Raw genomic sequence first — 72,089 nt, forward strand, 5'->3', positions numbered from 1 at the left:
GTCCGATGAGCGCTGTTTGCAGTCTATGGACATAGCGGATCATTTTGACTCGTTGCGTTGTGGCGATGTCTCGCAGATAACACAGATAATACATATGAAAAGTATAATTTGCTCAGAGTCCAGAGACGGTTGTGGTTCGGTCCGGATCCGGACCAGAGTCCGTACTTTGAGGATGCCTGGTTTAGAGTTTTTGATCCTCCAAGTGAGCGTTTTGTGTTTGACCTTAATTAAAAGACCTTGTTAATTCTGATCTGTTTCTGGTGTTGTGCGTTTGGGTCCTGAGCCTCGTGACATTCTTAACAGTACGAACTGACCAAAGAATGGACCCAGCCGACCCAGACAGGTTCAGAGCAGCTCTGCGCTCACAAGGCACACTTTTGTCTCAGCATGACGATCAGCTGAAATCAATTGACCAGGGAGTGAGAGAATTGAGTGGTCGTCAAGAAAGCTTCCAAACATCTGTGAACAGCCAAGTAAACCACCTGGCAGATCAGCTTGTTCGTGTCCTTGCCCACCTGGAAGCTGGATGTCAAACTGTTTCCACGGCTGCACCCCTGCCTGAGGCTGTGAATCCTGTGATCCAAGGACCTACTCCTTCTTCATGCTCTCGTGTCGCATCTCCAGAGAAATTCTCCGGTGACTCAGGTGACTGTCGTCCTTTTTTAGTCCAATGCGACCTGCATTATCAACATCAGCCTTCTGCTTTTTCAACAGACCAGTCTAGGATAGCTTTCATGATAACACACTTGACTGGTAGAGCAGCAGCGTGGGCTACAGCAGCATGGGCTAGAGACTCTCCCCTTTGCAGATCACTTGGACTGTTTACTGATTCCCTTAAAAAGATTTTTGATCGTAAAGCACCAGGGAGAGAAGCGGCTAAAGCTCTAGTTCAACTCAAGCAAAGAATTCAAAGAGTGTCTGATTATGCCATAGAGTTTAGGACAATAGCAGCAGACAGTGGCTGGAATGATCTGGCCTTGCTGGACGCCTTTGTAAATGGACTTTCAGGCCTTGTCAAAGATCACTTAGTCCCATTAGATCTTCCAGAAGATTTAGACTCTGTGATTGCTCTGGCTATACGAATAGATAATAGGCTCTGGGATAGACAAAAAGAAAGAGAACATCCTGCAGTTCGTTCACCAAGCTCCAGGGGGCCTCCTCGTGGCATCCGGATGGGGGAGGATTCGTTTCCAGGGGTCTGGATCAAGCCTCCTTTGACAACGCCATCCACCACATCAGAGGAACCCATGCAACTTGGCCGAGCAAGACTTTCACTGGAGGAGCGGGAACGGCGCCTCCGCCAGGGCCTGTGTTTCTACTGCGGGCATCGTGGACACCTGATGGCCGCTTGCTCACTAAAAGACGGGGCTCCCCAGGCAAGAGGAGGGCGCTGGTGAGCCGACTAACTTCTGACTACTCTCCTCGTACGCTGACTCCTATCCAAGTAAAATTAGGTAAGCAAACCTTAACACAGAATGTTCTCATTGATTCAGGAGCAGACGAAAGTTTTATGGACTGGAATTTTGCCAAAAGCTTGAACATTGTCACCATGCCCTTAGCTCAACCTTTAAATGTCAGCGCCCTTGATGGAAGATTATTGTTTCAAGTCACTCACCACACAGAACCCGTCCAGGTTATCATAAATCACAACCACACAGAATTCATGACATTCCATTTATTCGACTCCGCACAACACCCTATGATTTTAGGCTTCCCATGGTTGAAAAGACATAACCCTCACATTGACTGGCGTTCTGGTAGAGTGAAGGGGTGGGGAAGAGAATGTAAACATACATGTTTGGTTTCACCAGGAGAAGTTGAAGGGCTGTCTGTAGGAAGGGTTACTTCAGGTAGTGAGGTGGAGACTTAGGAAGTAACTCATGACCATGCCTCTGACTTACCAGACCTGCCCAATGTTCCCTCCTGTTACCACAACCTGAGGGAGGTTTTCAGTAAGACTCGGGCCTCCACGTTGCCTCCTCATCGACCTTATGACTGTGCAATTGACTTACTACCAGGTGCCCCCATTCCCAAGGGACGTCTATACTCAATTTCTGGTCCTGAAAGACAATCTATGACGGATTACATTGACTCATCTCTGAAGGCGGGCCTCATTCGTCTATCGTCATCTCCTGCTGGCGCCGGATTTTTCTTCGTGGGTAAAAAAGACGGATCCCTCCGACCCTGCATAGACTACTCTCCCCTGAATGATATAACGGTACAAAACAGGTACCCTCTCCCCCTCATTTCCACTGCTTTTGAACTGTTAAAAGGAGCTAAGATCTTCACTAAACTTGACTTGAGGAATGCCTATCACTTGGTCAGGATAAGGGAGGGGGACGAATGGAAGACTGGATTCAATACCCCCAGTGGCCACTATGAATACTTAGTAATGCCATTTGGGCTAACTAATGCTCCTGCTGTATTTCAGGCTCTTGTGAATGACGTGCTCAGACAATATTTGAATCATTTTGTGTTTGTCTACCTGGATGATATATTGATATTCTCTCCTGATGAAGAGTCCCATGTTCAGCATGTCCGCCAGGTCCTCCAAGGCCTTCTGGAAAACCAACTATTCATGAAGGCTGAGAAATGTGAATTTCACAAGACCTCTGTCTCATTCCTGGGCTTCATCATTGCTCCGGACCAGGTCAAGATGGATCCAAGCAAGGTCAGTGCTGTCGCAAATTGGCCCACACCCACCAACAGGAAGAAGGTACAGCAATTTCTCGGTTTTGCTAACTTCTACAGACGTTTCATAAGACATTTTAGCTCCATAGCTGCACCTCTCCACTCACTCACCTCAACCCATGTTCAGTTTTTGTGGACTCTACAGGCCGACAAAGCTTTCCAGGAATTGAAAAGACGGTTTACCTCTGCTCCTGTTCTCATCACTCCTGATTCACTACGGCAGATTGTGGTGGAGGTGGATGCTTCCAATGATGGAGTTGGGGCTGTGTTGTCACAACGTTCAGCCAAGGACAGCAAACTTCACCCATGTGCATTTCTGTCACGTAAGTTAACACCTGCTGAACGCAACTATGATGTAGGCAACAGAGAACTTTTGGCAGTCAAAACAGCGCTTGAGGAATGGAGACACTTTCTGGAGGGGTCAGAGCAACCATTCATAGTCTGGACGGATCATAAAAATCTTGAGTACATCCGAAAAGCTAAGAGACTGAACTCACGTCAGGCAAGATGGGCTTTGTTCTTCACTCGTTTTAACTTTTCCTTGTCATTTAGACCCGGTTCACAAAATGTCAAGCCAGATGCACTTTCTCGTGTTTTTGATCCTGAACCCTCGGCAAAGGAAACAAAGCTCATCCTTCCACTAAACTGTGTGGTTGGAGCGGTAACTTGGCCAATAGAAACAGAGGTGAAACGAGCTAACGGTGTGAGCCCGACACCTAAGGGTTGCCCCCCAAATAGGTTGTTTGTTCCTCAAACTGTGCGTCCTAAGGTCATTCAATCGGCTCACACCTCGCTGCTCACCTGCCATCCTGGGGTAAAAAAAACCATACGTCATCAAGCAACGGTTCTGGTGGACATCTATGGAGAAGGATGTCAAGGAGTATGTGGCCGCCTGCACCATCTGCGCCAGGAATAAGACCTCTTCCAGGCCCCAGATGGGTCTGCTCAGGCCGTTGCCTATCCCCAGTCGGCCCTGGTCTGACATCTCAGTGGATTTTGTCACCGGACTGCCAGAATCCAAAGGTAACACCACCGTCCTCACGGTGGTGGATAGATTATCTAAAATGACACATTTTATTGCTTTTCCTAAACTGCGATCGGCCAAAGAAACGGCTGAAGTGTTGTTGCACCATGTTTGTCGTCTCCACGGTTTTCCCAGGGACATCGTGTCGGACCGGGGTCCTCAGTTTGTCTCCCGTTTCTGGAGGGAGTTTTGCAGCCTCATCGGGGCCTCTGTCAGCCTCTCTTCCGGCTACCATCCCCAATCAAATGGACAAACGGAGAGACTGAATCAAGAACTGGAAACCTGCCTCCGGTGCCTGGTGTCCCAAAACCCAGCTTCTTGGAGTAAACACCTCACGTGGGTAGAATATGCCCACAACTCATTGCCTACCTCTGCCACCGGATTGACTCCGTTCCAGTGCGTCTAAACGGTTACCAACCTCCCATGTTCTCCGAGACAGAGAAATAAGTCATGGTTCCCTCGGCACACGCACGTCGGGTCCTCCTTAGTCGGGTCCTCCTTAGGACTTCGGCCCGCATGAAAAAAGCGGCTGATCGGCATCGCCGTCCTGCACCTGTGTACAGACCGGGTCAGAAAGTGTGGCTATCCACCAGAGACTTGCCCCTGAACGTAGTCTCTAGGAAGCTGGCACCAAGATTTGTAGGCCCATTCACTGTGGCAAAGTGTATTAACCCTGTGTCTGTTCGTTTGCGCCTGCCTAGATCACTCAGAGTCCATCCAACATTCCACGTAAGCAAACTCAAGCCGGTCAAGGAAAGCAAAATGGTTCCCGCTTCCAAGCCCCCCCCTCCTCCCAGGATCATTGATGGAGGTCTGGTCTACACTGTCAAGCGTCTGCTGAAGGTCAGAAAACGAGGAAGGGGTCAGCAGTTTTTAGTGGACTGGGAGGGTTATGGACCGGAAGAGCGGGAATGGATCCCATCTAGCTTCATAGTGGACCAGAACCTGATAAAGGATTTTTACCAAAGCCATCCTGAACTCGCTGGGCCGTCCGGAGCCGTCCGTAAAGGAGGGGGTACTGTGGTGTCTAGACAGTTGTGTTAAGTTAATTTATTTAGTTCAGTCCTTTTGTCTTTTGTCTTGTCTTGTGATTTCCTGTTTTATTTTGTAGTAACCTTTCCCTCTCGTTTCAGAGCATTCCTGCCCTGGTGTGTTTTTCCCGCCAGTGTGATTGTCAGCCCCTCCCTTAATTGTTGCCACCTGTGTCCCCTTACCTAGTGTGTATATATAGTCTGCGTCTCCCTTTGTCTTGTGTCAGTTTGTCTTGTCTCGTCAAGCCTGCCAGTCATCCCTTGATCGTGTGAAGTATATTTTTGATAGTCCATGTCGATGTTTTTTGGTTTAGAGTTTTTGATCCTCCAAGTGAGCGTTTTGTGTTTGACCTTAATTAAAAGACCTTGTTAATTCTGATCTGTTTCTGGTGTTGTGCGTTTGGGTCCTGAGCCTCGTGACATTCTTAACATGCATTGATTTGAGTGACTAGGATAAATAACATGGGAGCTACATGTATGGAAAAAACTGAAATGATCTCCTAAAAAACGAATTTGTAAACTCAATACTACACATCTATTATTTAAAAATGAGTGCCACAAAAGACACATTAGTTTTTTTGCATCACTTTTAATCATTTGGGCGAGTTAGCCACAGTGGTATTGAAACTCAAATTAGTTTTGTGTCATGCTAAGAGTAATTTATTGACGCTCTTTGAGTGAAACCCTGCAGTTAGGAGTGAGGGCTGGATATGAGCTAACCGTCCTGACTGCAGACTTTAAAACTGAGTAAGAACACTTGGTATGCTACCCCTTTAAACTTGCAGAAGATTTCACAGTCTAACATGTAAACACCAGTGAGCTTCTCTCTTAGTATGGGATATCACATATAGTCCAATAGCCATTTGTTGACAAAAAAAGTGCTTTATAAATTAAGAAAAATGTGATCCTGACCTCATGACCGGAGAAGTCTGTCGATTGTGTCTGTTGTGGGTTAACACTGCATCCACACCTGTAATCCACTGTACATCCACTGGGGACTCTCACACCACACAAAACTTCTGCTCCACTCCTCTGGCTGTAAATGAGTGTGAACTGTCATGAAAAAACCTGCAGGTGTGTCATCAGCTTGTTTTAAATAACACAATACCTCCTTCACGGAGGCATGTTAGAAACATTTCGATTTGTTTCGAGGTTTGATCAATATTTAAGCTACACAGGGTGAATTCACATACTGGCAGTTGAGAAGCGACTACATTTCCCATCAGCCACTTGGGGCGCATCAATGTTCCTTTTTCAGTGCTGTTTCTTTTAGTTTTTTTTCTTTAGTCAGCAGCTGGAACAGCTGGATCAATGCGCGACTGCGCAGCAGCACCAGATTTTGAGGGGAACAGTAGAGATTTTTAGTTGAAAATCGGTGGATTATCTGTGTCGTTTTTCCTACACATTCAGTTTTTACGTGTTTTTGCTTTCTTATGATCTAATTTCTATTTTCTTCTGTGAGTTCTAACTTTGGATACAAATATTTTAAAACATCTATTTGGTGAGTTTTTTTCCGCCTAAACCCGGGTATTTGCTCCCTGTCCAGAGTGTGTGTGGCAGTGTGAGCTCAGCAGCATCAGACGGTTAGTTTAGTTGAAGAGCCTCCGGTGCCAACGCCTCTTTCCCCCCTCTGCACTTCTGCTGCCCGGCTGGGAAACTTCAGCTCGCACCGACCAGAGGGCTCGTTTCAAGGCGTCTCCCTTCAACTCATGAGCGGCTAAAGCACAATCCAACGCTAAAGAAGTTTTGTGAGAGTGAACATGGGCTGCACGATCAGCGCCGAGGACAAAGCTGCGGTGGAGAGGAGTAAAATGATTGATAAAAACCTGCGGGACGACAGAGAGAAGTCAGCCAAAGAAGTGAAGCTGCTTCTGCTCGGTATGAACTGTGTTATTGTATAAATGCATGAAATCTGTTTAATAACTTTTCATTGTCACTTGTTTAATGCAGTGTTCAGTTTATGACTGCAAACACTCCTCCTCCTTCTGTTGGTTTAATGCAGCTGTGTCTCATCATGCCTCCACTGAAAGAACTTGTAGAAGTAAACCAGATGTTTGTGGAGAGGAAAACTACACGTCCTCAGCTGCCTCAGAAATGTTTTTGATCAATCACTTGAATCACTTGAGTGCACTATTTGTTTGCAAGCAAACTTTAACTGCAGCTGCAGGTAAATGCTGACCTGGAGATAAAGCTTGAACACTAAAGAATGGGAGCAAAAGCTTGTGTTTGTGTTATACTTACCAGTATGAATATCAATTGATGTGGTTGTTTTGAATTAAAATAGTTTGATTTGGAAATTGTTAAAGCTAATAATACACAAATATTTCTCAGCTTTTTCCATAAACCACTTCTAAAATAGCCTGAGCCTCCCTATGATCACATGTTCAAGGTGAGGAGTGTCCAACAGATAACCGACATGCTTTGACATGCTGTTTCTTGCTGTATCTCCTCATGATACAGCCTGTATGATTAATTGTAAGGCTGCAGCTGATTATTCTCTACTAATCTGACAATAGCTTGACTAGCCTTAATCATTTGGTCCATCAAATGTCAGGAAATTAAAAAAAGCATTTGTCCTCATATCATTCAATTACCTGTCATATAATTAAAACATAAAATCCTCACAATTTCAATGCCGGGATTCAGTTATGTTGGACATTGTTGCCATATAACGATTGAAAATGTAAAATGATCGCCTATTCATTTTCTGATTGACTTATGGATGACTTAACTCGCCTCAATCTGTGCGAGTAGGATTTGTAGGTTGCTTTTTGTAAACACAACATGGAAAGTCGGCCCCTCCTCTTTGGCTTAACAAGTTCAGCCATATTCAGTCTGGCTAGCTAAGGGGCATAGCTTTTGTGTCCAGACAGAAGAATTTAGCAGAGCTGCCAAAGCTTTATACTCAGACGACACTGATTACAGTCTCAGGGCAGCACAGAGCCCAGGGGAGAAGAGGCCGAGGGCGAGGGGCTGAGAAACAGGCAGAAACATCCCAAAACACAACGAGACAAGAACGCACAGGTCAGCAGATACAGACATGATGATTGAGAGAGGTTTTTCTTTTTAGTTATTTTTTATGAAATCCTCATTTTGATTTTGACTTAGGTAAAGCATTGTGTGTTACAGTGAATATCAGTCAGACTCACTACGATACAACATGGTACTGGTTCAAATATTTAACAGGTTCAGTGTTGTGACTTTTGGTAACTATTTCAGCACTCCCTTATGCCTCTACTGACCACTGATTGTATTTAACTACCTGCTGCTTACATACTGACACACACTTGGCCGATACTGACAATGTGGGTTTGCATAGAAGTGCCAGAGGGGTTAAATGCCCCCAGTAAAGCAACCTTTTTGTGCCACGTGGCCCAGAGCAGGGACTTTCTCACTGCATACTGTTTCTGTATCTGTTTATCCTACAGATCCTTTCTGAACTGAAATTGAATTTCCCCCTGGGGGATCAATAAAGGTCCATCTTTCTTTCTTGCTCTTCAAGCATTGTAGTTTGAGACTCATCAAAATGAAGCAGTGTCTGACTTGACCCCTCATCATGCGGTTCATGGTCTAAGTTGGGTGATTTCCTATCTCAGATTTGTCTTATTTGATTACCTAAGAGGCTCTGAGAAGTAAAAGTATCTAGTATTTCACAAAAATGTAAGAAAGAATAAAACATTTTCAGCAGCAATCTTTTTTAATTTATTCCTTTATTAATGTGAAGGCTACTCAAAATTAGACTTTTTCCAGTGTCCCGACTTCCAGTTATTTGACTTATTGGAATGGCTTGAGGTAAAATTCCAAAATAAATAGTAGTAAATAATAGTATACATTTCAGCTGAACCTGCAGTGAAGAACAAAGGGGAAATAATGTTTGAAGGTGCAGTATCACCCCTGTGTGGTCTTCAGGGTACCAAGTGTGCACTTCCTAGCTGATTATACAGATGCGATGCCCTCAACCTTTTGGTTGAACTTTTTCAGAAAATATTGTGCAAGAGTAAAATATATGTAACAAAAAAAATATGAGGAAGTTCTGCAATTCTGTAATTTACTGAGATGTTTTTTTATACTTCCCGTAACATTATCCCATGTAGGCAGAATAAATGAGAGCACTGAGTATTTGATAAAATGGATGAATCTGATTTAGATGCGGCTATTCAATTAGTCAAAGGAATTAAATCATCACTACATTTATTCATGCTGCAGGACTTCCTGAAGGCTCTGCAATGATGTTGTAGATTATGCCCACAGAGTTGCATCATTGTATTACTTGTAAAAAAAAAGTCTTCTCATCACACGCTTTTTTCCTCGCAGTGGTTGGTGGTTATTAACCCAAAGCTAGACTTTCTAAGAAGAATCAGTCAAAGGGACGAATCAACTAACTACAGAGATTAAAGATTGTATCTGAGATGTGTTCCATGTGTTCGATTAGAGAAAAAACTGTAATATGAAGTGTCATTGTAAATCAGATGAATACATATGTCCTGCCGTTTCCCTTATAGTATTTGTTCTGGATGACATTACTGATGGTGACATTATTCTCTAAACAAGGCAGTTTATTTCCCTTTATGTTTGCAGGGATTTTTCTTACACCTCGATCAAGAAGATATGGCGGAAAGATAGATAGATTTGATAGATTACAGTCTGATCTTCATTGTTTTGTTGTGTGAGGAAGTTGTGTTAGGTAGACCTGAGTGTTGTGAGGAAGTAAAAGTCCCATAGATGTGGTTGTTGAGATGAAGCAACTAGCTGATCTTTGAGGAACAACTGGGCAGATAGGTGTGGTGGTGCAACAGTACAATGCAGTCTCATTGTACTATGGACACACTCATTTTCTGACCACAGCGTTGAGGGGTTTAGTGATTTTTCCAGGCAGTGCCCTCCACTCCCATGTCTGTGCTGGAACAAGAGAGTTATAGGGGGAAAACAAAAGAGGAGTTCTGCTGCTGCTCTTTGTACAAACCACAAAGCTGCAGAGCTTCCTCCAATGAAAATGGTCTCCTATTTGACCACGAACAGTAATTCATAAAAAATCTGCATTTCAGATTCTTGCTAAATGAGGCTTGGTTTGGAGACTGACTCCTGCACGGCTCAGTGAATCTCTGTGTGAAGTTGGTGGAACTGGCAGGACGCCAGGGTTGTCGATCAGCCAAAAAATGCCATGAATGAGAGAATTGGTGACTGAAAGGAATCAGCACAATTTGCCGTCCCTCTCTGTGTGAGCTGTGTGAGCGGGCATAAATCTATTTTGCTGGTGACAGCTTAACCAAAGAATTTGTGGATTTAATTATTGCCGACAGGCCATCTGAACATATCACTCTACTGCTGGCCTTCTTGATAAAATACATCTTCAAAGTATTCCTAAATGCCAGACAATATAATAATGACAATGCATCTACTTATTTAAAAAAAAATCTCATTCTGACTAATTTGCTGATTAAAAAAAGAAGAAGCAGGTATTCATATTTCAATTACTGTCCCTGGGAATGTCTGATAATAACTGTGGTTATAGTAAATATAAGAAGGCTCTACTCCCAGTGTAAACTCCCCCCAGATGTTTATGCAAATCATTTCTCACTGGTTGTGCAAGCTTGACATCTAATCTTTCATGTGCATACATGTTTTTATGCCTCTTTAATCCAGCTCTGGCTGATTTTAGAGTGAGTCAATCTGAGGCACAGATTGCAGCTTCCACTGACACAAAAGTTAAAATCTTAGCTCTGACTTTCTAAATCATGTATTGAAAAAGTATTTCGTATTTTTTTAACAGGTATGTGCTGTCCGAACCTCATCTTTGTCCCACATGGTCTAGGCTAGGGGTTAGGATTCCTGGGTATAGGCCTACCCTGAGAAAGTGTGGAGCAGTTATTTAGTGTTGTGAAATGCAGAATATAAATGTCACTGTATGTGTCATGCTGTGTACACGTTACATAATATAAACGTATTTTCTAATCTACTATATTTGGCCAATCAACAATGGATCAAATATTTCCCATAGAAGTCAGTAGACTTGTTATGTTTAGCATAGCATAAAGTCTGGAAGCGGTGAAATAGCTAGCTTGTCTTTTTTTTTTAGGGTTCTGGACAACACAAACAATATATATACTGCGTTATTCCATCTAACACATATCTTTTCTCACTGCTTTAGTGACTCCTGAAGGTTGTCTTCTCAGAAGGGCTAAGATGGTGTGAAGCTGGTGCCCACATCATAACCAGTGCCTTTAAAGACATTTCAATATCTTTGCTTCCTTTAAAGGGGAAGGTCATAAAAAGAAGAATGTCTCTAAAATGATTACAACAATTCCAATTGAATCCTTAAATGTCTGTGTTCATATTTAGTTATAAAATGTCAATGCAGTCATTCTTTGCTGGTTGATGGGGGATGATGCTGATTTTGGGGAGTACAAAACTAAGATAAACCCCACAGATGGGACAGGGAGGAGTTGGCGTTTTTAGTTTTTAGATTGCATATGGAGTCTTTAATCACATGTGATGTTTTTATGACCGCTCTGCTCTCTAACGCCCACAGCAGCATGATATCTGGGATTGTCTCTCCAGTGGAAAAACACTGTCCGAGCCAGGAGCGAGACAACTGTTTCCTGTTGACTGATTGTTGTTGAAATACTGTAAATGAGAAATTATTTTCCCTCTCACCATTATTACAATGAACTTCATTGTAACGCATGCTTTGTGAGGTTTTGATATCATCTGGGCCACTTGTCACAGATGGACAATGTTGTGAAATCTCTCAGTTCCTAAAAAGACCTCTCTATTTCCTATGATGCTCAGTGTGTTCAAGCTTAAGGCTGTCATATACAGATTTGATGGTAAGCAGTTAGCATATGATACCTCCATGTGACTATATACGTTCCTCAGGCCCCCCTTAAGTGTCTTCATTTCAAATGAATCATAAGGCTGCCTTTTCCTCGAATTTTTACGCAAATATACCGTACTGCACACCGTGTGATGATGCATTATTAAATGAGTTCAGATTGTGCAAGCGCTATAAAAAGCTAGTTTGATCCGTCCTTCATGTAATACTGAATCTGTCAGATATTAATTTGGCTGCTCTAATTACTGTCCCTCTCTTTCAGGTGCTGGGGAATCTGGAAAAAGCACACTAGTCAAGCAGATGAAGTAAGTTACAGATTCCTTATAACACTCAACATGACGTTATATGCAGGGTTTCCACGGTTAAAGTCCCCACGCAGCATTCTCATCTGTTTATCATTGCTAGTGTCATTTTCTGGTTGTTAACGCCATTGTAACACATAATCACTGATGTTCCGCTGTAACGGTGGTGGACTCATCAGAACAGAGTGGGCGAGCTGACCAATCAGAGCACACTGGGCTGGGGGGTGGGGCAGGAGCTCAAACAAGCCGTTTAGGACAGAGAGTGAATACACATACTATACAGAGATGCTGTATGAGAAACCAATGTCTACTATTCTAGTAGACCTCAACAATGGAATTATGATCAGTAGAAATGGCCATGACATGGGACCTTTTTAAAAGGACTTAAATGTAACTAGTTGAACCTTTAGAAAGCTTACATCAAACACTAACATACTGCTAAAAAACTCTGACGATATTCTTGTATTGCGTTGACGAAAGACTTTTAGCTGCAGCCTTGTTGTCAGAGGTTAGTAATGTTTGGGAGAGTATTGGTCATAAACAGGGTTCATCTTTGTTAAAAAAAACACTGTGTAACTTAATGGGGACCCTCATTTCATTCTGCTTAGGCATTGTAGGAAGCCCCCTTTTGCATAACATGTTAAACAATGGCCACAGAGGCCAGCCGTACCCTGGCAGGACGTGAATAGACTCACCCAGTTCCCACATTAGCCATGCTGCATGCTCACAGAAGTTCAAATTCCAGCACTAATGACAGTGTGGCATGAAATGTTTCAATACTGTAATCGTTCCACATTTGTTAAATCCATTGTTCACACTGAGTAATATTTATCTGGACTCTAAAAACACACTTTAATTTTGTCTCTGTGTCAGAATCATTCACGAAGATGGCTACTCAGAAGAGGAATGCAAGCAGTACAAAGTGGTCGTGTACAGCAACACCATCCAGTCCATCATGGCCATCATCCGCGCCATGGGTCGCTTAAAGATAGAGTTCGGAGATGCTGCACGAGCGGTACGTTTAAACAAGACTTTTAAAGAGCCACTTCCTCATTTATGATTTGAATCACCACAGGAACAAAATTACATTGTCATTTTTTGCCAGGACGATGCCCGCCAGCTGTTTGTCCTGGCGAGCTCTGCGGAGGAAGGCGTGTTGCCGTCCGAGTTGACCACTGTGATACAGAGGCTGTGGGGCGACGTGGGAGTTCAGACGTGCTTCGATCGATCACGAGAGTATCAGCTCAACGACTCTGCTGCATAGTGAGGACTCTGACTACTTACTAACTGCAACCTTGTTAAATGATTTAAAATAGAGAAGACTGCACTGCCATTCAAGGGAAGAAGTCTGTAGAAAAATGATTAGATTTGGCTTTCATTCTTTAATTTATTTTAAAGATTCTTTTGGGCAACCAGTGCTTTTATTGTAGAGACATTTTAAAGGAGGGAGACAGAGGGGATGACACATGGCAAATGGTTCCTGCCTGGATTGAAACCGGTCCTCCGCTTGGAGACCTCGCCCCAGTACAAGGCTCTACTAATTGAGCCCATATTTAATTTTGTTGTCAAAGTTAAACAATCCATCATGAGTTTATTTTCTTTTTCATACAGCAGAAAGGTAGTCAATGAATCATTCTGTCAATCCACGGGAAAATAATCAACACCCTTTCTGTTCCTTTTCTAAGGTGAGGACTAATAGGGAAGTTTGAAATTGCGTCATTCATCTTCTTACCAAAAAAACTGACATTTCTTGTTATGTTGATCTCCTCTCACAAGTATAGTTTGACTCAGTTGTTTTTTTCCTTCATGTCTGTTACATTACCACTGGAACACAACGGGAGGCAAGATGTGTCTTGTTCTTCACACTCTTGTGTCAGCTTGTTGTACTTCTGATTGCATTCCTGAAAAAGGAGAAACATGGAGGGGAAACTGACTACGGGAAAACGGTTTCAGATTATTATGATAGTCAACTACTAGATACAACTGTCTGATGAAGTTTAGGAAAAATGCGAACAAGTAGTTTGAGCTAAATATAGTCCAGTAAACCTTGGGTTTGTCTGCTACCGTAAGGTTTATCTCCCTGAAAGAAAAAGAAACTCAAGGACACTCACTATGTTTTGAGAACAGCCGAGCTTGTTGCACATTGTCCACACTGCGAGACAAGAGGAACCAGAGCAGTTAGTCTGTTTTAACTCAACCCACAAGGAGCCAGTGTTTATCACGCAGCAAAATATGAGCCCATATTTAGTATCATTCTGTGGAGTCTGTCTGCACAGCAAACCCTCCACTTCACCAGACACAAGTGTCCACTTTGCAATACATTGTCCTTTTTCTTCTTTGCTTAAGGTCTTCTCAAATACATCCCCATCTCTATTATAGTATGACTGCACTGTTCAGGAAAAAAATAACTGAATCAATATAAAAAACTTTTGGTTGCACATAAAACAAATCTAATAATAACATTGAAAAATACAATAAATGATAAAAGGAAAAGAAATAAGAAATGAAAAGCATAATTGTGTCCATTTTCTCTCTACAGGAAACTGCAATTTTCCATTCAAACATGGCTGCCAAATAGCATAACATGTCTGAGCACAGTCTCTTGTGAAATGCAGTGTAAAATTATGTATAAGATATTCACTCTGGCTTATATAGGTTGGAACAAAACGTTCTCTTGCATTTAAGAAGCATACTTTGTCTGGCTAAACCATGTTGGGTTAAAATAAATTGAAAAATTGTTTTTATAAAGCACATATTGTGAGCTGCCTGTACTGCAGATACTACTAAAGTAAAAAGTGTCCGGTGATATGTGTATTTGCTCACATGTTTTCTGTCTCCCAGCTACCTGAATGACCTGGACAGGATCTGTCAGCCGAACTACGTCCCGACTCAGCAGGATGTGCTGCGTACACGTGTGAAGACCACTGGCATTGTGGAAACTCACTTCAACTTCAAAGATCTCTACTTCAAGTAAGTATACCTGTAACTCATGATGGATTTTTGTATATAGTTTTACCTCTTTAAATGCAAGTTATGATGAGGCTTTAAAAAAAGGAAAAAAAATAATCTTGGAGTCAGTGACATAACACACTTTTAAAAAAAAATGTTTTTATCGTGATTAAGAAATTATTCAAACATATACAAATTGCAGAATCATACTCAACATAATGGTACAGATAGAGCACAATAGAGAAATACAGAGAAAATAGAGAAACATTTAAAATAACTTTGAGTTAATAATAAGAAAAACCCAGTTTTCTTTAAAGAGTTCACTGACAGTTTGACAGTTTTATCATCACACTCACATACAAAGTTGGTTTAAGTAACAACATCTTGGTTTCACATGCTTTAAGTTTAATGCAATATCTCACCTTTTCCCTCATAGTATAAATAATATTTTACATTAACCTGATCGCAGATTATTTGGCTTGTTTTTTTGGGACATTACATACTTAGGTGCTGATTTTATAACTGTCTTTTATAACACCCATTAGTTGCTGACTGGTATTCCGCCGAATACGACCCACCTATGAAGCAGTAAATGTGATCTCTCCAGTCCTTTTACATTATGTTATTATCCAGCTCCTGTACTTACAAATATTGGTGTAACATTAACCGTAATAGCCTCCCTGGCCTGCCTCTCTAACCTCATCAAAAAAAATCGCAGGATCTGGAAATGTGTAATCCCTGAATTGATGTGGAAGCATACAATTCTGCATCAGTTAGCTCAGTACTGATTCAGTGTGTCACTCAGGGCCTCAGGTGGAGACAAAGGCATGTGTGTGTGCATGTGTGTGTGATTGTGTGTGTTTGTGCTCTTGCCCTGGATTTACGAGGACACTCATCTTCATGAAACACTGGGGGGAAATAGCATTAGAAGCAAAATGAGCATGCATTCAGTGTACATGCAGTCTCTGTGTCTTTGTCTGCAGGATGTTTGATGTCGGTGGTCAGCGCTCAGAGAGGAAGAAGTGGATCCATTGTTTTGAGGGTGTCACATCTATCATTTTCTGCGTAGCACTCAGTGACTACGACCTAGTCTTGGCTGAGGATGAGGAGATGGTTAGTAAAGGATACATTGTTTGCATCTTAACACATATACTAGAAAAAAGATGTAGAAAACGTTAATGTCCCTACACAGGCAATTTGTGATACAGCACAGTAAACATTAAACTCATTGGAGACATCATTTAAACTGAAAACATCTGAGACAATATAGTCCATAATCATGATCTAAGAAATAAGAGATATTCTTTTGCATAATCCTTTGTGCTGCATGCCCACAGGTCTATGAAAGGACATAACATCACAAGAGGTGTTACTAATAAAAGCATTAATGATGGCTCTGCTCTTTTGAAATGTGCTATAAAGTAATGACAGTGTGACAGTGAACCAGCTTTTATAGCTTGTAAGTGCTGGCAATGACACATTAGTACCCTTTTCATTTGGACTCAGCCACTAAAAGCCATGTAAAATATGTTTTTATAAAGAGGCTCTGGTACATGTGGAATTGTATTTTATGTGCCACACAGAGCCCTTGGTTCAGGTTGAGTAGACATCATGCCAAACAGGCTCTGACTGGTACTGTTAAGCCCCCCCATCACCCTGAAACTAAAGCAGTTCAATCAAAATCAATCATCATTCATTTTAGGGTTATTATGACGATATCTCAGTGTTGACAATAACTTTTACATTTAATATCACATGATTGGTACACATCAACTGTTCTCAGGTGAGTCCTTACTGCAACGGAGCATGTTGGAATTCAACCCCAGGCCCAGGCATGTCATTCCCTCTCTGGACCTTTATGATTATCTTCAGCTGAACTGCATAAAGGCAAAAAACTCAAAAATAATGTTTACAAAAAATATGATACCATTGTTTAAACAATTATCATCAAATCACAATTCGTATGCCTTTCTGTGGTCATGGTTACAGACACTATGTGTAATTGTTTCTATATATATTACCACAATATACTTACTATAAAATATGTTGGTGTTAATCATGTTGAAAAAATCAGACATTGATACAACCCTTATTATTTTATAATCAACTCTTGTGTGTTCTGTGAAAACAAATCATCATCTGCTCTATCCTCAGAACCGGATGCATGAGAGCATGAAGCTTTTTGACTCCATCTGCAACAACAAGTGGTTCACACTCACCTCCATCATCCTCTTCCTCAACAAGAAGGACTTGTTTGAAGAGAAGATCACCCGGAGTCCGCTCACTATTTGCTGGCCCGAATACTCTGGTGAGACGAAGCGATGTATAAACCTTTTCTTGAAGTGTGACGTGATATTATCCGCTGGTGTGTTATTTGAATGTTTTGATCAGAGCAAATATGTAAGTATCTATCTGTTGAACAGCTGGGTGATATAGCCAACATCTTCTATGAAATTGTCCTTTCTTATCTCGAATAGAATATATATTGACATTAAGAAATAAATAGTCTATTTCAGGAACTTTATTGCCAAATAAACAGTTTTAGGTGACCTAAGAAGCCTAAAAGGAATTTGATGATATATATTGTCATCATTCACAGCCCTACTCTTGTGCATTTGAGCATTTACTTCCTGGCAATTACCATGCTAAGATAAGAGAATAGTTGGATCTCATATCTTGAAATGATACTATATGATTTAGCTGTTGCAGCGAGAGAATCTTTTTGTTGAATAGGCTTTAAATAAACAACATCTCTTTATTATGTAAATGCTCGAACAAGTGACACATGTGAACGTCATCAGCCACAAGCTTTTTTAGTGTAACTGAATAATTTACTGCAGCTCATTCTGCTTGCCAAGTTTATTAACCACAGTCATACTGATGTCCATAATTGATTTGGACAGTTACATCTATTTATAGATCTGCAACACATGATTTGGTGTCATGGTTCATCATTTTTAACTTCTTCATACTAAGCATTCCTAAAGGTGTTTCTGCACAGCAGTCACATACATAATTGAACAGCCGCTAGCAGAATAAAATGACCTTGAAAGATCATCCATAAAACAAATGTACAAAAACCTGCCTCAAAAGAAAATTACAAAAGTTAGTTCGAACACTGGCTTTAAATGACAGCTTCAACTGGTCATAGATTAATGCCATGTGTTTAACCTACATTGTAAACAAGAGAAAGAGCTGACAGGATTTTTTAAATGTTAATTATAACCACGTTCTTTTTATGAATTACCTGTTTGTTTTTTTACTGCAGCTGGGAATTCGTACGATGAGACTTCATGTTATATCCAGGCCCAGTTTGAAGACCTTAACAAACGAAAGGGCACCAAGGAGATCTACACTCACTTCACCTGTGCCACAGACACCAAGAATGTTCAGTTTGTGTTTGACGCCATCACCGACGTCATCATCAAGATCAACCTGAGGGAGATCGGGCTTTACTAAAGCTTCAGGCGCTGCAGGTCAGCACACTGACCTTCACCTGCACTACAGCTCCTGCACAGCGCTGCAGAGATGTGGCAATAACAGTTTACCATGTTAGGTTATTGCATCACTGCAAAGACCGTTTCTGTGATTTCACTCATGTGTTGGGTCCAGAGAGTTAAATATCTTCATGACAATTAGATGAATACAACTCAAATTAGCCAATATAATCCTATAACCTTGTTCACCTGAGTTTTTATAGAATGTCGCTAAAATGTGTCAATTTTATGTTAGGATACATACACAAAAGATTGACACTGGCCCTTGGAAATTCAAGGCGTTGTGTCATAAAGTGAGTTCAATTTACCCAAAACCTGTATAATTAATTTGAACTGAACAAACTGTGGAAACACCTATGGGTCAAACAAAAAACCATCAAATCAAATAATCAACTCCATCCACTGATGAAGGCTGTGTGATATTGTTCAATGATCTGGAAATAGCATTGACCCTGCGATAGGATTATAGACTGCTTGATCATTAAAATATTCACAAATCCACAAAAACATTGAACAAAATAGATTTCTACACTTATCTAAATTATGAGAAATACAGAACAATATATCTACTCTCTGAACTTTTAATCGCTAAAAAACAAGTGTTCCCTTCCACACACCCCTGTGTTATGATGGCGTTTGGTATCACCCATGAGCAGCTACATTTTGCATGTTTATCAGTGTGAAGATGTCCCCAGTAGAAAGCAGTAGGCCTAATGGTAATGTAAAGAAACAAAATGCACTTAGACAGAAGTTAGGAGTCTTTGCTCCCCATTACTAAATTCAGCTAACTCGTTTTACAAAAGGAAATGGAGAAAAAGTACACATTTAAGATAAACGTGTTTGCTTGTTTTGTAGTGTGCATTACACGTGGTAAAAGGACATTTAAGACAAAGTAATTCAAGTGTGTGTGTTTGTTTTGATGGAAAATGCTAACATACTTAACGTTATGCTAACAAGCTACATTTTAAATACCTGGCATGCTAAGTGTTACCGTCAAAACATTAGCATATGTTACCATGCGAACTGTGGATTTAAGTTTGAAGTTAAAATTACAGCTCAGAATGATACAAATATTTTCACGTTTGAGAAGTAAGTATTTCACTCATTCACGCATTTATTAGGCACATGCACACCTGTATCAAATACAACAGCTCTCATACATTTTACCTTCGCAACGATGATGATTTACTTTCTTAGAGATGTAGTCATTTATTTAACTGTTTGTATAATCTGTTATAGTTTGAAAGTGGTTTTTAACAGGACTGCCTTTTTGGAGATTTTAATATTTAGCACTCCACCATGTATCATTAAAGCTAGATATCCTTATCAAAACGATATAAGAAACACTCCAGTACAACACCATCACTAACTGAGTAACATTGTTTTAAAAGTTATTTAAAAAAAGGATTATAATAAACTTTGAACAGGTAGAATATATGATAATCTGTGTAGGAGCTTTTCAACAAACCATTTTTGTAATGGTTGGTTAAGACCCAAAGCTGCCTTGTAATAAAAAAATAGAGCAGCTTATACATGAAATTGTAAATGACATGTTCTGAAGCATTGCATTTATATTCATTATCTATTTCATATGGCCATATTTTTATGTTTTTTTCCTTTTCCTTGCAGGTGTCAGGGGCAGAATTGGGACTTCTGGGCTGGTATGTCTTGTCTGCAGAAGGAGAATTAGAAAGTAGGTGTTACTAAGGACTAAGCTGGTGCCATGCTGCATGCAGGACCTAAATTCCGCAATTTGGGGACTTGATACCACCATTACTCAATAGATGTTATGATGCAGAGCGCAGTGGGAGGAAGTGAAAGTGGTGGAGGAGGCTTGTGAAATGATCGCTGTGAGATTTGTGAAGTCCTGTCATATACAAGACCTTTGCATCAGTCTGGGGCTGACAGGTAAAGCTCCTCTGATGTATCTGACGCATTTATAGTTTGTCTTATATGTACATGGACCAAAACAGACTGCCTGTTTATCAGATCCATTTCACGGTTTCACAGCTGATGTACATTCTGTTCACTTTTTTTCTGTTACAAAGCTTAATTCTGTATTACATAACTTTTATTGAATATTTGCATATAGTATATTTAAATTTTTGGATGTGTGAATGCGTTAAATTATGCATTGAGAAGCGTTTTGTTCGGGCAGTTTTGATGTATATAACGTAACCTTTTGGGTCTGGGATTAGTTAGCAAGAGTGTAATGAACAAAGTAGCAACACGGCTGTCTACATAGTTAATAGTTAATCATTTTTAACTTGACAACATTGTACTGAACAATATTTTTGTACACATCACTGCAAATCAATTTGTAAAGGGAGATCTTGATTTCCCTGTGTTTTTTTCAAAGGGGGTATAATATGACCTACTTTTATCACTAAGGTCAATATGGAATTTTTTGTTTAGTTAGTGATGATATATTCAAGGATTATTCATTGTCAAAATGCAGCACTAGCAAGTGAATTCCTGAAAATGCAGTTTTTCTGTTGTGCAACAGGAGGATAATAAACAAACAAAACAATCGTAGATATTATCTGTGCGAATAATTATTCTAAATATTTAAAATGACAACATGGGTAAAACATGGTCCATGAACTTTGGCCTTTGAGCACCAAGCATCTTTGATGTAAACTCACAGCCGCCTCGTCTCAGCGGAGTGCATCGCTCTGTCCTGTAGCCGGGTTTAGCTTAGCATTGCTCTCTCTTTCCTCTCCTTCTTACGGTGGCCCTGAAGTGCAAGACACCACAGCATTTCACAAAACGCCACAGCATTTCAGAAAACACCACAGCATTTCAGAAAACACAACAGCATTTCACATTGGACGGAAAGGGTATTCCTTTAGGGAGAACACTTCTTGTTTGTGATTGGACAGAGCCAGCCAGAGAAGCACTGCTGTGATTGGTTGTTTTTGCTGCCAGTCAAGAAATGACGCTTCGTGATTGGTCAACACCCGACAGCGAAATGTGTCCCAACCTTTATATATACACAGTCTATGGTCCCAACCAGAGTTGGGTGTAACGCGTTACTGTAATAATATTACTTTGTCGGTAACGGAGTAGTGTAACGCGCTACTTTTATAATCCAGTAATCACACTACAGTTACTAACATTGCCCCGACACGCGTTACTTCGTTACTTTCTAAAATCAGTCATCATCAAACCTCAACAAACACCTGCAAAGAACACATGCTAGGTGAAGCTAACGCACATAGCTGTTGTTTATTTATATCACACACACGTAGTTCTTCTTCTCTGTTTTCCGGTTGTTGCTTGTTTTGAATGACGAATACACACTACCGCTGCCTGCTGGTAAGGAGAGTTATTGCCACTCACGCATGCGCAGTTCGTACGTGCTCGGCTGAAGTCTGGCTCCAGTGCAACACATGGCCAACACGCAGGAGAACACGCTGACGCAACAGCGTGAGCAGAGATAGACTGTGCAAAATATACAGATAGCAGGAGACAGAGGACAGCCACGGTCAGATAGCAGGAGACAGAGGACAGCCACGGTCAGATAGCAGGAGACAGAGGACAGCCATGGTCAGATAGGAAAACATTCAGGAGCTATCTGGATCAGTCTTATGCGACAATGGAAACTGAACTAAAGAGAACATTTGAAACTTTAGCAGTCTGCGTGATCTGCCTGTAGGGAGGGGCGGGCCGGCCCTGCGAGTAAAGTAACGAGTAAAGTAACGAGTAAAGTAACGAATTACTTTATGTAGATAGTAACGAAGTAGTGTAATATATTACTTTTTTTTAAGTAATATGTAATATGTAATATATTACTTTTTTTTAGTAACGACCCCATCTCTGGTCCCAACACATCAGCCGTTAGCACACACTCAGAGCTCACAGCTCCTCATATCTGTTCAGAAACTGGACAAAAGTTAAACATATACAAAACACAGACTGTCTATGTCATGGCGAATACAGTCGCTGCTTTATTTATGTCTGTATGACGTTGTTGTGAGCGTGGACGGAGCAGCTACAGGTTAGTTTAGCCTGATGGGTCCGATTCCATTCAGAAAACACGCATTTTAAAAGCTTTTCGCCTGCCGTCTTGTCTGCAGACTTGTCAAAGCGTTAATTCATGGTTTTTACTAACCGTTATCAGTATGTAGTTACTTCGGCATCACTTTGAAACGTGTATTACAATTAAATCACGGTCAAATATGTTCATTTTGTTGTAGTTGGTATCTCCCATAGGATTTACATGGAGATACGCCCCGCGCCCTCTCCAGCGCCTCTTGTTTGAATGACAGGAGCAAACACAGCTGACAGCCGCGGTGAAACTCGAGCGATTAGAGCGATGCGAATATTGGGTGGTCTACCATAGTATTTACATGGAGATAAGCCCCTTAAAAACCATGAATTAATAAAGCATTAATTCTGTGTTTACTCCTGTCATTCAAACAAGACGCTGGAGAGGGGGCGGGCCGTATCTCCATGTAAATCGGAATCGGATCGATCAGGCTAACTAACCTGTAGCTGCTCCGTCCACACTCACAACAACGTCATACAGACATAAATAAAGCAGTGACTGTATTCACCATGACATAGACAGTCTGTGTTTTGTATATGTTTAACTTTTGTCCAGTTTCTGAACAGATATGAGGAGCTGTGAGCTCTGAGTGTGTGCTAACCGCTAACGGCTGATGTGTTGGGCCAATCACGCAGCGTCATTTCTTGACTGGCAGCAAAAACATCCAATCACAGCAGTGCTTCTCTGGCTGGCTCTGTCCAATCACAAACAAGAAGTGTTCTCCCTAAAGGAATACCCTTTCCGTCCAATGTGAAATGCTGTTGTGTTTTCTGAAAAGCTGTGGTGTTTTCTGAAATGCTGTGGTGTTTTCCGAAATGCTGTTGTGTTTTGTGAAATGCTGTGGTGTCTTGCACTTCAGGGCCACCGTACCTTCTGTATTGGAAGCCAAACATCTCAAAAGCCTGGCCATTGTAGACACCAACTATCCCGCCGCCCTGCACCGTCCAGCAGTGGCGGAGCTGAATCCTGGCCACCCTATTGGCCACCCCAAACACCCTCACCACGGGGGCCCAAACTATTTTAGAACATTAAGAAAAAAATGTTTAAGTAACCTTTCATCATTCATCAAGAATTAACATTAATAGAACGTTATATTGAATTCATTCAACTTATTTTCTTCCAAAAGTTAATTATCCAAAGCCTCTGTACACCCTCTTCTATTTACATGTAATGGTTTGGTCTTGCCTCCAAACGCACACAGCACTTTCTTGCAGAGAGTGAGAGCATGTTAGGAGCAGGGATGCTAGTACTTACGTGTGTACGATGTCTCAACGACTTACAAAGTCAGGCTTTCAAAAAGAAAAGAAAGGAGAGAAAGACAAGAGAGAGGGACTAAAGGGTGACAGTATGTTACCCAGTTTTTCAAAAGAAAAGGTGGGTGTGGTTCATGACCATGAGTGGTGGAAATGTGTCTGTTAGCTTAGCGTAGTCCATTGTAAATAAATTGTTATTTTTTTTGCTGACATTAGTACTGTTAATATCTAAAAAGAAAATACAGAGGTTTTTAATTTCACTGCTCTTTTAGCTGACATTTAATAAATGCAGGTACATTTTTTGCAGCTATTCATACTAAATCAGTTGTCACTGCCCCTGGTGCCAGGACCAAAAGAATAAGATCCATCTCTAGGCTCAGCACCCCTGTCCCCCATAATGCTGAACCTGAACCAGCTTTTCTCCCAACTGAAGGAGGTGAGCAGCATTTTGTTGAATGCCACTTAGTGTAACATATCTGAAGGGAGACTGGAATACAATATATATCAAAACAAAAAGCTAACATCTAATTTCAATTGTACATTTCAAACTGTATTTTTCCACATATTTAAATTATATTTATTTGGATTTATGCATTCATGTTGAGAATGTTCCATTCAAAAATGTTATTTAAAAAAATGCATTTACACCATAAAAGATGACTATTGAGATCTATTGTCAGGAATTTTAGTCTTATATCAAATAGGGAATTCTACTGCAGCAGAATGTTCCACGTCTGCACAGTGTTATGTTTTCACAGCTCAGTGTCAGTAAATATTGTGCAGTTAGTATTGGACTACAAGATAGATGCAAGCCTGTAGGCCTACAGGTTATTTAAAGCATAAATGAGTCGGTTGGGTTCTGGAGGTGTGGTTACAGCAATTGTGCTTGGTTAGCTCATAGTGCTGCTGATAACCATAAGCTAAACAGTATGGATATTGCATTACGTTTGTATAATGTAAGCTTCGTTGTTACTTTGCCAAAAATAGTTACATATACTGAATATTATTTGATCTATTCCACCACTAGCTTAATCCCAAATAATGTAGAGGTGTGTTGTGGGTGCCTTAAATAACCCCTTATTTTCTAGTGAGATGTATTTTTATGTTCATATAATATTGATTTCAATGCCACCCCAAAATGATCACTGGTTCAATCCTGGCCACCCCACTGAAAATGTCCTGGCTCCGCCACTGCCGTCCAGTCGAACGCTCCAACAGAGCAGATTCAACAGAACTTCACTCGCATAGTTCACAGCTAAAAGGCTAACAAAATGGTGAATGCATGAAAGTGTGTTATTGCCTTCTTCATTACAAAAATGTGATGCTATTGTGAGGGATTTAGTCAATTTAATTCTCAAGTAAATCTTTTAAAACAACAATATAAAACAAATCTCTTGACAGAACAGGACAACTGGATATGTGTTGTCTTAAACTCGTTCCTGGTCGGTGGTGTTCGGTCCGGCAGGCCTACTGACTGGCTGGGTGGTCGTCGGAAGGAGCCGTGGGTGGAGATCGTCTCAAAGTCTGTGTCCAATCACCACGCCTCCTTCCCCCAAGTGCATTTCGGTCCCCAAGTCCCCAAGTGCATATATATATATATATATATATATATATAAAAATAACAAATACAACCTCTGGCTTTTTCAAACTTCTCACTTTGTATGTTTAATGTGATATATATATATATATATATATATCACATTAAACATACAAAGTGAGAAGTTTGAATTTTTGTTTTTTTTGTTATATTAATATTAATATTTGTTATTTTTGGCTTGAGCCATCCCATAATACTGAGGAAGTCTGTTTCTGTAGCATAGGACAGTTTGGATTACGAAAGTCACTTCCTGCACAGAGAAGTCCTGGTAGGAAACATTCCTTAAATGTAGCTTTATCTACATTGCTTCAGTTGCATGGGTACATTTTCACACATTAAATAATAGCACTGAGTTGTATCCCTTCCTTCTGTTTTAAATACAAAATCAACTCCATAATTGTACCACAGGCAATACCCTTTAGTTGTTATCCACTGTGAGATTATTAAAGGCTAATTCCCCTAAACCATGCAGGGAAGAAGGTCATGCAAACTGGAAAGACTATTTTTAGACATCAGACACATCTGTATGCTGGAGCAGAGGGCTCCAGCTGTTTCACACACTTCAACTCACTTTTAAGTCCTCATTGTCCTAACTTGTTTATTGTATCTTTAAAAAAACAGTCAATCATACTTTATTAATAATGTGATTAATGCAACATGAAAGTGTTCAGCATGCAGATGATTTACCGCTTTCCTTTATTCAGCTCTGTCAATAGGTTTATTGTTAATGCACTTCTAGATGTGCCATTTTCGATCGGACTCAAACAGTGAACTTGTATAAAAGCAGCTGTGTCCCCAACAAGTAGAAGCCTGATGTTTTCCCGTTTTTCTCGATCAACTGTGTGATTCTGAAGCAAAGAAACAGACACACGTGAATTTAATGCATCTTTATTTCGTGCCTCTACATTTAATAAGAAAGGACAAACTGAGTAGATTTCATTCCCTTTGCATAATAAAGCATCATCCCTCTAGTGTTTCACTCTCGTATAGATTTATCTTTCAAAATATATGGAATTACCTACTTTTATGTACAAAGTTTCTCTACCATGTTTGACCTTCTGAAATTTATTTATTTATCACATCGAAATGTAAAGTGAATTGAATACATTTAACACTATTTAGATTAGATACATGTACAATTTGGATGTAATCTGGATATACTGCAAGCACTGGGAATATCTGAGATATTTTCTCAGCAACTTTTTTACAGTTTAAATATCAAGACCACAGAGACTACTGTACTCAAAACAAAAACAAGGTTGCAATGTTGCTATTCACAATATTAATGTTTCCCCCGATTTTAGTGTTTTATTTATTTTTACAGAGCTCGGTTTTAATAGTAAATATAACTCACAACACGGTAGTCAAAGGAAAGCAACGACCAAATGAGCAACTATTTCATCTGCATCCCTTCAAACCAGCAGCTTCTGGTGCGTGACAAATACTGTACTTAAGAAAATCTTGTAGAAAGCGGTTTGTCAACAACAACAATATGGTGACTCGATAGTTGGGCGTGCATTGTGTTTCAGGGATGTACTGCTGGAGGTGGTGATATGCGAGGATCAGTCAAGAAGCGGGACTTGGCATGGGAGTGATGACCTGAAGACGACCAACTGAGGACCCTCTGCTCTCCAGCAGTACACAACTCAGTTAATGCCAATAAGTGATGGGATAAGGTAGGAAAGGAAGTTCTGCAAAACAGAGAGAAAACAAGTAAAACAATTTTGTATCACTTGAAATCAAGTGTAAAATCTCTTGCATCTTTTAACATGTTCCCCTAGGATCCTTCAAAACTCTTAAAGGCAGTGAATCCAAAATATTTTGGTTTTAAAACAAAAAACGTAAACATGGCAACAAGGTATTAATGAGCTGTTTTCTCTTACGTTGCTCTATATAATATCTCAAAAACAATTCATAACATCTATTTCTTTAACTAATAATCCACAAATGCCCCTACCAATAAGGTCAGGTTGTTTTGAATGCAAATTTGAATGTAAAAGTGGCGTTCACCTGCCTTAAGCTTTAGAAGCCCTGTTTAAAGGTTTACATGTTGTAATATCCATAGCAACATAATCTTTGGGTTTAAAGCTTCACTGTATTTCTATATCGAAAAGTTAACTTCCTTTGGGAGGAACTGTGTCTCATCACAAATTACCACATGGATTGCTTTTTCTCCTCATTTTCTTTTGTTTGCTCATGTAATGGTCAGAAGTAGTTGCTTGGCAACACAGGACTGCCAGATATGATTTGCTATACGAGGGTCACATTGAATTGTCAGGGGTCTGCCTCTTATGGACCCTATTACTCAACAAAGACCCCCGCAGTGTTGTGATGTGGTGGCCACGCACCTCTTTTCACTCTGGAGCTGCTTAGAAGAGACCGCAATCTTTAAGGTTTTCTTTGATGATGATGTCTGTCACAGCGTTGAACACAATCTGCACGTTCCTTGTGTCTGTGGCACAGGTCAAGTGGGAGTAGATTTCCTTCACTCCCTTCTTCATGTTCAGTTCCATGAACTGCAACTTGATGTAGTTGGCGGCGTCATCGTATGAGTTGCAACCTAAAACAAAAAGCAGGGGGTAAAAATGGTAGAGGATTTATGGGTGTATTATTGTATATAAAAATCAATGCATAATTCTGCATCACTGTGTTGGTCAGCTCAAATGATGTAAGTTTAATATAATTACTTGCATCACATAATTTTATTAAAGCTCTCTGCAGTTTCTCAAGACTCCTCATTTGATCATTTCAGTCTTCCTTTAGTTTGAGCAGTTTGAGTCACAAGTCAAATTAATAGCAAGTTGTGTTTCTAATGCATTATAGGTCCATTTCCACGTTTTCTTTTCAGACATGTTCCTGTTACAGTCTCATGTAAATCAAAGCTTAAGCATGACTTGTTAGCTGAGTGTGATCCCCTCTCACTGCATGTCTGACAGATAATAGGTTATTATAGCATCTCGCTGTCAAACGTAGTCCTGTCCAACACATCCTCACTCCCAGGTCGGCCTATGTTGACGTTATGTCAAGTCCCCTGCCGGCTTTTTCCAACGCAAGGGGGGGGGGCCTTAGCGTCCATTTTCAACGCAAGGGGGGGGGCCTTAGCGTCCATTTTCAACGCAAGGGGGGGGGGCCCTTAGCGTCCATTTTCAGCTTTCCGGGATGTCCATGTGCTTCTATGGACGCTCATGGAAGCACGGCATTCGTTTGTGTCAACTGCCCTTAAAGGCAATGAAGACACTACACTACCCAGAATCCCCAGCTATCGTTTGGACACCATGTGCTCTGTTTGACAAACCCCGTGATAGTCCTCAAGCTCTGTGATTGGAGAGTGTGCTCCGAGGGTTACCGAGCCTCGAACAGCACTTGAAATGGGATGGAACCACGGCAGACTGTTCAAAACTGGATTTGAACGGGTCCACCGCGTCCCCCCCCCCCCCCCACCCCGTCCCCAGAACTACACATGCTGGCTATTCTGTTTCGCAACATGTTCTCTATGGCACGTCTCTACTGGGAGTTGTAGTTTTAAAAGACGTTTTCGTATTTCCCATAATAAGAAGTTGCCAGTATTAAACTGTGTACATCCCTGGAGGTTTAGGGGACAGGAAACACTCACATTTAAAACATATAATTAATAAATGGGTGAAAATTGCTTGTGCCCATAATGGGCAGTATTAATATATATACCCACACGCCAGCTAAGGTCAGAAGAGCTTTATTTAACAGCTGGACTTATGTTTGTGACCCCTCCTGTTGTTAATTGATAACATTACATTACATTACATTAATTGATAAGCCTGAAACATGCACTTGTCAAGGTTCAGAGGCACATTTTGCAAATATGGCAGTAGCCATCGATCAGCTTAAGATAAGATATACTTTATTGATCCCAAGTTGGAACATTTGCGTTACATCAGCATGTGTAACAGTTAAATATGCAGTGGTGTTTATTTGAAAATAATTTAGTATAATCACACAAATTCTGTGTTTTATATTTAACAATTCTGTGTTCTTTATTTATTGATTGTTCAATACCTGACAAGGCCGGAGATGAAATATCTGCATATATCATAAGAGTATAATACATTATGTATAATATCAGTTAAAATAAGTGCTTCAACATAGTTAACATTGCTGGAGGTATGCACACATATTGATAGATGTCTTGTAATGCACTGTTGAGGAACCTGCGACCCAAGTTTTTCATTCAATGCAGAACTACACCATAGTTGTGTAGGCCTATATGATATGTCAATACACCTTAGAACATCTTGAAATCTTGAACGGGATGTGCAAAATAGTCATTATATACAGTCTTTAATTAACTATTAGTAGAGAATAACGAGTAATGAATATACTTTATAGGGATCCTATTAATATCTAATAATAAAAATAATGAAATTCAATAACATGCTTTAACCACCAGGTGTCTCTTTATATCATCTGTGCACCTTTATGGTGTAAATACAGCCTATCTACCAATTGGATCAAATATAAAAGTGAGCCGAATTAGTGTTGATACGGCAAGGAGACGTATTGTGTGAAAAGAAATGTAAGATGTTGTTTAATGGCTGATATATTTATGATCCACGTCACGTTTTCAGTTCCTCATGTTTGTCTTCTCATCAGGGCTATAAATACAGAACTACGGCAGATATGTAATATTTAATGCAGCCGAACCGTGTACTACAATGCCGTTATGTGATGACTTTCAAAGAGAAAAGCAAGCACACTCGGAATAAGGTATTTTATTTTTTTTAAATGTTTTCGGTCTGTTTCCGGTATTTGTTAATGACGATGTGCTGTGAGATGTGAGACTGGAATTGCACAGGGGGAAATAACGTATCTTTAGATGCGGATTTTGTTAAACTAATATGTTTGCGCTGTGGACCAACACTATACATTGACGGGGAAGGGGGTAGCAATAAAGATAACACCATTAAACAGTTACACAACATAACATAAATAATATCGATAGCAGCGTCCCTAGCAACCACCTTGGTAACAATGAAAACGTTGGACGCAATTTCCTGAAGTAATCTTCGTAATAACTAGCAAACTAAAGATCATGTACATCCACTGCACACATAATCTGAAATAACAACTCATATTTCTCGCATCAAATGACATCAAAACGCATTTTAATGGCCAAACTAACTTTAAAATAGGCATTTTACACCCAGAATAAAACGAAGTTCGGCCATGTTTTCTTTTTCTGCAGGGAGAAATGATAGCTGGGGATTCTGGGTAGTGTAGTGTCTTCTGCCATCCTTTACTCCGAAAAAAGATTAGTTTCTCCGAATCGAAGGGGAAAAATACAAAAGCATTGCACACAATTTAAACCAATCAATGTTGTGTAATTAACAAGGATAATCTGGTGTTTTTTAGTCGATGAGTAGTGCAGATATCACTGTAAAATCAATCGTCAGTAAGGGGAATATTTACTTCCGGGTGTACAATTCTCCGCTATCCAATGAGAATGGACGCTCACATTGCCTTTAAGGGCAGTCGACACAAACGAATGCCGTGCTTCCATGAGCGTCCATAGAAGCACATGGACATCCCGGAAAGCTGAAAATGGACACTAAGGCCCCCCCCCCTTGCGTTGAAAATGGACGCTAAGGCCCCCCACCTTGCGTTGAAAATGGACGCTAAGGCCCCCCCCCTTGCGTTAGAAAAAGCCGGCAGGGGACTTGACATAACGTCAATATAGGCCGACCTGGGAGTGAGGATGTGTTGTCCTGTCATAGCAGCACAGAGTGCGGCAGCTTTAAAACTTCTTACCATCATAGTCCGGGAAGCAGATGCTCAGATGGACTTTCTTGATCTTCTCCTCAAAGAGATCCTTCTTGTTGAGGAAAAGCACGATGGAGGTCAGTGCAAAGAATCTGTGGTTGCAGATACTGTTGAATAGATGGAGGGACTCGTGCATGCGGTTCTGAAAAAGGTCAGAGAGGAACAGGATGAGTTTACCAGCTGACGTGTGTCGCCTCGTGCTTTACGATAGGATGGCGGAGTTTTGACTCACCACTTCGTCGTCCTCTACCAGCACCATGTCGTATGCACTGAGAGCTCCGCAGAAGATGATGCAGGTCACACCCTCGAAACAATGGATCCACTTCTTCCTCTCTGACCTCTGGCCACCCACATCGAACATCCTGTTCACCACACAGAAACACAATGTCAGCCCTGGATATCATGCTGCTTTGAGGCAGTGGTTCCCTAACCCTATTGCCCTGTCAGATGAACTCCCTTCATCAAACCACAATATGTGTTTCAAATGTAGGGCAGAATTTATGTAAAAGTGAATATATTAAATGTGTTCATACAATTGAACTCTATATATTTTGGTTGTTTAAAATCATACTACTGCTTTGAGTAAAACCGACCATTTTCTTCATTACTTTTAGCTAATCTTATGAACTGTTTAGTCGTTACTATTAAACTTCACCAACTAGTTTTGGGACCCACTTGCATGCCTGCCCCATGTGTTCAGGTATTAAAGTTGACTTGTTCTTAATATGTACATTTATTCTTTAGCTAATACAATGTACCCCTGGGTTTGAAGTACCCCTGGTTGAGAACCACTGCTGTAATGTTCAGTCAGTTCTTGGTGGTGTCATGCTTTGTATAAGGCCTGATTGTGACTCACCTGAAGTGCAGCTCTTTGCAGGCGAACTGTTCTTCAATGATACCAGTGGTTTTGACTCGAGATCGCAGAACGTCCTGCTCAGTGGGGAGGTAGTCTGATTTGGAAATTCTCTCCATTTCATTGAGGTAGCTGAGAACAAACGAAATAGCAATCAGACTTCAGATTTACAAACATCTCTATCTATAAACACTAAGCCAGCTGCCTCTCTAGTTTTACATGAAAGCTCTCTACTGTATCTATCCCAGTAGTAAACGTGGACTCACTAGCCAGCGGAGTCGTTCAGCTGGAACTCAGCAGCGCGATCGTAGGCGGCCTGCACACCAGTGTCTTTCCACAGTTTCTGGATTACATCACTCAGCTCAGGAGGCATTGTGCCCTCTTCAATGGAGTCGGACAAGTTCTGCAGCTTCTGTGCATTCTCCTGTTGGTTTAAATGCACACAGTACCACGATCCATCAGCAACAGTACTACAGGACTATTTAGTGTACGTCAGAAAAATTGACTCTACAAGTTAATCATGTCTGGTCTACATCCTTTTAGTGTCATATGAGACCTGTGCAGTAGGAGAGCCAAAATCAATGGTCAGCATCTCCATGCCTCTGATGATAGCCAGAGTAGACTGCAGGATGTTTCCAAAGACGATTCCTCTGAACTCCAGTTGTTCCTCTTTTGTGTAACCACCTTGATGCAGAATCCTGTACACAGAAAAGTGATAGTTTATGGGTGGTACATTTTATTTCCCAGATATATAGACATGTTTATATAAAGGCTGTTTGGGGAAACCTCCATTGAAATGGAACAACTAGGATCTTGAAAGTATATGCTTTAGTTTTTTCCACACATGTGAAAAGGGAAGTTAACACGACAAAGAAACAACCCACTGGAGCTGGTGCTCACAGCGCCCCCCTGTGGTGTGTTTCTGACCTCACTCAGCTCTTACTGCCACAGTGTAGCGCACAAAACAAGTGCTGACAAATCAGAGTAAGCGGATGTTTGCCCTGTCGACCTTTTGTTAAAAGGCTTGCCTGCAAGTGAAACAGAAAGAGATGAGGGATCTATGGCCTGCTGGCTGCATTCCCGACTGATGAGATTTAAAAAAAAAAGACTCCCGTAGCTTGTCTCTGACATGGTGTGGATGACACAAAACCAAATCACGTATTCCTTATTTTAATACTTACTTCATCTGTTTCACAATGGTGCTTTTTCCTGACTCGCCAGCACCTGGAAGATAAGAACAGTGTAAGCAAAAAAACACACACAAATGTTTCTCTTCACATGCCACTGAGTAGAAACACAATGCACGCAATAAACATAAGAAGAATTAGTCTTGATGATGCAGTACATTTTAAGGGGCAAATCTGTTTGGCTTGTTTCACAATGATTCTCTGAACATTAAGACTACTCAATGAAACTGGCTTTGTGCTAGTGCTAGAGTTACCTTTAAGTTACATATGTTTATGGAAATCATGCCAGTGCTATTCAAGAAAATCCATTGTCAACAGTTTCACTAATCACTGTCTTTGTATTGTGTTAATGTACTATTGTCTATCTTTATGTAAATACATATGTGTGAGCGTTATTGTCAAAAGTACAGCTTTACAAAAAGAGCTTATTTTTCACTTTGTCCGAGACAAGTTTTCTCTTGTTTTTTCAGAAAAAAATGTCTTGACAACATCAGACAGTGTTATCTGTCACACCTTTTAATATTTGCTATTTGTGTCTGTCAAAGAATGGTAAGCCTGAAGTTGTGATGGTTTAAAAGAGACACTGAAGTGGCTAAAGGCGCGGCTAACGGGCAGCATAATCTCCTCACAGCACAGCAACAAAGCTCTTGGCTTTCTGGTCTCGCTGAGCTGCATAATGTAGTCTAATTATGTCCTATGGAAGTAATTGATGTCAGATTATCAGGAGGTTTTTGTACATCGAGGCCATCATGCAGCGATAAATGCCACTGAGTGTGTAAGCAGACGCCTCTAAACTTTAAGAAATGCAACTCTATATGGAGGCAATCCAGACAGGAGGAGAATTATGTTTGCTTTTCTGGGAACAGCTTCTCTGGATCAAATTAATATTGTGGATACTTTGTATCATGGATCAATGCACTAGTAGTGGACTGTGCAGTAATGTGCAATTCAAGCCACAGTTGCATTGTTTTGGTAAAAAAACATGCAGGTAGATCAAGCTCTCTGCAGCATTGTAAGCTCAGCCAAGAGGAGTTTATCACAGAGCAAAGCCGGCTGTCCTGCTCTCATTGGAGCCACGTTAAGCTCCATCCTCAGATTTACTGCCTGAGCATTTAAAGACACTCGTGTGACCTCGCCCGCTCAGGGAAGAACTTGTAGGTTTCTCCTTGCTTGTGATGGGCTGGTAAAGATGGCACTGATACGTTATCAAGACTGATTTGCATGAGCTGTGATGATGTAATGAAGAGTGTCTTTATCTTTATGCATGAGTCATTCTTTCACCTCGTGCTCATTAACGAATGTTCCCTAGGCTTTACTTTGACACTCAATCTGACTTTAAAAGGGAGCTCTCTGTCCATGTTTATTCTGCAGAAATACTATAGATGTTTTTACTTTAATCAACAAAAAGACATTTGGTTTTCAGCAATCTACAACATTATTTGATAATGCAGTCTGGGAACAATAAAGGACTGCATGTGTCTTCTTTGGAAACATTTAAACATAGGTTTTGTTGAAATTACGACAACTCTTTCTCACTCCTCTCACAGCCCACAAGATGGCACTCTTCTTATCCTACCGCCTCACTTCTTACTGTCTGACCTCTGATGCTGACTCCTCTGTGGATCTAGTGCAGGTAGTTTTAACAGTGTTTACAACCCAGTAGACTTTCAAAAAATAATGCAATGTTGTGAGACATGAACTCTGCATTAAATACTTGATTTTTAACATGCATTGGCAGCAGCACAGAGGTCCATGCTCTTCAAAGATCATTTTATACTATATACTATACTATTTGTTTTCATCTGACTTCATTTTAGAGCAACCTACTTGCTTCCATTTTTGTATTTGTGTTGTTACATCAAATCAGCAATAATCTGTATTTGATGTAGTCCTATATTCTTCCCATGCCCATGCAAATATTGCTGTTATAATATAACAATAAGGTAATAAGACACATGTTGTTATTTCTGTGCGAGTTGAGGGATCAACAAAGACGTCTCCAGGTGGATCTGCACTAAACCAGTTAGCTAAGCGGATTGACATATCACTGCTGGGCTGTGATTCATTTAGACTAAAGGCTATGATGTTTTAAACACCATGTCCTTCCAAGTCAGTATTTACTGTAAGACAATGCCAAGAAAACCTGCAAGCAATTTTCAGCGACTCTTTCAAATGTATTTGGTTTTGTTGAATATTTAAAATTATGATTTCACTGCTTATGCATTTATTTATGCATCAGCAAAAAAAACACAATTTAAGACAGCTGAACTAGCTTCAACCTCTGCAGTGATTATATTATGGGAATACACATGTAATACAAGTGTATTACTAGTGCTTGTTCTCGAGTGAGGGAACAATGGAGCGTGAGATGGGCCGGAGAATCGGAGCAGCGGGAGCGGTACTGCAGTCGCTTTACCGCACCGTTGTGACGAAAAGGGAGCTGAGCCAGAAGGCAAAGCTCTCTGTCTACCGGGCCATTTTCGTTCCTACCCTCACCTATGGTCATGAAGGATGGGCCATGACCGAAAGAACGAGATCGCGGATACAAGCGGCCGAGATGGGTTTTCTCCGCCGGGTGGCTGGTGTCTCCCTTAGGGATAAGGTGAGAAGTTCGGTCATCCGAGAGGGACTCGGAGTTGAGCCGCTCCTCCTTCGCGTCGAAAGGAGCCAGTTGAGGTGGTTCGGGCACCTAGTTAGGATGCCACCTGGGCGCCTCCCTAGGGAGGTGTTCCAGGCACGTCTGGGAAGAGACCAAGGGGTAGACCTAGGACCAGGTGGAGGGTTTATATCTCTTCGCTGGCCTGGGTGCGCCTTGGGATCCCCCAGTCAGAGCTGGTTGATGTCGCCAGGGAAAAGAAAGTTTGGGGCTCTCTGCTGGAACTGCTACCCCCGCGACCCGACCACGGATAAGCGGGAGAAGATGGATGGATTTTCAATATTCTTTCAAATCTGCTTTCAAATCTGCTTTTCTTATTCTACAAATTATTTGTTCTTTATCTCACATCCCTTTGTTAACTTCTCAACCTGCAAACGTATCTCTCGTATCCCTCTCTGCTGTTCCCGCTAATGCCCTCTTCGTTTTGCACAAGCTTAAACAGTCTTCCCCCTTTCTAATAAACTAATGTAAGGTTTGATCCAGAAACAAGCCTGTAAATCCTGAGCATATCTTACATCTAACTAAGCAGTGTGTAACAGCTGTGTCAGATGGCTCGCATCCAATATTTGAAGAATACGCAGAAAATTAGCCAATGAACTCAGATTGAAGCATTCAATGTTACGTATGAATACAATATTATGGATTACATGATCTGCTCATGAATGAATTCATTCTGAAACTTGAAAACCAACTCTCAGGGGTTCATGAAAGCTGACCAAAACATGTTCTCAGTCATGTATTTTCATTTAATTGATCACTTGTTTTGAGTAATTGCTGACTTCAGGAGCCCTGTTCTACTCTGAAGACTTCAACTTCCACAGAAACCTTTGTTAAAGTTGAAAAATAAAAATTGAAGTTTGTTGATTCCTGAATCTTTTAAAGTGAAAAGGCGTCATTTCTGTCGCTTGGCATCACCTGCTGTTTGGGACAACAAATACAACTTGATACATCAAGACCATTCATAATTCCACTTACCAAGCAGTAATAGCTTGACCGTTTTAGCGTCCTTATCAGCATCCTTTTGGAGTTGCTTTTCCAAATCCTTGGACTTTTGGTCCTCGGCGCTTGCTCCCGCACCCATGCTTTCTTCCTCCAGAAACTCAAGATCCTCAAGGATAGAAATTTTGACGGTTACTCTGGAGCTGTCGAGCAGAGAATCAGGTTGCAACACTAATTGTGCTGAAAGGCGATTTTAGAGCGGAAGGATTGGGAGGGAGGTGCTTGAGTCCTTCCTAGCTTCGTTGGCCTCTTTCTGTGAGTAGATCAGTACCTTGGCAAGGTTCAAGTAAATTCAGAAGCTCTTGCCAACCGAAATCCACCCTTTAATTCCTTTGGCTTAAACCTCTTACTTAGGAGTTGCCTCTTCCTGATTGGTTAGCCAATCCAATTAGTGTAATAAGGGCAGTAGTGAATGATGTAAAGAAAAGAAGAGAATACTTACATATATTGCTGGGCTCAGTGACAGTCATGGATCTCATTGAATTGTTTGTCTATACACCAAATGCTTGTAGATTCTTTGACACTTGATATATAAATACAAAGGAAGTACACTACATTTTTCTGTTTTTTATAGTACGTCAATTGTTTTTCCTGTCATCCTAGATCATAAAGCGTCATCTGCCTGACGATATATGTTCTGTGTATATATATTTTGTATGGTTAAGACATTGTCTATTTGGTTTGCAGTCAGCGTGCATACTTTGCTCTTTTGATCCATACTGTACCTCCTGCTGGACTCTTGACTTCAGTGTCAGCCACATGGACGAAGCAATGAGGCATTAACCTTTCATAAACTTCTTATAGTTAAGACGTTTAAATCCCAGGTGGTGTGGTGATGGCTAAATAAAGCAACTGCCATTGTCATTGAGATGCTTCAGTGAGGTCTCAGAGACATCATGACCTTAATATGTTTCCCGTTTCAACATTATTTAAACTATCTCATACATGTTCATGTTTTCTTCGAGGCAGAGCAGATTTCTTTAAGACAGGAGGTTGGGATGTTACGTGCATTAAGCACATTAAGCGTATGAGCGCTGTGGCATTGATCTGTGGAGGTCAGTGGGGCTGGTGTTCAGGGCTGTCCCCGCTCTGCGTGTTAGAGGAATTACACTGAGACAACATATCTAAGGTTGTTAATTAGGTAAGAAAACAGAAACTATTGTATAGTTTTCCTGACAAAGTGCATCAGAAACAAAGTGTTGCTTAGTTTGGATTGAAAACTTTGGTGTCTCCAGCTTTTTAGTTAAGCTCTGTACGTTATATTTTACAATATAAACTTTGGACGTTGAATTTGGAGGTTTGATCATACCATAAACTCATCTTTTGGTTAATGAATATTTAAAACTTCCGAAATGGAGAAAGTAGAGGTGCTTATTATTGATGTACTGATGTTTTTATGTTGTAAATGTATTATCTTTTAAATAGATACACATGACAACTATTGCACTCTGTCCATACTAGGAGAGGGATCCCTCCTCCGTTGCTCTCCTCGATGTTCCATTTTTTCCTTGTGTGATGTGAGGGTCTAGGCACAGAGGGTGTCGTCTTCTGTACAAACTGTGAAGCCCCTGAGACAAATGTGTGATATTGGGCTATATTAATAGCCTTTTTTATTATTATATGTCTTTGTTGAACAAGGACCATGCATAAAAATACACTAATCTCATAAAGAGAAGAGATGCTATATGCCAGATTATAGCTAAAAGCTCATTCCCATCTGCATATAAATACATTTGGATTGATTGTGTGATACAGTATGAAGGATGTATCTTAAAATATGATGTGCAGAATATTAAATGGGTTTATTGGTCACTGAAATGATCTCTTCCCCTGTCAAGCCCCAAAGACCCCCTCGGCGGGTCTTTTCTTTTTCTTTCATCTTAATATTTAAGAACCTATTCATGTGTTATACCAGATTAACGGGAAGAATCTCAGCTAACTGACAATACAAACCATTTTTACCAAAACAAAACACAAGTCTCATAAAAAGCATCTAAATGACCCCTGAGCGAAAAACGCTAACGCACTTTGGCACAGAACTCAAGATAAAGATACCCTTATTACTTATCGTAGCTGCACTTACAAGATATCCGATTAAAGCTGAGGTTCCACAGATTATATAGGTATAGTATCATCACTGAGAGATCCGAACTCGCGACAGGGGAAGCAAACACAGACATCACAACACGTACCTTTATGGAGCTTTTACGGGAGATCGTCTCACCGTAGCTGTCAATCTGATCAAAAGACGTGTTCAATGGCATTAAAACGAGAAAAAACGCGGCTGAATCGGTTAATCCATAGGTTAATAATGTGTCTGTAGCTTTGAAAAAATTATTTATAATCCATATTTCCATTTTTATGTAAAAATCAGAGAGTAAAAGTTAGCTGCTAATGGTAGCCACCAGAGTTATCGCAGCTTCCGGTTTTTACTATGCGTCACTCTCACTCTTTATAGAGTGGCGAAGTCCCTCCCCTTCCGGCAAGATATCAATTCCTCAATTCCGAGTCTTGACCCTATGTTCCCATTGCAAGGACAAATAATTAATGAAGCAAACATGTCAGAGTTTGTTCCAGTCAGCCATAAAACACTTGAAGACGTTATATTCCATCTAAAAACAACTACATGTAGTCTTGATAGTCTTCCGACAAACTTCTTTAAAAATGTCTATTGCTATATTGCCTCAGATGTACTGCAGATTGTGAACATGTCGCTCCATTCAGGTGACTTCCCTAAGGACTTGAAAACTGCAGTTATTAAGCCACTGCTAAAAAAAAAAGAACACACTCGATACACTGATAATCAGTAATTACAGGCCAATTTCAAATTTACAATTTTTAAGCAAAATAATTGAAAAGGTTGTCTACCTTCAACTTAACAGTTTGTTGACCTCCAATAACATTTTAGACACCTTCCAATCTGGTTTTAGGTCTCGTCATAGCACAGAGACGGTTTTATTAAAGATTTTAAATGACATTCATTGTAATACCGACTGTGGGAAATCCACAGTTTTAGTTCTATTAGACCTCAGTGCGGCGTTTGACACCGTAGATCACAACATTTTAATAGAAAGACTAGAGAAATGGGTGGGTCTGTCTGGCACTGTCCTAAAATGGTTTACATCCGATGTTGAAAACCGAGAGTATTTTGTTTCAATTGGTAGCTGTACATCGGACAGAACCAAAATGACTTGTGGAGTTCCCCAGGGGTCGATCCTCGGGCCCCTTCTATTCAATTTGTACATGCTGCCACTTGCTCAAATAATTAGAAATAACAACATTTCTTATCATAATTACGCGGATGACACCCAAATCTACATATCACTTTCCATAGATGAATACGGTCCTACTGATTTATTGATCACATGTCTAAAACAAATACATGACTGGATGTGCCGTAATTTCTTACAGCTCAACACACAAAAAAATGAAGTAATTGTTTTTGGAACCAAAGAAGAAATAATTAAAGTCTCTGCACACCTGGAATCACTATTACTCGAACCGAAAAGTCAAGCAAGAAACTTAGGTATCATTTTAGACTCTGACCTCAATTTTAACAGCCACATCAGGGCAATCAACAGATCAGCCTACTACCATCTAAAAAATATCTCGCGTATTAAAGACCTTATGTCCAAGCAAGACCTTGAAAAACTTGTCCATGCATTTGTTTTTAGCAAGCTTGACTACTGCAACAGCATCTTCACAGGCCTCACAAAAAAATCACTCCGTAAACTCCAACTAATTCAAAATGCTGCTGCCAGAATCTTAACCCGGACAAAGAAAACAGATCACATCACTTCAGTGCTGAGATCGCTGCATTGGCTTCTTGGTGAGAGAATTGATTTTAAGATTTTAATGCACACATATAAAGCACTAAACGGGCTAGGACCCAAATATATCAAGGACCTTCTTCAGTGGTACGAACCCAGCAGACCCTTAGGTCTTCAGGCGCAGGCCAGCTCACTGTTCCATTTGTGAGATCAAAGCGTGGGAAAGCAGCCTTCTGAATCTATGCTCCTAATGCATGGAACAAACTCCCAGAACATCTGAGAATGAGCTAGCACTTTAGAATCATTTAAATCAGGTCTAAAAACATTTCTTTTTAATATTGCTTTTCAAATTTAAATGTTCTAATTTTCGAACTGTTAAACATGGTTTTCTTTCTTTTAATTAATTATTTTGGGTGTTTTGTATTTCTTCTCAATGTATTGTGTTTGCTCTGTTTGATCCTGTAAAGCACTTTGAATTGCATTACTGTATGAATTGTGCTATACAAATCAATTGTCTTGCCTTGCCTTGCCTTCCGGTCGACCTCCATGGGACCTTATTTCGAAAAAAGTATGTATTGAAGTCAATGGAGAGAGAAAGATTATCTTTCGATCCCGTTTGAATTGTGCCACGAATTACACATATGATGTTTGTCAATTTAAAAGATAATTTTGCAAGTCAAAAAAATAAAACTGTGAAGTAACACAATTTTGTAATTTTTAATACAATTAATAAAAACAACAAGGTTTGGGTTCGTTCTTCAGATGACTGTGACGTTAACTTGTAAGCTCAATAATGAACTCCAGCTCAACCAACCATATTGTAATATCTAAGTAATCATCTTGAAATATGACATTAATAATTGTAATATACACACATCTTATTGTGAGGTTGATTTCACATACACTACTTCGACGTTAGCTAAATAGAAAATAGCATGGATAATTTACAAAGGCTTTAAAAACACAGCAGGAGCCCAAGACAATTATAAAACTTGTCATTATTTCAGTACAGTTCAATTGGTTTTATTTTCATAAACGGTTATCAACCGTTAGTGCCAAAGCAGTAGAGTAGGCTATAATATATGAATGACTGCTGTATAGACTACAACCACTACTTGTTTAGCTAGCATAAACTCAACAAAGCTATCGTTAGCTGGCAGACTGACGTTATTTCGCCGCTAAACTGCACGATATAAAACGGTGGTCTTCAAAGCGGATTTAATCCTCAATCACAATAATAATATTCAAAGTAATACTGGGCAAGTAATGGGCACAACTTACCGTTGATTGACGCGCCATGTCAGCGGACTGGTAGCGACACGAACCGTTAGCGAACAGTTAGCCCCGCAGTCATCCGGTTCGACCTGACTGTGACTGTGACTGACCCAAGCCTCGTTGTTCTGATAGCTCAGCCCCTTCGCTCCAACCCCCCTCCCTCCCCCACATCTACAGGTGAAAATTACTTTTGCGACACATTTATCGCAAGAAGTGTAGCAAAAGTCAAGACCGCAGATCCGTCGATTTATACTGCCACAGAGCAGATTCGTCAAGTTGTAATGACTGATTTGAGAGGTTGTAATAAATAAAGTTGCAGTTGTAATGGAAAATATATTGAAAAAATATGTATTTTTCTGCAAGTGAACATTTCATCACTAAGTTCATTTTTTTTCTACAAGCTACAAAACTTTTTTTTTCTTCTGTGACTTCAAATTTGGTTCACAGTTACGTGGATATTTTTTACAAGTGTACATTTGGTTCACAGTTACGTGGATATTTTATACAAGTGTAAATGTAAGCACACAAACTCAGATTTTTTTTCTGCAAGTGCTCACATCAAGTTTTACATGCTCTCACATTTTGCACCATATCTACCTTCATATGGAGGGACATGTCCTACCAAGGAAGCGTCCTCGACATTGAGAAACACCCTATGTGTAACGTAATGTCCTTGTGCTAAATCCTGCTAGAGAGAAAGGTTTGAGCTCCATACAGTTTCAGAAATATAGCTTGAAGTGGTTGGGAGCATAATATGACATTTAATCACCGCAGCGTTTAGCTGAGTTTCTCCCGGTAGAAATCTCTCTAGCATGGGAAACCTGCGTGACGCTACAAAGGGGCGTGGCTAGCAGCAGCCGTTCCATTTAAAGCAGAATCAGCCTGGCTACAATGGGTGATCTGTTTGGTATTTTAAGCAAAAAACTTCATAGACATGTTTTGTAGGTATGGCCCTACAATACATTTTTCAAATGTATGTGTTTATAAATGTGTGTCGAACATGTTTAACTTTGGTCAGACAGTCAGGGTCAAATAGGCTCAGGTAAAGGACTGACTAACTGACTGGGATCCCTGAACAAGGAAAAGTGTGACACGTTACTGAAGGTGAAAACAATGATATTGCAAAGTTACAAATTGGCTTTAAGAGATTGTCCTCATACAATCTTTGTCTCCTCTTTTTAGTGCATTCAAATATGCTTGTGTATCATTTCAGTCCAGAATCAGTTGGAATATTTTAACAGCCCAACCAGCCTTTAAAAACAACCCCGATCTCAGACGCAGAATCTTTAGGCGAATCTTTAATCTTTATTGTTCAATTCATACATCAAGAAAGAAAAACCCAATTTCCCTGCCTCACTTGTCACCAGTTCTGTGCAGAGATATCGAGCATAAACTCACGTCATTCTGCCTAAGCATGTAGTGCTAATTACCCGGGGCAGGGTGTTTCAGGCCTAAATCCCAGAACGCTTCAAAGCAGTCTAATCGCAGCAGCACATCTAGTGATGGCGGCCAATCCCATTAGGAGGTGGATGGCGCAGCCCCACTTTGTGCTCAGTCCGAGCATCTCTGATCTGTTGAAAAGATTACCCACAGAGCCCTAGATCATCCAAGAGGAAGGGGCTTAACACATCATGTTTTTGGGAATGGGTGCAGGGAAACTGAACATGTAGGATATATGTGTTTAGCAACGTAGAGTACAGTACCACTAAACATCACGGTGCAGATAGGATAAAGATGTATAAAGCTTTCTGTCACATTCATTTGTCAAAGTAGGTCAACCTGGAGGCTTGCTTATTGATCTACATTTGCAGTAAAACACTTACATTTACTTCTCACAATCAAAGTGAGATTTTTAATTTTAGATAAACATTTGAATAGGCATATAACTAAGCAGATAGATGATCAAAGTTTCTGTTAGATCAATGATATTCCTCCAAAACGTTGGTGAAATTCAATCATTCCCATGATGGATCAAATAGGTGACTTGTGTTTGGCAGATGAATGACAGAAGAATCTGCTTTACTTTCCTAAATGTGTGAATGGTGGTGATGTAACGTTGTAATTACTCGACTCCATGGAAGTAGGTTCCCAACCACTGATGAGCTTATGTGGTTTTACTCTGCAAGCTTTTCTACAAGTCGTCAAAATAAGTGTACTTCCTCTGTAGTGGGAGCTTGGAGACACAGTGCTGTGGGAAGATGTTGTGATACTCGCATGCAGTTAATCCTCTTTCACAAAACGCTTGTAACTCCATCATATAGCCGACCAATTACAACGGATGTTATGAAGCATGCCTATTTTCACTCAGGTTTGAAAAAATACAACAATATCTTTTTTTTTCTTTTATATTTTCGGAATGTATATATTGCTTTGCATTGTGTTTAAACAGAAAAGCATTTTAATTTATATTCTTCTATAACTTTCAATTATGCATTACAAAGATTAATTGGCCACTCTTTTTTTTGGTAATCACGCAGAATTAGTTTTGAGCAGTATTTCATGGTAAATACATTGTCAATTTGTGATCAATAAAGTATCTCATCTTAAACAATTGTAAATAAATAAAACAATGATTATCAATGCTCATTTATAGCAAAAAACTATTGATTTTGAGCGTTTTAAAGAATGTAGTTCTCTGATACGCATTATACACATACATTTATTTACTTTTGACCTCCTTTATGTTTGTAGTTTTTGTTTGACTGCATCTCTGAGTGAAAGATTGTAAAGAAAAATAATGACATTTGGGAATGAAAGATCAAGGGACAATACGTCCTCCGTCAATCGTTACACATAAACAGTTTTCCTCCTAACGGACCTCTTTTTACTTCAGAGATTGTCCTTCTGAAGACGGGAAAGCTCAGCTGTGTTTATTAAAGTCAATGATATCTGCATTCCAGCCATTTGGCAGGGGCTGGTGTTGTACATGCTGGCTCACTTGGTGTACATTATTATATTTTCCTTACCATGATAAGTCAAAGGTCTGCTGTGAAAAAGTTCTGTATTATTGTGATTGGCTGCATGTATAAATACCGTTGCCTTTGGAGCAAGCTGTGAGCGTGTGTCCAAGGTCAACGTATATTTTCCTGCAGCTGAAGAGGGATTAACCCCCCAGACAGATTAACGAGAAGTCAGAGTGCACAAGAGTGAAGATTATTTGGTTCATGGATATAGACATTAGGCGCTTTCACACCGGAGTACTTTTCCCAGGAATAGTTCCGATAGTTCCTGGGATTTTGCGTTCACACCAAAAAGATCTGGAACTATAAGTTTTTTTTGCAAACCTTTTCACCCCTTTTTAGTCCCTGCTAGAGAGCAGGGACTTTCTTGGGAGAAAAAAGTTCCAATTTCTGATTGTTTGCGGCCTGCCAGTAAACCCAAAGCAGAAAAAGAAGAAGCGACGTCAGCGGCTTCATTTGCCTAATCTTCCCTCAGGGACTTATTCCGGTGTGAACGCGATCTGCTCTTTAGTTCCGGGAACTAAGTACGGAAAAGTGCTTGGTGTGAAAGCACTTATAATACATTTACTCCTCTAGTAATGTTTTCTGCTATTTGGGAATTTTAACCTCAGCTCCTATGATAAATACATAATCAATTGTAGCCCAAAAAAAGCATTAAGTATTTATTATACAGAAAACAGTTAAAGGTGGGGTAGGTAAGTTTCAGAAACCGGCTCGAGATACACTTTTTGTTATATTCCATGGAATGCTCTTAACATCCCGATAGCAATGAATATCTTAAGTGCTTTGACAAAAAATCCATAAAAAAATGTCATCTGTGGAAGCTGTAATACTGTAAAAAGTACAACCAATCCGTTTAGCCGGGCCTACCTGCCTGTCAGCCTTCCATCGGGGCACAAACTTATCTCGTGCCCTCATTGGTCATGTGCGCGTTCGTGTGTGTTGGAGGAGGGGCTCTATAAAGAAGTGGCATATTTTCTCCGGTTGTGTATTTTCAAATTCTAGCGATCTCGAGCCAGTTTCTCAAATGTACCTACCCCACCTTTAAATGTATTTGTTTTTCAATCAAAACACTAGCAGCAATGTGTAAACAAATTGGTTTCAATGGGTTACAATTCATTGAAATTAATATTCGGTAGTTGTGATGAGAACTGAGAGGGTAATATGTTATTATATAATTGTATATCTGTTTTCTTAACGCATACTATGTTTTCCCTAAAGTAAATCAGAGCAACTTTTTAAAGGCGATGCACAGGGTTACATGGTCTACAGTGCTCTATCACTGACAGTCACTGCATGAAATGCCGGGTTACGTATTGTAACCCTTGTTATATAAGCACAGGCGGAGCCCTCTAGACTCTATGGGTACTACCTTATCATGAAAGCATTCTGCTATACTGAGACTTCTATAGACGTAGCCGGCCTTGGGGCGGGCCTACCTCATCTCACCGTATAAAAGGAGGCCTCGCCTCCTGACCGTCATCCTACACCTCACTTCAGCGAGCGGAATAGGACAGACAGTGCCCTGAGTAGAGGGCTCCGCCTGTGCTTATATAACAAGGTTTACAATAAGTAACCCGGCGTAATATCTCTCACAGGCTCCACCCTCTACTGGACTCTATGGGTACAGTGGGTGGAGCCCTGATGTATACGAGCACTGTCGTCCAACAATACCATGCCACCCTGACCGGCTTTTCTGGTTAGCAGCCGCTGCACCACACTCTCCTTTACCCCGGTTGTGACCGTGGAGAAGTCTGGGCCGCGGCTGACAGAGCACACCCTGATGCGCTTGCCTCACAGAAAGTGTACTCGGAAAACAGTGCTGAGGGCTCCCCCCCTCCGCCCATAGGCAGATGGAGAGAATCTCCAGCCCCGTATGGGCTCACTGTGCACCATCCCTCTGAGTCCCTAAGGAGCACGGGGAGAGTGCAATGTGCCCATGTCCCATACTCAGACACTGACCCCGTGCAGAGTGTGTGCGGACTATAGTGTGGAGCAGAGATGTTCACAAGTCTTTTTTTGCAAGTCCAAGTCAAGTCTCAAGTCTTTGGTCACGAGTCCAAGTCAAGTCTCAAGTCTCTAAAAAAAATAAAAGTCTCATGTCTCTTCTGGTTGTAATAAGCCTTCTATTGTCTGCTGCTATCCAGTCTGTTAAGAATACTGCACAGCTATATCTAAGAAATTCAAAGCATTTACTGTGTTATTATCACTCCTATATCTATTAGCATATAGTATCAGTACTGATTAGTTGTTTGTTATATGATCACTTTAAACAGGCTATTGCAATGCAATATGAGGAAAAACATCACACTTTAGCTAAATGCAAACAACTTATAAGCAAAACACTTCAGAATCAGAAATCAGTAAGCAAGCAATTCACTAATCTTTTCAAATATTCAGTTACAAAGCTAGTAGCAAGCTAAGTTAACATTACATAGCTGATGCTGAGCTAAACATGTTTGCTAACCGTCCATATGCGTTAATGTGACTGACCTCTCCGGGTGAGTTTTCAAGTGCCTGATGAAATTCGACGTTGTTGCGCCAGCATCCTTGATTTTGATATTGCAGACTTTGCAGTGTGCGCTCCTTTTGTTGGTGCCGCCGGCGTTTTGTTCGAAGTTTTTGTAGTTTAACCTAATTACAAGCGGAACAGCCGCAGGTATGCCGCCGGTCGCCATTGTGTTACTACGAGGTAGTAACAGAGGCGCGCATGTCTGCGTAATGAGCCCGGCTAAAATAACTGGATGGCCTACCTGCCTGTCAGCCTTCCATCTGGGCACACATTTATCTCGTGCCCTCATTGGTCATGTGCGCGTTCGTGTGTGTTGGAGGAGGCGGGCTCTATAAGGAAGTAGCAGCCTCTAGCAGATTATCTCCGGTTGTGTATTTTCAAATTCTAGCGATCTCGAGCCGGTTTCTCTCAAATTTACCTACCCCGCCTTTAATACGCCAAAAATAGAAAACACAATGATTGTTCACGAGTCCCAACACACGAGTCCAAGTCAAGTCTGAAGTCTCTGTGTGTGCGACTTAAGTGCGACTCGAGTCCGAGTCGCAGACTCGAGTCCCCATCTCTGGTGTGGAGGGCTTCCCCCTCCTGCCTCTAGGCAGGGGAGGAGAGCCTTTCCGCCCCGCAATGGGCCAGTGCGCACCACACCCGTCCGAAAAAATGAGGGTGCATTACGTCCGGGGAGGGGGTCAGATGTCCACTGACCCACAGCCCCCCCCCCTCCTCACCAGTCCTGTGTTGCCCAAGCAAGCACAGGCAAGGAGAAAGAGCCAGACATGTCCAAGAGATAAAACTTTATGAAGGGGCCTGGCGTTGACCAAGACGCCGCCGTGCATATGTCCTCTACACTCACAACGTTGAATAAGGCTGATGACACAGCTATAGCATGTGTAGAGTGTGCACGGACCCCCGTGGGGCAGGCTCTCCCCACCTGTCTGTAGGCTAGTGCAATGAACTCGCAGAGCCAGCCTGTCAGACGTTTCTTGGACAGATCTTTCCCGATCACCCCACTCCCGATGCACACAAACAGCTGTTCGGTGCGTCTAAGGGCAGCCGTGCGCTCCACATAACATGCTAGCGCACGGACCGGGCAGAGGAGGTACAGTTTAGCTTCCCTAGCCCCACTATGGGGTGGAAGATTAAAGCCCCCCAACTGAATAGCCCTCAACCTGAACGCACTCCTTAGGCTCTTGGGCACAAAGGAGGGGTTCGGTCTAAGTGTCACTCCCCGCTCCAGTCACCCCGAATCAACAAGCAGCTCGGGTGCACTGACTGAGCGGTTAACTCGGACACTCTCTTGGCTGACGTTAAGGCAAGAAGCAAAGCTGTCTTCCACGACAATGCTTTCAGGGGAGGCATGCTCCAGAGGTTCTGTGACCAGAGCCTCGAGCACCAACGGCAGGTCCCACTGCGGGGTGGAGGCGTACACTCCTGACCAGAGATGGGGTCGTTACTAACATTTTTTAATATATTACATATTACATATTACTTTTTAAAAAAGTAATATATTACACTACTTCGTTACTAACTCGTTACTTTACTCGTTACTTTACTCGTTACTTTACTCGTTACTTTACTCGTTACTTACTCGCCGAGCACGTCCGAACTGCGCATTCGTGAGTGGCAATAACTCTCCTTACCAGCAGGCGGCGGTAGTCTGTATTCGTCATTCAAAACAGGCAACAACCGGAAGACAGAGAAGAAGAACAGACTACGTGATATAAACAAACAAATAGCGTGTGCGTTAGCTTCACCTTAGCATAAAATGGACTTTTATTAATCCCTCGTGGGGAAATTGTGTTATTTGCAGGTGTTTGTTGAGGTTTGACGTGGTGTTTACAGCAGTGGATAACAGCTTCTGGCCAGGACACAGTTTGCACCTCACCGTCACATTCCTGTCTATTATTCGGACAAACTCAAAATAACGGGCATACCTCCACCCCTCGAAAGTTATCACTGACTCAGCCATGTTTATGCAGCACTGCACGTGGAGATGTGGACGCGCAAGTCGCGTAGATTACGTACATATAAACCTGCGGCGGAAACCCCTCTTGTCTGTCAGTGTGATTATGAATGATTTTAGTAAGTAACGAAGTAACGCGTGTCGGGGCAATGTTAGTAACTGTAGTGTGATTACTGAATTGTAAAAGTAGCGCGTTACACTACTCCGTTACCGACAAAAGTAATATTATTATAGTAACGCGTTACTTTGTAACGTTACACCCAACTCTGCTCCTGACCCCCTGTAAAAACCGCGACATCAGTGGTTGACTAAAGGCTGACCTGCCGCCAGAGGCGCGGGAAGGTATTTTGAGTGGGGGTGCTGAGGTGCTGGACTCCAGTGAACACTATTACGGGCACTATAGAGCACGCACAAAAGCACTTCCCACACGCAAACACACAGTACACCCGCAACTGTTACAATGAAGGCTCGATAATCAGCTCACGGCATATAGGCAGGAGTAAAGTACTATTTTTTACGAGTGGGGAGCGGACCTCACCTCCTCTAGGGGGGTCCGGGGGGATGCTCCCCCGGGAAGATTTTAATATTGAAGTTAAAAGCATCAATCTGGTGCACTTTGAGAGCAACATTAAGAGATCTATTGATACATCTCTCAACACCCAGATGAAACACAACTGTAAGCAGATGTTCTTTTTCTTTATGGATATTTTACAAATCACTCCCCTTTCAAACTGTATTCTTGTTTTACTGCCATATAGTATTTCATAACTGTTTTTCCTTTATTCTCTTATTTTTTTTATAACGATAGTGATCATATGAAGGTGTGCCGCGGAAATAATCTTTTGAATAATTTGTGACCAAACCGTTTGAGACCCACTGAGATAACTTAGACTAAAGTTAACTATCTAAACACTCAGAGAGTCCTTTAGCTCACCTGAGCCTCTCAGTCTGAGAGGAGAGCTCTCCTCCAGATTGTTGTGGAACAAACAGAACTGGCTCCGTATGTCCGTTAGTGCAGCTAGCTAACCAGATGCTAACAACACGGTCCCTGCTGCTGGCACCGGTCCCTCTCTCTCTCTCCCTCTCTCTCTCTCTCCCTCTCTCTCTCTCTCCCTCTCTCACACACACTAAATGCACTATTTCCGCACACACACAGAGCTGAGCTTGAATGACACAAGCACACTTTTATTTCCATGCAACTCTCTGATTGGTCTGGTGCAGAGCCATATAATAGAAGAGTTACGACAACGGAGGTCCAAAAACGGTTATCGTCACGTGGTTCATGTAGACGAGGATCGTTCCCCGGAAGTTCATGGCGGGCAATGTGAATGCATTGATAACAGGAGATAGAACTACGATTTTTGGTAATTATTAGTGAATAAAGGTTTTGATTTGCAATATTTATACAACAAATCGATATGTGTATGTATTTACATCAATATGTTTTAAAAAATAAAATAGAATTTGCTAATATTAAGTGATAATATTAGGATTAGTGTGAACAACTAGTTTACATGTTAGGCTAACAGTGCCTTAGTTAAAGAGCCTGTTGCTGTTTATTTATAGCTTTGAATTCTTTACAACCAATATTATCTTCTTAAACTTGTATGGTAGTCAGGAGCATCACTTTATAATGTGTATTGATATATTTCGAGGGAGGGGATCTAAAGTAATGCTTTAAAATTCAGATTAGATTAATTTCTACCATTTTCTTAAATTCATGGTAGTTTCAGTAATCCCATGGTAATAAGGGACACAAGTTATCTAAATGACTAATGTCATCTTTATGGCTTTCAGAAAGGACAGGAGACCGACAGGTGACTATCAAAGGACTAGCAGCAGCAGCATGATGATGATGTTAAATGTGTTGTTTTAGGAACATCCATTGCAAATACATGGAATTCAATAAACATTGAATAGCATATCATGCAGTTTGTCGGTGCATTTTCCTCCGTGTTGTCCTGGTTTGCTGTGCTGCCTCCTAGTCGCCACCATGGTTTGCTGTGCTGCCTGGGGATGCTCAAATCCAGTGGCGAACCGTGCCTTTTATACCTAGGCCCTTTGACCCCCCTTCCCTCGAAAAAAAAGAAGAGATATTACGTCTCAACGTCGACTTCAGCGGAATATCAAAACAGTGGCCCAGGGTGCAAAACGCATCAATGACAGCGACCCTCTACCACACAGAACAACACCATTTATATAAACACCTATCATGACAGGGCACCCACAGCCAAGTAACAATTACAAATGAATTAAGTCGGCACGGCGGCCCACATTGAAAATGACTTAGGCCTACCTTTGATGATCAAATCACTGAAACACAAAGTCCATCCTCCTGTCCTTTTGGATGAAGCACTTGCGGGTCATTCAGCTGATCCTTTGCCACTCCAGTTCATCATTGTAACTCAATCTTGAAAATGACTCGGTTAATAATTTCGCAACGATGTCATCACTATCACTGAAGTGAGCCATCATGAACGAATGTATGCTAATCATAAATCTATCGATCATAAATCTATCGTTTAGATTTATGATTCGAAAATAATAAAAGTAGGATAGACATGTGGATATTATCCGTCTGAACAAAACGTGCATTTATCTAACAGGTTCGTTTTCCACAGACCTTATTTCGAGCTATTTTCCAAAACCCTATGGAGAAATCCCATTGCTTTCAGTCGAGGGAATCCGAGCGCAGCTTACTTCCGGGTTTTAGGACGCGTCACTGCACCACTTGCATAGACCTCACAGCGGGCGGAACTTGTCATAAAGTCCGCGAAAAGAAAGCCCGCCCATTTAGAGGGAAGATATGATTGGTCAATTGTACTGTCATTTGACATTACTCTCTCATTGAGTTACTATAGCGGGCCCTCTATGAATGTAGAGAGGGACCAACAAGTTCTCCCGTCTTCACAGTAACTCGCAGAGACGGCATTTAACCCTCCACATTCCAACAGAAACTGAACAGGGAGATTCGAAGGATTTATTTCTTTGGAAATATTATTTTACATACAATTAAATCAAGTGATTTTGGTAAAACTAATGAAAAATATAACAACAAAAACAAATATAAAAAAATATTTAAAAAAAAATGTTTTTTTTTTAATGTTTTCAAATATTATAGAGGGCCCTGACGGCTCGCCACTGCTCAAATCGCTCCGAGAAAGGAATACGAATGTACGGCTTCCCCACTGACACAGAGCGGAGGAAAAAATGGCTGGCTCAAGTCATCCATCCATCCATCCATCTTCTCCCGCTTATCCGTGGTCGGGTCGCGGGGGTAGCAGTTCCAGCAGAGAGCCCCAAACTTTCTTTTCCCTGGCGACATCAACCAGCTCTGACTGGGGGATCCCAAGGCGCTCCCAGGCCAGCGAAGAGATATAATCCCTCCACCTGGTCCTAGGTCTACCCCTTGGTCTCTTCCCAGCTGGACGTGCCTGGAACACCTCCCTAGGGAGGCGCCCAGGTGGCATCCTAACTAGGTGCCCGAACCACCTCAACTGGCTTCTTTCGACGCGAAGGAGGAGCGGCTCAACTCCGAGTCCCTCCCTGATGACCGAACTTCTCACCTTATCTCTAAGGGAGACACCAGCCACCCGGCGGAGGAAACCCATCTCGGCCGCTTGTATCCGCGATCTCGTTCTTTCGGTCATGACCCATCCTTCATGACCATAGGTGAGGGTAGGAACGAAAATGGCCCGGTAGACAGAGAGCTTTGCCTTCTGGCTCAGCTCCCTTTTCGTCACAACGGTGCGGTAAAGCGACTGCAGTACCGCTCCCGCTGCTCCGATTCTCCGGCCCATCTCACGCTCCATTGTTCCCTCACTCGAGAACAAGACCCCGAGATACTTGAACTCCTTCACTTGGGGTAAGGACTCATTCCCTACTTGGAGTGGACAGTCCATCGGTTTCCTGCTGAGAACCATGGCCTCAGATTTGGAGGTGCTGATCCTCATCCCAGCCGCTTCACACTCGGTTGCGAACCGATCCAGTGAGTGCTGAAGGTCGCAGACCGATGAAGCCATCAGAACCACATCATCTGCAAAAAACAGTGGTGCAATCCTTAGTCCACCGAACTGCAGACCCCCTCCCCCACGACTACGCCTCGAAATCCGATCCATGTATATTACAAACAGGATTGGTGACAAAGCGCAGCCCTGGTGGAGGCCAACCCTCACCGGAAATGGGTCCGACTTACTGCCGAGGACCCGGACACAGCTCTCGCTTTGGGAGTACAGAGATTGGATGGCCCTGAGTAGAGACCCCCTCACCCCATACTCCCGCAGCACCTCCCACAGTAACTCCCTGGGAACTCGGTCATATGCCTTCTCCAAGTCTACAAAACACATGTAGACCGGATAAGCGTACTCCCAGGCCCCCTCCAGGATCCTTGCGAGAGTAAAAAGCTGATCCGTCGTTCCACGACCAGGACGGAATCCGCATTGTTCCTCCTCAATCTGAGGTTCGACAATCGGCCTTGTTGAGCCAATTGGCTCAAGTCAGCAGGAGCAATTTCACGACCAACAGCAAACAAATATGTGATGTAATTATATACAAACACTGCATTTGCACTTTTTCACAAAACGAAAACCACACCATTGGGAAAGCTTAATGTTTTGTTTAATACAAAAAAACAGGGAAAGGCTTGAAAAACACTGAGAGTTGAGACTCAGGGTGCAGGGTGAGGGTCTCAGTGCAGGTATTCAGGCTCCATTGAATCCCCCTCTGGTTCTTGTGCTGAAAGAGGGAGTAACAGACAGGAGAAAGGGTTATACACACACAGCACACCTATTGAATGAAAAATTGCCTTGGGGAGATAAGGTGTGGTCTTTGTTCCCAACTGAAGTTATGGAACTTTATTATTTGTGAGTTTAACAAAGTATGACAAATGGCATCAGTAACAGATGTGATATGAATTTCTATAAAGTTGTCTCACATTCTTGGTCATATTTTATATACAGTATGTAATGAGTATAACATGTCCAGTAAGTATAAAGTGTTTCCTAACTGTGTATTCAACCACTATGGAATATGTATGTGGGCAGACAAAACTGAGTTGTTCTGTGTGTGAAGTAACCTCAAGTCACTCCGCAGGCACATTTTGATGCAGACCAGTTTGTCAAGACAAAAAAGGGCAAGACTAGGCTGAGAGCAGAGGCTATACCCACCATCTTCGTGCATCGCCCTGTGGTCAAAAAGAGAAGGGCCCCTGCACCACGATTCACCCCGGGACCTGTATCTACAAAGCCCATAGCTCATGATCACAGCTATAGTGTGAAAGGTGACACAGGTATAATAAGTATGAACTCTTAGTAACAAAAGTAATATTTCTTATTTTTAAGTGGTATAATATTTAAAATGTTCGAAAATGTACAGTGCCATGTCTTCTACTTACATTAGTCTCAAAGATTGAGGGAAGAAGGAGACTGAGAGAAAGGAAAGTGAGGGTGAAAGTGAGGGTGAAGAAAGAGAGGACATGGCTAGTGAGGAGAGACAGGGAGGGCGGACACCACCCACTCAGCCAGCAGCCAGTCAGCATACGAGGGAACCAGCAGCCAGTCAAACAGATCTATTAAAACAATTAAAGAGAAAATTAAAGAGCCAAGAAGGAATCACCAAAAAAGCAAAGGCTAAACTAAGAAAAATCAGGAAGGAAAATGCAGCTCTCAAGACAACAATGAAAATTAGGGACAAGAAATATAAGAAAACGTTTTCAAAAGACCAACTTAAGGCATTAGGCAGACTCACCACAAAGGGGATGAAATGGAGCAATGAGACAATTAAGAAGGCTTTAAAAATGTGCTTTGGGTGCGGACCAACGGGTTACAAAACTCTGCAGGAATTGAAGATTCCCCTTCCAGGAATAAGGACACTGCAAAGAAGGATGCAATGTGTTAAGGTTGAGGCTGGTGTGTTGACAGAGGTCTTTGATTTCCTAAAATTGAAGGCAGATTGATTGACAGACCTTGAAAGGGAGTGTGTGTTGACCTTGGATGAAATGGCAATCACACCAAGTGTGGAGTTAGACATGATTACAGGCAAACTGTACGGTGATGTGACTTTACCAGGTCACACAGGGGTGGCAACACATGCTTGTGTGTTTATGTTGGCTGGAAACACAACACGGTGGAAGCAAGTAGTGGCATATCATTACACTGGCAATTCTACCGATGGAGCAGAGTACAGGCCAATCATTATTGATATAATACAGAGGGCAGCATCCATAGGGCTACATGTGCTTGATGTCACCACCGACATGGGTAGCCCTAACCGAGCCATGTGGAAATCCTTTGGGGTGGACCAAAATAAAACATCGGTGCCACATCCAGCAACACCAGACAGGCAGCTTTATTTCATGCCCGATGTCCCACATCTGGTAAAAATGGAGTAAGAGAGGGACTTGAAAAACTCTTGTTAAAAATGTTGTTACAGTTGTCTTGGTTACAGCTCTCAAGTTTTTTTTGTTGCCATTTCCACATCTTTAGAAAATATGAAATAAAAAATTGAAGTGAAATCAACCTCTTCTCTGGAGAACAAACTTTGATTTCTCTGTCTTGTGAGTTTGCAGTCTTGCAGTGTTGCTCCTCCACCTGTAACATCACTGCCCCTCCACCTGCCATACAGTAGGTTACTAACAAGATTACTTATATAATACAGTGATAGAATACATGTTTAGTATGCTTACTTATATAAAACAGTAGTATTAAACGTACCTTGTGTTTTCACTCTCACTTAAGTCCCTCTCCCTTTGCCATCAATCCAAAATCAGCTGAGCTGCAACATTATACAGACAGGTAATAATCAACATAATCACAAGGACACAATATGGCTCTGCTAAAAACACTCACTCTTACACGCACCAAAGTTATATTTATCTAATATTTAACTCCCTCAACCCCCGCATACAATCCCGTTTAGAAGCCCCTCTTCTCTAATTCAACAACGTTGGACCAAATAGACATTAAGAGAACGGAATTTACAATTAAAAGGCCGTTCAACGTGTGTTGCTAACTTGCTTCGGTATCCTAGCTTAATCTATTATCTGTAAACGTTCCCTAAATCTACTAATTTAGGGATAATCCACTGACATCCTTTAATACACATGTTAATTTGAATCAGATGTACTGATAATATCCGCAATATAAATCTTTAAACTTCTTCTTACCTTTAAAAGTCCGCCACGAACGGTCTATTATGCTGCAACTCTACAGCTCTGCTAGCCTTGGCGCTAACTTCCGGGGAACGATTGAGAGGCTCCACGATCCGCCATTGCTGTAAAAAAGTGGTCCATTGGAGTGAACGGAGATGTCATAACTCTTCTATTATATGGCTCTGGTCTAGTGTCTTGCCTCTGTTGCATTCACTGAACACGGGAAATTACAGTTCTGTCGTCCTCTCTAGTGTCTTGATGAGGTTCACGTAAAGCACGGTTAATGTATTATATTATTGAGGTAGAATTGTCCGGTGCTACAGAAAAAACATTCGGGCAGGCCAAAATATTATTTTACCAACAATGTGGAATTTATTGGCTACATATTACACAGATTATGCACAGCGGGAGCAGCAATAACTATCAAATAATAATTCAGACAGGGGAGCTCCGCACCCCCTGCCTGCCGCTAGGGGGTGCTGCAGCACCCTCAGCACCCCCCTTCCCGCGCCCATGCCTGCCGCCAAATCCCTCATGGCAGGACAAGATGGCTTCTGCATACACTTTCACCGTGGAATGCGCAAGCCCCCTGTCCACCAGTAACTGTAAGAAGGATAAAATAGAGCCCAACTCACAAGATAGGGGCTCTATTCTCCACTCCTCACACCATCGCTGGAATCCTAGCCACTTTGGCCTGTAACAGGCTGTGGTGGATCCAGCTCTAGCTGCCTGGATAGACTGAATAACACTGTCAGATAGGGCTGTGCAATTAATCGTATTTTAAATCGCGATTACGATTATGGTTTGTGACGATTATGAAAACAGCATCATTGACAAAATACGATTATTTTGCTGGGTGTGCTTTCGCCCCTCCCTAAAAGCCCACTCGGCCACATGGGAGTGACATGTGTTGTGAGTGTTCAGCGCGAGCGAAGATGTCAGAACAAGAGCAGCAACTCGTTAAAAAGAAGGGTCGCGGGGAGATTCCCAGTCGATCGCGAGATGTGTCTAAAAATAGAACAACAATATTCTGTTTTATCGTTAATGTCCTGTAACATTATCTTCCTGTGCCAGAATAATGCACTTGAACGCATCAAAGCTTTGTGATTGGCCGGCGTCACCCCATGTGTCGGGGCGTGGCTGGTGGGCAGTGGGCAGTGCAGTGACAGTCCGCACACACACAAGACCGCAATTATGGCAGAAGCAGAAAAACCCAAAATATATAATTTTCACTCCGAGTGGGAGGATGATTATTGTTGTATCTATTCCAATTGAAAGTCCATCTGTCTCATCTGCAATGCGAGCGTGGCTTTATCGAAGAAGGGTAATTTAGGAGCGGCATTTCAAAACAGTGCACAAACGCTACGAGACGGAATTCTATGGAGTCAGATTTGGGTCAATATTCTTGCGCGTAAAACAAGCTACTCACGAGCGGAAAATGTGCTTTTACACGCGCCTAAAATGACCCTTGCGCGCAGATTAAACCCCCGCGAGCGGCTCTGTGCCCGCGAGCGGCTCTGCGCCCGCGAGCGAGAGAGACAGCCCTCTTGCTTGCTCGCGGGAGTGTCAGCCTCGTGGAGTCTGTCTATGCGCTCGTGAAAAGTTTCTGGCACTTTGGGGCGGAGCCACTAGACTTTGATTGACAGCTGCAAGGAAACCCGGGGTTGCCAGGTTTGATAAATGCCTGAACTACCAAGAGTCGAGGAGTGACGGCAGCAAAATCAGTTGGACGAGATTGAATAGTAAAGTTGTCCATATGTGTATATATAATTGTTGCATTTAAGTGATATATTGGTTGTAAAAATTGTTTTTGTATTTGCTTGATACAAAAGGACATTCTTTATAACCAATTGCTTTATTATCAAGCATTTGTAATATTTGTATGCTAGAACTTAAATAGCTCACTTGTCATTCATTTTTATCCTTAATTATCCATCCAACACTGGAAAGGTGGTCCTTGTGAAGAATCTCATCACCGTATTCCCTCAGCTGAAAGTCATTTACAACAATAGTTTTCTGAAGATTAAGTTTGTTTTAACCAAGGTATAAGGTTTTTTTTAGGTGTGATTTTATGAATTATCTATTCTGTCAACATTTGATGAATTAGAAAAATATTAATGTTTTTAAATGTTAACAATTATTTTCTTAATGACATATTGTGCTAATGAAATCCTTGTAAATAAATGTCCAATGAATTTATTCTTGCATTCGATTTTTTGAATAAAAACCATATCCACCACCTGGTACTTCCAGTAATCGTCATGGACACACAATGTGCAGATATAACACAATCAAATGTTAATTCTTGGTTAAAGAAATATAACACAAAATGTGCAGAAATAACAAATGAGTGTGTTCATCTTGGTTACACATTTATGACACACAATGTGTAAAATGTGCACATTGTCTGTTAGGGGCATTTTGTGTGTAAAAATGATTTACACATAAATAAACACAACACGTGTTGTCCCTGAGCACACTCTGTAGGTGTGTTGTGTCATATTTGACACATCCCTTCTAAGAGTGTACAGCAGACAGTAGCTAGCAATTTTCTACAGATACAGCCCCCTCAAAAATATATTGTTTTATATAAAATAAATGTTTATATATATATATATATATATATATATATATATATATTAGCTGTACACTTTACGAATATAATAGTTTTTTATGGACAATTTTACCATTCAATCTCGTCCAACTGATTTTGCTGTCGTCACTCCTCGGCTCTTGGTAGTTCAGGCATTTATCAAACCTGGCAACTCCGGGTTTCCTTGCAGCTGTCAATCAAAATCCAGTGGCTCCGCCTCAAAGTCCCAGAAACTTTTCACACGCGCGTAGACAGACTCCGCGAGGCTGACACTCCCGCGAGCGAGCAAGAGGGCTGTCTCTCTCGCGAGCGAGCGCAGAGCCGCTCAAGGGGGTTTAATCGGCGCGCGAGGGTCATTTTATGCATGTGTAAAAGCACATTTCCCGCTCGTGAGTAGCTTGTTTTACGCGCTAGAATATTGACCCAAATCTGACTCCATACAATTCCCTCCTAATTCTGCCCTACGCTCCCAAAAGGGGAGGGACCTGAAAGGACAGCTAATGCACAGCAGTCCATTTTCACCAGGCCCAACAACAAGAGCAAGGCTGCTACCATAGGATCTTATCCTGTCAGTCACGTTCTTGCGAAACACATGAAGTCTTTCAAAGATGTCGAAGTTGTGAAAGAAGCATTCCTGGAGGCTTTTGGGGGACAGTAAAAATAACAGTAGCATTTCAACAGGTTTTTGATATAATAAAAACTCAAGTTAGATACCGTTATTAATCAGCTGTAAGTTTTAGTTTGAACTTATTCATTATAATTATTGTACAAAATGGTATAAGAATGCAAACATTAAGATCTGTTCTGTTTAAATTGATTATAGTCTATTATCAATTCAGGTTAAGAAACTAGTGTTACTTGCATCCTATTTTAAAGGCATTTCTTTTTATACTCTAATAAAATGCAACAAAAAAAGGGTTTGATTCTATTAATGTTGTCTTTTTTATTACACTTTGGCTGCAGATTCCTGTGTAGCTTCAGATCGGAGTTGTCTTATTAGTAAGCTTAATTTATACAATTGTAGCAACACTATTTTTATATAATGGCAAAGAAAGGGTTCAGAGTCTTTTCTTTTGTTCCTGTGTCATATGTGGCAGCACTGCCACAAGTTCCTCTTCAGAGAGGGTCTTCAGTACAGGTGGCAATATTGTCACCTGCCTGCGCTGATCTCTGAAACCAGACCATGTCAACAGGCTGGTGTTTCTTGCAAAAAATCTTTAAGAGATGACATGAGCAGCCCTACCAGCATTTGCCATGGTGGCCAAAACATTTTTATTTGGTTTTAAATTGTAGTTCAACATTAATTTCCTGTTACTTCTGGACCATGACGGTTGGCCAGCCTTCAACATTTAACTGAGTGGAATATGTTGAATATGTTTTACCAAAATGTTGGCTATATGTTAAGGAGTTTTCAGTAGGTTGTGACAGTGCACTGCATCATATTTGATTTAATTAATTTTGGTCTAATTTATTTTTATTTATCATATTAATATATGTTTAGTATGGTTTTGGAATTGCGCTCCAACATATTTGTTGATCTTGTTTATTGGTAAAATATTATTTGTTTTAAAGTTCAATAAATGGTCAATGAATAATCGTCAAAATAATCGGGATATGAATTATTGACCCAAATAATCGTGATTATGATTTTTGCCATATTCGCACAGCCCTACTGTCAGACAATCCACCCTGTCTCAACTGGGGAACCGCCCAGGGCTGGCCCACCTTCATCTGTGTCATCTGAGTACCACGGCGCACCGACCGCGGTCCGGAGCCACTAGGATGACTGACAGACGCTCCCGCCTCACTCTCCCCAGGAGGGGAAGAATGAGACGGAGCGGTGGAAAGGCGTAGAGCAGCTTTCTTGGCCATGGCTCGTGTGCGAATGCGTCCACCCCCAAGGGCGGGTCGTCGCTCGGAGCCATGGAGAACCACAGGGCACAGTGGCCGTTGCACCGGCTGGCGAACAGGTCCACCTCTGTTCTCCCGAACTGAGCCCAGACCTGCTTCACCACTTCTGGGTGAATCACCCACCTGGCAGGGGGCCGCCCCTCGACATCAGGTCGGCCCCCCTGTTCTCCAGTCCCGGGATGGGGAGGGCTCTCAGAGATAAAACCACCTCTGAAGCCCATAAGCTGTGGTCTTCTTCTGCGGAGAAGACCACAGCTTCTCCGCTGTGGTCACCAAGGCGGCGGAGCGGACTCCGCCCTGCCTGTTGATGTATGCCACTGTGGTGCTGTTGTCGCTCCTGACCAGTACATGTCTCCCCTGAATTATGGGTTTGAAATGCTGGAGGACCAACACTACTGCCTGCAGCTCTTGGAGGTTGCTGTGCCGCGTTTCTGTTAGCGGCCAGCGCCCTCCTATAGCCCTCTTCAGGCAGGTCCCTCCCTCCGTGAACACTGTGATGTTGGAGGTCCCCCGTCTCAGTGGAGACCCCATCCAGAGGTGATCTGGGGACCCCCAGAACCGGAGGTTGCCCTCCACTGAGGGGGGGATGGTCACCAGACGCCGTTTGTGTCTTTTAGGATCCAAACGCAGGCTGGAAAACCACCTCTGCAGGCAGCATATGCAGTAACCCGAGCGGGACCACAATGTGAGCAGCCGCCATGAGACCCAGGTTCTGCATGACAGTTAAAGCTGTCACTGTTGTGCCCCTTGCCGCAGCCCGTGAACTGCCCCAAAGCAGGGACACGCGTCTGCTCTCTGACAGGGCGGCACGGAGTGCACCTGCATCGAGCACCACTCCCAAATACAACGGCTGTTGGTGAGGTATGGGGGTGCTCTTTTTCCAATTGATCGCAAAGCCCAACTTGGTTAGATGCAGGATCAATTGGGCTGTGCAAAGCATTGCCTGTTCCCTGGACCCGGCCATGACTATGAGATCGTCCAGGTAAAATAAAACTCTCATGCCACGGATGCGCAGCGGCTGGAGCGCTGTGGCCACACATTTGCTGAACTTGCGTGGGGATAGGTAATAGCCGAACTGTTGTACTCTATCTCCTGGAAGGCAAAACGCATATACTTTCTGTGCTCTGGAGCAATTTCTACATGAAAGTGCGCATCCTTCAGGTCGATGGTGGTGAACCAATTGCCCGGCTGCACAAGCCCCAGTAACTGTTTTATAGTTAACATGCGGAATTTTCTGCAGGAAATGTGGCGATTCAGGCCGCGGAGATCTAGAATAGGTCTGAATTCGCCTGTCTTCTTGAGAACCAGGAAGTACATGGACACAGCCTGTGTCTGCACCAGAGCACCAGAGCCTGAATCTTTGTTGAGAGGAAATCCATCTCCTCCTGGCAGGGGCGGACTGGCCATCGGGAATACCGGGAGTTTTTTTTTTTTTTGCCTAAATCCTACCGGCCCACATTTGTAAGTGTTCCGGCCCAGCCCAGCCCAGTGGGGTGTGGCCAGGGTTGGGTTGTAACGGAATACATGTAACGGCGTTACGTAATCAGAATACAAAAATCAAGTAACTGTATTCAGCTCGTGTTACATTTGAAAAACGAGTAATCTGATTACAGTTACTTTCGTAAACCTGAAGTGAATACATTTTGGATTACTTATTGGAATTATTGGTGGAAAGATTTCCTCACAACATGTAATATTCATTACCAAAGTTACAGCCTTGTCTGGTTTCTTGCTCAAGGGCACCACGGCAGGGCAGCAGGTGAACTGGGACCTCTCCAAGTAGAAGTCCACACTCCAAATAGGTCTGGTCGGGGACTTGAACCGGCGACCCTACGGCTCACAGTCCAAGCCCCTACTGACTGCCATAGATTTAGTCCCTAATTTTGCTCTCAAAATGGACCAGATTGATGCATTTAACTTCGACATTTAAAAAAAAATCTTCCCGGGGGAGCTTACCCCCGGACCCCCCTAGAGGAGGTGAGGTTCATCACCTGCCCATGTTTTATTCCATGTGTCAAGTCAGGCAAATTGGGTCAAAATGTTATTGCATCAATGATCTGTTAACATTAAAATCACTAAATATATGCCGTAACTATTTTTGCTTTCGTCACCGGCCGGCCGATACATGCCGCGCATTAAGTGGGCCTGTCTGTCAATTAATCCCCGGGCCACTTTTTCCCCCCAGTCCGCCCCTGCCTCCTGGGATGACAGATTTACCTCTCGCATGCCCATAAATGGAGGTGGGATGCTGCAGAACTGGAGTGAATATCCCCCTTTCAGCGTCCTGTGACTCCTGTCCATCCACTTTGTTAGCACACAGCTGAGTTTCCATTCCCCATAACATTGTGTTAATGGACAAGCCCTCAGCTGTGGGACCGCAGCTATGAAGCTGTGATATTCTCTGGCATGGGCGTCGCCTGGGGTAGGCATCCAGCCCAGGCCCGGCTCCAGGATGAAATGACTGAGGGGGCTGTTAAAAAATCAGAGGGGGCGATTTTTTTTTCATAACAACGAAAAATACTGGCAATGTAATGAATTGACACACCAAGCTTTTTTCCTTCTCACTGCTCTACAATCTCTTTGCTTCTTTATTTTTATTCCGGATTTACCCCTCTCGTTCTGTTATTTTCCTCTGATCTTTAATAATAGATAGTTGATAGATAGATGGCTGCACTTTGGTTAACAGCAGTGGTGTAGTGAGGATTTTTTTACTGGGTGGACGGGGCAGGGGTGGGGGGGTGGTGGGTGGACGGGAGACACTATGGACGCGCTCGTGAACTGTCAACGGGGGGGGACCTCTGTGTCGCCTGTCAGCGCAACTTACATGATGCCGTTTAGACAATATAATAATAAAGGCCGGTGCCGGCTGTCAGCGAACCGATCCGGCCTTTCTGCGCGACTATCACTCAAATGCGAGACATAGTCTCAATTTTTGGGAAGCGGGACAAATAATAAAAATGCTGTGTGTGCAGTCCCGCACAGTGCGGGACACCTGGTTACCCTACAGACACACACGGTGCTGCCCCTCACACACACACACGCTTCAAATCAAGTTGAATAAATGCTTGAGCTACGTTTTTATTATAATTACTGTGAAATCTGCCTATTATGTTTTTGTCATTATTACAACAAACACACACTTGCAACTGATAACACTGGCAATGATTTTAGATGTATTAGACTATTAAAAAAAGAAATCATGCTTCAAATAAGTGGGGGTACGGCGTACCCCCGCGTCCAACGTCCACTACACCACTGGTTAACAGACTAACATTGATTTCCTCAATTTATAAATTGACAGGCTCTGTAATTATACCATAACCTTTTCTCATCTATCCCTTAACTCGTCTTCCTATACAGATTTACTTACCTCTAGTCAGGATTAAAGAAACATTAATCTGGTTGATTTTTTATTTTCAGGATTGAATGTTCAAATCAAGGCCTAAAACCTGGCATTTCATAAGAAAGTGACTAATATATAAATCAAATGTAATATTGGATAAAATACTACACCAAATGGACAGACACAGAATACAAATAAAGTCCCCTGGTTTGTCTCTAGAGTCTAACTGCCATGAGAAAAATCAAATCAATGTTCCAAAATCCGTCACTAGATGTCGCTCATTGTACCAATACGGTTGATATAATACATAACATATTATTATTCTAGTAAAAGGGCTCGCTTTGGCAAAAACCTGATCCATACAGGCAGCCCTAAATAATAGGGCTGCCTGTAGGCTAACCATCATGTGTGGTGCTATCTGTAGTTGTCTGTCTTATTTTTTGTTGATGTCATATTGTTTTCACCTGGGCCGGCCCTTGGCATAGGCAGTATAGGCGAATGCTAAGGGCGCATCAACCCATCGGGGTGCAGAAAATTGGGGAGAAAAATTACATAATGTATTTTTTAGCTGCCCGGATTATAACGGACAAAGACTCATTCTGAAAACTGCACTGGAACAACATAACATCAAGGACATGGATTTCAAGTCAATATACGAAAGTAAATCAAGAAATGAAGTAAACAAGCTGATCTTCAAGTTCCTCAAAAACACTGGTCTGAGGACAAGGATTTAATATAAACATTTAATAAATCAACAGGAGGTGGCGATATATGCTCCAAGTGGAAGCGATTCGCCATTAAAGAAAAAAGAAGAAGAAGAAGAAGTAGTAGTAGAAGAAGATATATGCTAACGCTACAAACAGGCACAACACTGTTACTCTGTTTTTACTGACATATAACATTTGATTTCACCTTGCTCTTTTATTTTTAACGCACGTTCAAAAATGGGAACATTTCCGGGAGTTTCAACCGGGTACCAGCCACCGAAAACGGGGACTCTGCCCGGAAAAAGGGGTAGTTTTTGTCACCCATCCGACTCTGTTTACAGCTAAGCACACACGCTAACATAAAGACTACAAGCTCACTTGGGGTGGAGGCTTTTTTACATGTTGCTTGACTGCCTGCTAGTGTTAATTTCGTTGACTAAAACTATGACGAAATATGTTCGTCAACGACCTTTTTTTCCATGACGAAAACGAGACAATGACGAGACGGCACCGACGGCAGTAAACAATAACTGTAACGAAATCATCATGCAATATCGTTGACGAAAAGTGACGAGACGAAAATGTAGTTTACTAAATAAAAACTATGCCAAAATCTCTCTTTACTTTCGTTGACGAACAATGAGGAGACGAAATATTATCAAAGATAACGTTACATTTCTGATAGTCAGTTTTTCTCCCTGCAGTTCCACTTCCGGTGCTGCGTCAGGGCAGCAGCTGTGTGTCTGTGGCGCGCGGCGGTAGATTTGAATTACACCGGGCAGCGGCACAATATGAACTGTCAGGAAGACTCGGGTCAAACTCATGGTCTAACTAACCTTATTTAACAGAAAATAAAATGGCAACAACAGGGCTTAGGAGCAGTGGTCGCACTCGCGTTAACCGAATACCCCCCCGTCAGCAAGAGTGATTGATAAATTGTGCACTCGACGGTTAATAATGGATTATGACGGAAATGTTACGATCCTGTCCGTCAAAATGACTGACAACGAAAAAGTCTAAAGCCACCACTGCTTCGGAGAAAGAAACAATGTGATATTTGGGCCCATTTTCGCTACAATAGAGGCTTCTCAATACTCAAATTTCCCCTCCTCAACTCCTCGACTCCTCGGTCCTCCGGGAGTGACCCGGAAATGATTTTCAGCGCGCCATTTTGAAGGACGTCTCATTTCTCTAAATGCACACCGAAGACCGAGGATCGAGCGTCGAGGAGGCTCTCTGGAGGAGCTATAACCGAGGATACACTGATGGTTCCTTCACGGCTCCTCCGCGGATGCATTTCTGGGAACGGTGGTGGCGTGACGCACGGCCGGACTTATCTCAGCCAATGACAGCTCTGCATGCATCCCCTGGATATTATTTTAGAAACTGCACTCATCGCAACGCGATGTTTACAGTGAGAACAGCTGTGAGGCCCGTGCAGAAAGCAGAGCAGTGTGTAAAATATATATCACTCAGTATAACAGACCTACTCTCTTTATTTGCTTTAGTTTAGTAGATATCTACAAAGAGTCGATATTTTTCTAAGACCATTTAGTGCTTCACATAATAAAATACACAACGGCTGTAGCCTGATTATGCTTTAGGAGCTGTAGGTGTGTGTGTGTGCGTGTGTGTGTGTGGTACAGTGTCGGTGCGTGTTGTACAGTGTGTAGGTGTGTGTTGTACAGTGCGCAGATGCGGCGGACAGACAGGTCTCAGTTGGTTTGGTGTCCTCTGCTTACTTTTAATACTTGCAAATACAACTTTTGGCCCGTAATTTCAATTCCCCATTTCAGCGACCAGAGAGAGGGGGGGATATATCCAGTCTCTGATTGTGTTACGTTATTATGAGAGTGCTCTCATACTTTAAATTGCATATATTTATATAAATATATTTGTGTGTGTGTCCCCGCATCTGTAGCCTGTTATTGTCTCATTATACCGCACTCTCAATGAATTCAAAGTAAATATGTGGGGGAACAATGTTCAGCTGATCTAACAGAGATTATAAAATATGACAAAACACTCGACAGCTGATGCAGCTGTTGCCACGTAATAATGAACGGACGTCGCTTTAATATGACCGCTCAGAGGAGAGGAGGGCTGAAGTCGAATAGTCCATTTAGCTTAGGAACCTTCCTAAAGGAGTGAAATGACCCGGAAGTCCCTCAGTGGCAGCCATGATAAGTGCCGTTCGAATTCTCTAGAATGATGAGAATGATAGGAAAGGAGGTTTCAAACTTCCTTTATAACCTCCTTTAGCTTACCACTGGACCTCCCTAACTGACAGGAGAAGCGAAAATGCTGCCCCACAATGCCTTGCAGCCGCAGCATTTGCCGTCACTCAACAGTCGGCCGTTCACAGAAACAACCGATTATGACCGAGAAATGATATCATGAAAGTTACGGTGCTTATTAAGCATTTTAAAACATAGGTGGTAAGTTGCCAAAGTGCTTTGTTTTGAACGTTCATCAGTATTATAATCAAAAAGAGAAATATGAACGTTAGTTTTCACTGAAATTATCAAATAAAGTCAATATTTCAGTCTTTACTGAGCTGTGTGGGGTTTGTTCAACTTTTAAAAGATGTTTGAATGGTGATATACACAGTGATAGATGTTAAGGACTAACGTTTATAATAAATACATCTGTATTGATTTTAAGATCTTTAGTTCATACAATCATACGTAGGCCTATTGGGATCATTTGTATTAATGTGGACCGGAGGGAGAGGGGGACGAGCAGAAGTTTCACTTTCCTTTTGTATTTCAATTCCAACTTTGGTCATGAAGAATATGTTTCTCTGTTGTCCACGTTCATAAAGCAAAGCAACAGCATCAGAGCACTGTGCAGAGTCTCTAGATTAGTTCACAGTAGTCCCTCGTTCTTATTAAACATCCATGTTGTAGTCCGCTGTATAGAAAACTGTGGTTTCCATGGTTTCCCCACAGCAGCAGACGCACACAATCACGTCCGCTGGCGCATCATAAACACGTCGGATAGTGAAAGTGCATTCGGATTTTCTAAAGTACCGCAGTCTCTTCTCCTAAGTCCTTTTGAATTCTCCTATCCACTATCCCTTAACCCCGTGACGTTTCACTCAGAGGTCAAGGAATAGACGATAGGGTTAGAACTTAGGAGCTGATTTTTAAACTATCCGACTGCAGCCCAGAATATTGTTGTTCTATTTTTAGACACATCTTGCGATCGACTGGGAATCTCCCCTGGTCGACTGGTTGGGCACCCCTGACCTACACAGTCATCACAGATGAGTCAAACAGAGTAGAGGATGAAGAAAGGGGAACAGGAGAAAGGGGACACACAAGAAGGAGATACAACAGACAAGAACGACAATGGAGACAACAATGAACAGGAACACCAGAACAGACAAGAGTCAATGGGTAACATGACTGATTTAGGGACTGCAGATACAGGGCCAAGGCAAGTGAGACATCACTGCTTTCCATCGAGCATGTTTGGCCAGCAAAAGAGATCATTTCAACTGCAAACAGCAAGTGATGAGGGATTATTATTTCCTCCTTCCATCCCTTTTTTCTGTTTAATCTGATTACTAACAACTTCTAATAATTTGTCATAGTTTATGATTTAATTGGAAAATGAAGTGTTTTTAAATAATAAACCCGTTTCTGATTCTGATCCTTTAATTTTTTTTTACATATGGGGGTGTTGAGAGATGTATCCAGTGTGAGAACAAGTTTTTAGAGTGTACTTGTCCATGGACAAGTGAGTTTGGCAATTTACTTGTCCGAATACATTTTTCACAAAAATTGGGGCCACTGGAATCTTCTTCTTCACCATCGTATTTTACATTTTCCCACGGTTTTTACGACACCGCTAACGTAAGTGAGCGGTAAGATTTTACTGCATCACACATAGGGTTGGGTATCGTTTGGATTTGAACGATTCCGGTTATGCTTTTCGATTCCGGTTATTTTCGGTTCTCAGTTCCGGTTCTTTGAGAGGGTCAAAATAAGTCCCATGACAAACTGGGAGAAAAATATATTTATGAAAACATTAAGTCAAATCTGTATTCCTATTTACAAATCACTTCATACTGTTGAATCTCTTATGGTTATTGAATACAATTATATAAAAATAATCTCTGCATTGTTTAGTTAGTTCTAAGTGGTGCAGTTTGAGAATGTACAATTGGCCCAGTCTCCTCTGATGTTACATTGCAACCTGCTTGTGAGACAGAGTCCAACCACACATGTCCAACACATAGGCCTAATAATAATACTATAATAATAATAATAATAATAATAATAATAATAATAATAATACATTAGAGATTTATAGGCCTAGCGCTTTTCTACAACTCAAAGACGCTTGCACGCTTACACATGTCCTGCAATACACATGCTGCAGCTGCCCATTGCTCACTGTTTGTAAAAGTAAATAAATAGTATTTTCATTTCAATAATGTACTTTCTATACCCTGCTTCATAAACAATACTGACATCCCTGTGCTCCTCCGAGTCTGGGGGTCCGGGGTTGTGAGGACAGCGCGAGGACACAGACAGGGAGGTCAATATTAACAACATAGGAGCTAAAACGCTTAATAACCTTCATTACGTGTTAGAGAAAGAACAAGAACGTTTTCTTGTTCGCACTCTGGTATCCATATCTCTTAATGTTGCTCTCAAAGTGCACAAGATTGATGTTTTTAACTGGCTGTCAGTAATGGCTACGCCTCAATATTTAAAAAAAATCTTCCTGGGGGACCCCAGAGCAGGTGAGGTCCCCCCAAAATAGCACTTTATCTCTGCTTATGTAACTCCGGTGTAGTGTCCCCTCAGCAACAGATCACTCAGAGCTGGTGATTACTTTCCTGCATTGTTTAAGAGATCCTCACATGCTATCTCTTTTACAAAATAAGTGTCCAGTCAACAACAAAACATCAGTGATCGTATTGGTAGTATATTTTTCACAAGCAATGTGAAACATTAAACTTATACAAACTGGTGTACAAAACTCACAGACCTGCGTTGATCTACTGGAGTGTCTACTCTTTCTTCTCCACATCTCTTGTCCACCATCAGAGATTGCAAACATTTCAGAAACAGCTAGAGGTAGGTGTGATGCCCCTGTGGGTTCATCAGTGGAGAGGATGTGGCTGTCCTGTCTTGGCTGCATTGATCGCAATGATTGCAGTAACTCAGGGCACCTGGGTCTGGTGCTCTACAGCTATTTTAAAGCGTCTCTGCTCCTGTCTGTTCTCTCTCTGCTTTTTCCTGCAGGCACCCGGCTCTGATGAGTATAAACCATGAGTTGACTTGAACAGTGTGGTGCAAATAAACACCTTTACCTACCCGTTGACATGTTGTGTCTCCTTTTTGTTGTGGCCTTTTGAGCCAGGTCGCAACAAATGGGGGCTCGTCCAACGGGTTATTTGTTTAAAAAGTTTGTGTAGTGCTCAGAGCACATGGTGTCAGCTGATTCATTGTTGTGGTCCAGCTGTGTGCTGGCTCGGCGCTGCTATTTGGGGGACACATCATGTCTTTTGGGTTTCAGGAAGCTGTAGTGTTTGACATGTCGTCAGGTTTTGTGTGCCAATCAGAGGGTAAGATGTTGCTTTTGTAAACGAGATTTTCCCCGCTAGGCTTAAGTGGCGTTTCCCCTTGGGTTGCGTCTGTTTTTTTTCATAGTGTTGTGGCGACGTGGTTAGTGTCAGCTATTTTCGGACAGCTGTCTTGGGGGCACGTCCGCGTGAGTTCTTGGTGTTACCTGCGTGCAGGTCGCTCCATAACTCCGCCGGGTTCCAGTGCGTAATTACCCACCGCAAGCCACATGAAGACTAGGTGAGATTAGGAAGATTTTGTTTAGGCAGTTAGGGGGAAGTTCTCTGTTGGGTTAATCTTATGCCCATGCGTGTTGGCAGTTTAATACTTTGCTTTCTGATTGGCTATTATGACTTCTTTGTCAGCGTTTGTGGATGCGCCCTCAGTGTCTTTATTAGATGATTGCCAGAAGGCGCAGTTGGTCGAAATAGCAGAGCACTATGACATTGCTGTTGTGGGGAGCAAGCGGAAACATGAGATTAAAACTGTCATTGTGTCATCTTTGTTTGAGCAGGGGGTGTTGCAGAAGAGTGAGTCTGGTGCGGCAGGTTTCGTGCCGGTAGTGGTTCAGACAGCTGGTTTGACGTTCGAGCAGCAAAAGGAGCTTTTGGCCATGCAGTTTGATCAGGAAAGATTGCAGTTGGAGCAGGAGAAGTTGCAGTTGGAGTTGAGGTTGGAGCAGGAGAAGTTGGAGATGAGGGGTCAGCAGCAGGAGGTAGAGAAGCGTTTAGAGGTGGAGAAGATGCTGGAGGTGGAAAGGATGAAATGTGAGGTGGAACATGCTAGATTACGGCTGATGGGAGAGGGCAAGTTTTCTCCAGGGGAGGATGGTGGTGATAGGTCGGCATCAGGCAGTGGCGATATCATTTCTTACTTGCGATTAGTGCCAAAGTTCAATGAGCGTGACCCGGACATTTTTTTCACTCTATTTGAATGCATAGCAGAGGCAAGAAACTGGTCAGATTCAGACAGAGTGCTGTTACTTCAGTGTGTCCTCACTGGGCGAGCACAGGAAGCCTATTCAGCTGTTTGTGGCGAAAATGCTTTGGACTATGATGGAGTAAAATCAGCGGTGTTGAAGTCTTACGAACTGGTTCCTGAAGCGTATCGTCAAAGGTTCAGAAGTTGGGTCAAGGGAGATAAGCAGACACATGTGGAGTTTATCCGTGAGTTAACTTCTCATTTTCAGCGGTGGTGCGCGGCAGCAAAGGTTGCAAGATTTGACGGTCTTTGTGAGCTCATTGTCTTGGAACAATTTAAAGACATTCTCCCTCAGCGTGTGGCCACTTATGTGAATGAACAGCCTTCCACCGCGTTTAGAGCTGCTGAATTAGCGGACGATTTTGTGTTGACACATAAGGGCAGTTTTACTGAGAAGTATTCTAGGGGTGATTGGAAACGTGGAGAAGACAATGGCTATGCCCGCGGTGGTGCAAAGTTTTCACCAGGCTCCTCCCGTAGATTTGTAGGTACAGGGCGACCCGAGGGGGCCAAAGTGGACCTATGTCATTATTGCAGAGGAGGGGGTCATTGGAAGGAGCAGTGTCCGTTGCTGGAAACTAAGGGGAAGCCTCGTTTGTCACCACAGCCATGTGTTGTTCTGCCGTGTTGGAT

At 41.9% G+C, this 72,089-nt stretch overlaps 2 protein-coding genes across 2 annotated transcripts; one reads left to right on the plus strand and one right to left on the minus strand.

Moving 5' to 3' along the window:
* Nucleotides 1–6,054: 6,054 nt before the first annotated feature.
* Nucleotides 6,055–20,855, plus strand: gnai3 (guanine nucleotide binding protein (G protein), alpha inhibiting activity polypeptide 3). The gene is made up of 9 exons (XM_034087183.1): nt 6,055–6,624; nt 11,841–11,883; nt 12,754–12,895; nt 12,986–13,143; nt 14,722–14,850; nt 15,813–15,942; nt 16,984–17,137; nt 18,098–18,305; nt 19,956–20,855. Exons 1-8 carry the CDS (start codon nt 6,507–6,509, stop codon nt 18,286–18,288), a joined length of 1,065 nt encoding a protein of 354 aa, XP_033943074.1. The 5' UTR covers nt 6,055–6,506; the 3' UTR covers nt 18,289–18,305; nt 19,956–20,855.
* A 6,037-nt stretch (nt 20,856–26,892) lies between these two features.
* gnat2 (guanine nucleotide binding protein (G protein), alpha transducing activity polypeptide 2) lies at nt 26,893–36,797 on the minus strand. The gene is made up of 9 exons (XM_034087119.1): nt 36,692–36,797; nt 33,055–33,097; nt 32,430–32,571; nt 32,140–32,297; nt 31,877–32,005; nt 31,253–31,382; nt 31,009–31,162; nt 27,576–27,787; nt 26,893–26,918 (listed from the first exon to the last, which is right to left on the minus strand). The coding sequence occupies exons 1-8, from the start codon at nt 36,795–36,797 to the stop codon at nt 27,597–27,599; spliced, it is 1,053 nt and encodes a 350-aa protein (XP_033943010.1). The 3' UTR covers nt 26,893–26,918; nt 27,576–27,596.
* Between the last annotated feature and the right edge of the window lie 35,292 nt (nt 36,798–72,089).

Source organism: Pseudochaenichthys georgianus, chromosome 7 (genome assembly GCF_902827115.2).
Source record: "Pseudochaenichthys georgianus chromosome 7, fPseGeo1.2, whole genome shotgun sequence".
Lineage (NCBI taxonomy): Eukaryota > Metazoa > Chordata > Actinopteri > Perciformes > Channichthyidae > Pseudochaenichthys > Pseudochaenichthys georgianus.

Excerpts from the sequence above, each read along its gene's own strand:
- gnai3 (XM_034087183.1), top strand. The coding sequence starts at position 6,507 with ATGGGCTGCACGATCAGCGCCGAGGACAAAGCTGCGGTGGAGAGGAGT. Across the intron at positions 12,896-12,985 it reads TCGGAGATGCTGCACGAGCG|GACGATGCCCGCCAGCTGTT; the intron begins GTACGTTTAAAC and ends ATTTTTTGCCAG. Across the intron at positions 13,144-14,721 it reads CTCAACGACTCTGCTGCATA|CTACCTGAATGACCTGGACA; the intron begins GTGAGGACTCTG and ends TCTGTCTCCCAG.
- gnat2 (XM_034087119.1), bottom strand. The coding sequence starts at position 36,797 with ATGGGTGCGGGAGCAAGCGCCGAGGACCAAAAGTCCAAGGATTTGGAA. Across the intron at positions 33,098-36,691 it reads GGTCAAGCTATTACTGCTTG|GTGCTGGCGAGTCAGGAAAA; the intron begins GTAAGTGGAATT and ends CTTATCTTCCAG. Across the intron at positions 31,163-31,252 it reads TGGTAGAGGACGACGAAGTG|AACCGCATGCACGAGTCCCT; the intron begins GTGAGTCAAAAC and ends GACCTTTTTCAG.